Genomic DNA, 71720 nt, shown 5'->3' on the forward strand with positions numbered 1-71720 from the left:
GGAACATCATTACCTTCCTCTTCCTTTATTGTTGGGTTAAAACACCATCCACTGAGACAGCCATCAATAGCTTTTATATAACTACACTGCTCATTAAAAATCATTCTCTGGAAAAGATGAGACTGTGCTCACCAATATTTAGATTAATGCAAGTCCTAGAGCAAAAGTTTATCTGTTTGGCCCAACATGAGTAAAAGTGATATGGCTCATGAGTCATAAATGTGGCTGCTGGCATGTGTGTGAATATGTCTGTGCGCATCCAGACAGCAACCTCCTATACAAGAGAGTTTAAGCACATCTGATTTAATGCAGTTAGGGTTGCCACCTGGCCGCTAAATGATGGCTGATCCCAGTGTTATTAATAGTGAAAAAAGATAAATATATAGAAAGGCTGCTATTTTTTTTATAGAAAATGTGGCAACCCTAAATGCAGTGCACGTAGCTTCCCTGTTAAATATTTTTTTTAAAGGTACCTGTAATCAGACAGGAATTTAAAGGGTAACAATCGTTCTAATTTCTGATTTGTTTTGTAGCCACTACAAGTAGCTGGCTACAAGTGGAACTGTGTGCCATAGCCCTTAGAGGTTACAAGCATGCTGATTTGGCCCAGGGGTTGGGGGTGATCGGTTTCTGTTATGAGTATTGCAATTTAAAAGTTGGCCATGCACATGCAGATTTACACTACCAATTGGGGCCCTTTAGATTAACTCACGTATGGGTCCATCTGACGGGCTCACCAACAGATATCTGTTTGAGAATGGACTAGCTGAGGATCAGGCAGGTTAGATTTTTCCTATTGGATCGAGGACCACATTGGCTAGTTGATGCGGCCCTTGTTCTGACGGCTCGTATTCCTGCCATAGTAATCCAATTTTTTAGCGGTAGGGCCAACAAATGGATTAAGCCCAACATCACCCAACATAGGTGGGCATATCCAAAGTAAGATCTGCTCATTTGGCAACCTCTCGGGCTAGTGTCTAAAGCTGGCTGTAAGATTCAAACAACAGAACAAAAAATAGACAGTCCCACAAGTTTGCCCATAGTTGAAATGGAGAAAGAAAAATAAACCCTAACACTAAGCACAGCAAGCATACACAACCACAATATGAACCAGTCTCCCAGTATTTAATTTTACAAAGACGTATTTATAAGAGGCAGTGGCACCTTTAGAAGCAGATTTAATTTTTTGGGTATGTATATCCAGCTCTGAGATAGTTTTACGCTCCAGACACTTTTGTCCCCTCTGAACCAGACCACAAATCTCAGTTGGGATGCTAGGTTGTGAGGAGGCCTCATCGACAGATGATGTTAAATCACAGATTTCATTCTGCTCTTCAGCTTTCCCAGCAGATCTTTTTCTTTTTGACTTATTGCCAGGAGAATCTTTTCTTTTCCTCTTGCCCCGAGTTCCAGTCTCCAGAAGAACTGCTTCTGTAGGTTGAGGCTGAAATCCTGGGGAGAGGTAGAAAGTGCTCACAGTAAGGGCACAGGCTGTAGAGAATAGTTAGGCAGAAGATAAACATGTATTCAACACAATCTCTGTAAGGAGAAACATAAACCTGGTTTGTAAGTGTCCAGAAGGGCAACTGAATCACTTTGCTTTTTGAGAAACATGGAGAGAAACCTCTTCACAGGAAACTGAGGATTACTAAAGCGAATTTCCTCTAAAAGTAGGTCTCTTGCTGCATCAGAAAACACCTGCCTTTTATTCACCTGAATAATAAGGGGAAAAAACTATAAGCATATTACAGGACTTTAACAACCCAAATAATTATTTTTCAGTATAACTACACAGCTGGGGTAAAATTACACAGCTTAGGAGACAGAACCCTTTCATCAATACATCACAACAACCTGTTATGAATAGTCCAATGTTACATCTTATTCTGCATTGTCTACTGCAGTCTCAGACAGATACATTTGCTGGAAACTTCACTAACCATAGTAGGAGCCATGGGGATGGCAAGCTTGTCCTTCACACAGGTGAACTCGCCAAGGGACAGGGTCAGCTTGGCAACATCAGGCACAGCAGGGCTCTGGTCATCAAAGTCAGTGAGATGAGGGCAGGGAGGCAAAGGCATGTGCCACATTTGGCAATCTGTACAAAAACATGGCAAAGAAATTAGAAGTTAGTACGAGGACCAGTAACACATCAGAGTCAAGTTCATTGGAAGCATCCGACATATAATGCACAATTTCTCCCAAAATAATAATATGTATGCATTGCTAAAGAAAATGTCGCTCACAGCAAACAAAACAAAAACAAACATACCATCTCTTTGCTGCACATGTACTACATTCTGAAAGGAAGAGCCAGAGAGAGCATATGCCTCCAAAAGTGCTGTGGTTTTTGCAATGTGCCTTTTTAGGGAGTCTGGCAAACCACTCTTGAGGAATTCCCGTTTTGCCTTGAACTGCTCTTCATCAACAGAGTTTTCAGAAATCTCTGGTCTTTAAGAGAAAGGAGGACAGTAAACAAATATGCCAGAATTCTTTCCAACTAAGCACCAAGAATTATTTCTTACCAGCAGCCCATTCATCTGCTTCCAACATATATACTAATACAGAGTTCTTTTCTCCTGCCCTTTGTAATAGTTCTGTCTGTATTTCTGTAACATGAGATATAGGCTTCCAGGTTCAATTTGCACAAAAAAGGAGGAAAAAGGTTATCTGATGAATAAAGATGAAGGTTTAATAAACCATCATCTTTATTCATCAGATAACCTTTTTCCTCCTTTTTTGTGCAAATCCTGTGAGTGCCAGTACTTGAGACTTTATATTTACAAAATTTACTTGAGCACCCAGGTCTCTTTATTTACACTCGAGGTGTGCAGTTTGTACTTATGGTGCATACATATAAAAGAATATCCAAAGGGTTCCATGATTCCTTCCTTCCAGGTAATTGTGAAAGAGGAAAGTTTGTGGGAGCACCCCATGGCTAAAAATGTACTAAAATACAATGGAAGTGCTACTGACCTGGCCAAATTAACTACAGCCAGAGAAAAAGGAGAGATTGATCAATGCACATTCCCTGTCCCTTGTCATACAAGTAATATATGCAGATGCACGTATTTGCAAAGACAGGGGTTTATTAGTTACAAAATTATGATCATAAGATTGATAAGCCACATACCACGTCAAGGTACAACCCATATGGGGGCCCCTAACTATTTATCTCTGGTCATAATATCAAATAATTGTGAAAGAGTTGACATGCACATTCAAAACTTTTATAGTAGAATTTATAGTGACAATCAGTTTTGTTTTTATTTCATTTGATTTTATGTGGAGAGGTGGGGGAAGACCCCGTGATGTACATTGATTAAGCTTGCCCCATTAATTGTGATCACCATAGAGCCTATGGGGTGTTTCGCCTTCAAACAACTAGTTGTTTTCTGATAGATCACCAGAAATAAAGACTTTTTCCAATGACTTTCTATGTGTCACTGTTTTTCTCATTTTGAAGTGTAAAGTGTCATTTTTAGATACATTTAGTAGATACATTTCTTTTTGGTGTCCTCCCTGCTGAGCAGAATCTCTGGGTTTCATTACAGGCAGCTGTTAAAATTGATACAATAGTTGCTTATACTCCACAAATGCTGCTGAGAAATGTATCAACTAAATATGGCAACATTTTAACAGTTCACAATCTGCGCCTGAATTACTGAGCTGCCAGACTGAAACACCAGAGACACAAATATTCAACTTTAAACTTAGATTTTGGAAAAACAGTAAAAAATAAATAATGGAAAGTAATTGAAAAAAGTAATTCTGTTGATTAAGCGAGACCCCACTATCAAAATACATTGGGACACCAAAGACAAACTGATTCCATCAAGATCCCATATACAATACGATACCCAGGCAACGTTAGAACTTGTCTCCAAGCAATACACAGGGTAAGAAAAACAGCACAACCCACCCATCATCAATGACTGTGATTGAAGGTTGCTTCTTCAGTTTTTTCCCAGAAGACGTACTTTGCCCTTTGAGAGAAATGAAGAGTGAAAGGACGCACATGGACAATGCTGCAGATAAAGAGTGGGATGCGCATATATACAAACAGCTGGGGGTGCTGTACTAGCAAAAGCTTCAAATCAGAGGGGGAAAACCGATTCTTACAGCAAACCCAAAACAAAGGCAGAACAGGAACAAAAACAACTGAGAGGGACTTGAGGGTACTGGTGGATAATAAATATAGCTGTAGCAAGCAATGCCAGTAAGCAGCATAAGGGTCAGTAAAACATTGTTCTGTATAAAAAGCTATAAAGATTCCCTGTGTGGTGTGGCACAAGAGACATTAACTTAATTACAAATATATTTCATTTGGCTATCAGAAGAGTTAAACAATGAGGAGAGTCGGGGAATGAATTCCTGGCTAGGTAGACAGATACAGTAGATAATCGTACGAGAGGAGACAGTTGGGGTGGGACTGGCAGGTACAGTAAATAGCATTATGGTTTGGGGAGTGTTAAAGCTTACTTAGTTTTAACCTTTCCTTCTCCTTTTATCAGAAAGGTCTAAATAAATACAGCAGTAAACCCTCAAAGTAATGCCGCTCTGAGTCCTCTGTCAAAAGAAACACTATTTCTTCCCTCCAATTGTGTATACAGTACATGGGCTTCTGCATCAGACTTCCCTCTTTCAGCTTAAACCTCCAGGGAACAGGCTTGCACATGCTCAGTTTGCTCCTCTTTCCCTTCTGTAATCTGAGCCCAGAGCTATGAGTGAGCAGGGAGAGACTAAGGCAGGTAGTTAAGTCACACCAAGCCAATTTGGCAGCTGCTATCCTAAACAGAGCCATCTCCTCAGGTATTGTAATGCATTCTACAGAATAAAGAGTTGTAGCTTGTACTATTGTGACTTATCTACTGCCAATAAACTGCCTGCTTTCCTTCTCCTTTTGAATTAATATAATAAATAATTGATGTAAACAGAGTGCTTTTCAGAGGACTTTTACATTTTAAATTTCTGATATATTTGCATTATTTAGACTGCTCGCACCAGACTTTTGGCTCAGAGTCTAGCAACTGGAAGAGTTAACAGAATACAAGAAGTTCAAAGAATGTTAGGGTCTTTGGTACTCATGGCCTTCAAAAAGAGCTGTTAAGCGGAAATCATTTTAAATCGGAAAACTGATAAAATGCCAGAAACCATTTAAAATAGTAGAATCGTAAAAGTAAGAATACACCTTTTTTTTAAGCTTGGATAGAGGCACAATATATATAGATGTGTATTACAGCAGTAGAAAAGTTAAACATTGCAATGGTTACCAGTAGATAGATTTGCAGTTTTTTTAATTTTCTCTCTCTTTCCCAACACATCATTCACACTACGTAGACGCTTTTTCCTTCCTGGTTCATGGACCTTGCGAGCCTTACTGGAGCTCTCATCCACAATCAATATGGATTCCTATATATGAAAAATATTAGCAGATTTGGAATAAATTAGTCATATTTCATACCACAGCCACTTTTTCAGATGAAGGTCTTGCAAAAGCCTTATCTAAACAAGCATCACAATACCAGACAAGGGGAAGCCAAGCTTCGACTCACACGGTTGTAACAAACCTGCAAGACTTTCTTGTCTGCAGCACGTGCCGTTTGTCTGGACGACAGCCTCCTGGGGGTTTCAGGCTTGGCGATATTCTGCTGAACGGATTTTGCTTTCTCAAGCAGCTTCTTTGCCTTGTCAATTTTTTTGGAACTAGCCACAACCTGTATTAAGGAAAGTGTCATTCAATTCCAACTACTGAACCTCTTGTGCTACATTCCTAGAACATTTTGTTCAAATGCAGGCAAGCTTTACGTACAAGGAAAAAAAAATTTTTTTTACCTTGTTACTTCTTGGGGTGGACAGAACATCTGCTAAAAGGCTTTTATTTTTTCCACTAGCTCTGGTACTCAAGCGGGTAAATCTCATTCTGTGACAGAGAAGAAAACATAGCATTATATATCCCTTGGTCTCAATACAAAGCAACATAAAAATATGTACCAAGTCCTTTAACTTCAGCAAAGAATTAATTCCATGGCTTAATGTGCACACTACAAAAATCAGTATATTTGGCAAGCAAGAAGTACCCAGAGCTTAACACACAGACAGCTGGCCTGACAGGACATTTATGTCAAAAGCGAAATGTTACATATGTTAAGAGCAGCCAGGTTACTGGAAGGTATACTCGCGTGAACTTTTAGGAGCTAAACACCTGTGCAAAATGATGGCAGTGGGAAGTGATATGCTATGAACAGTGGGTGGCCCTGGGATCGGCCTCCTCATTGAGCTGCATATGTTAGAGGCAGTTTGTGGGATTATTTCAAAAAGCAATAAAGACCCAAAGAGATAAAGGGAAGTCTTATGTATGATGAACTGGGAATGACCCATCCAGCTATTTTCTATTATGTATAATTTTAGATCTAATCAAAAGTTGGAAAAAAGTTATGAAGCAGTAATTGGGGGGGGGGGTACGTTTCAACCAGGCCTAAAACCACACACTTATTTGCCCACAAAGTATCTAAATACTAAGAGGATTCCGCCAGTTCTTGTTGAAACCTCTTTTCGTAAAAATAGCAACCCCCTCATACTAGCCACAATAAAAGACATAATATTCCGGACCTGGAGGTATCTCCCCGGGTAAACAAGCAGGGGAAGAATAGTGACACAGTGCTATGTGAGTGTTTATAAGCATTGATCCCAGCTCATTGCAATAATGGGCTGCTGTACATTTACTTACCGTATTGGACTATTTGCCTCTGTGGATATACTAATGACTTCTGCCCGGTAAATATCACTTTTGCGGCAGGGGATTCTTCCCTTTGGGGTAGACATTTGTAAAGGAAGGTCAATCATGGAATGTCCTTTGACAGGTGAGTTCAGAGCGGGTGTTTCAGATGTCTGAAGCCTTGAACTTCTTCTCAGGTTAATGTTACTAGCTTTACAAGCGCCACTGCTGGGCTCTTTAAGCTTTTTTCCTTTCAATGTAGGGTTTTTTCCTGCATTCTTTGAAGTACATTTCTTCTTAACCCCCACCACATCTTTTGATTTTGGTGTTTCTTCTTGATTATTGGCACCCTCTTTGATTTGATGCACTTCAGTTCCTACCTTTTTGGCTGATGTTCTCTGTTGTCCCTCAACAAACCCCTCTTGAGCAGGAATGTCAGCTAGACTCTTGTTTTTGGAAAGAGATTTCTTCACAACACTTTTTCCTGCTTCACCAGGTTGCCTGAAAGCTTTCATAAATTGCTGTCTTTCCACAACAGTGCTCTTTTGTTTAGCATAATCTAGGTTTTCTACTTCAACCACGGCTAACTCCAGATCATCCTCCAGGACAACAACGTTTGATTTCCGATTCTGAACCATGAAATCAACAGACTCGTGTTCAGAAACAAGCTCCACTGCCTTCTTTTCCACCTCAGAATCTTTTTTTTTCAAGAAGATGGAAGCTAATTTTTTTGGCACGGTCGTGGCTGAATATGAATGTGGTGGAGACACGTGAATCTGAGCATGCACAGTTACAGTTTTTGGAGAAGGCTTCTGAGCCCAATCCTCATTTCTCAGAGGGTTCTCATTAGGAACATCTTCACCTGAAAGACTGGGTGTTAGATCTTTTCCCTCTAAACTTGATTCCATGTCCTTTTCCCCCTGACTTTTTATGAATTCTTCAAAAGAAACAACTAAAATACTGTCCTTTCCATGCAAGCCGTCTACATTTACCGGCAGGCTTGAATCCATAGTGTCACCTGTGCTGTCCAGGGATGTTCCTGAAATAATGAATGGCTTACCTGGCTCACAATCCTGCTTCTTCTGCACCGTGTTTGACTGTGCATTTTTAACTTTGGTCTGTTTGGGTTTCCTTAACTTGGATTGAATATTTGTATCCGTATTAGAAGCAGCATTATTTAGAGTATCCTTGACCTCTGGGGTACTAGAACCAGGGGAACACACAATCCTATCTTGAAGATCCCCTTTGTTACTGCAGATCGCAGCAAGCAATGCTGCTGTATCACTACCCATGAAGCCAGTTTTCCCACAAACATTCTCGCTCTCTAGATCTTTGTTGATTCCCTTTTGCACACCAAGGTCACGCACAGCTTCTGGTGTCAGACTACCCAGTCTCTTTGTTAAATTAGTCCTTTTCCTACACTTGGAAGGCTTGCCACTAGCTGCTGAAGAGTCTGCCACAGCTGCCTGAGGGGTGTCTTGCTGGATAGCTGCATTTTCTGCTTTTGAAGTCTGTTTCTTCTCATTGATGGGAGAATTTTGTTTGAAGTAGTCCGCTATATTGTTGGACCTGGGAGATGAAAGCACCTTCTCTGTGTTCTTGGACACTGGGGAGAAATAGTTTGTGATGGTTTTGATGGGTGCCTCCTCGTCCTTTCTAGACTTCTTGCATGGCTGGGGAATGAAACACAATAAGGGGTTAGGTGGCCCTGGGGAAATACATTAAACCTTTAAACTGCATGTATTAAGCATGTAGAGCTGCATAGTGGTGTAAAGCTACTGTGCCAGGCCAATGCCTAGCAATAGGCAAAAAGCAACTCACATATATTGCAATTACACAAACACAATTTAAAAAACTGCGTACCATCCACAGTTGCTCCATACACCAGCACAATGACTGGAAATGAAACACACACACGTACAGCAAGGACAGGCCTCTACCCTAGAGAGAGCTTGTGCCTACAAACAGATAAGCAGCAAGTGTTCATTATGGCAAAAGCACAGACCAATTCATACAGCACAACATACTCTCACATATTGCCACTCATTGCTTAAAAGGGAACCAAACATTCTAACAGGCTAAAAAGCCACTGTGTCTGCTGCTCACACCGGGGCCCCTAACATGACCAAGCATCTGCTTTACAACTCCCCTCCATTCTGCTCTCTGACTTACTGCAACAAGGCAGAGTAAGTACAGACATTACCCCCTACAACATACAGTGTGACACTACCCAGGCCCTGACGTGTCACCCAGCAAAATCGCAAATGGTTTCAGAAGCACTGGGGACTTGTGGAAAAATTTGCAAATCGGTGAAAATTTGAAAAAGGCGTATTTTCACATATATGCATTTATTTATTTTTCAATGCACATATTTTTGGGCTACTTTTGAACTTTGGCTGTTTTGGAAAATTAGACCTGGCAACCCTGCTCACCTTCCCCCAAACTGTGCAGCACTGACCTTTGCTCACAAACAAACAGTGGCTCTAACCTTCCCAAACACCCTGTCCCTACCCCAAACACGGTCATTAAACACCCACCAAAACACTGTGTGGCACTAACCTCGCCCTCCAGAGTGTGGCACTAACCTCCCCCTCCAGAGAGAGTGTGGCACTAAATTCTCCCCACTGGGCACTTGCCATTGTGAGGATACCGAATCAGCTGTGGATGTAGTGAAGTGAATTCTATTTAACAATAAATGGTAGGCAAACATAAAACCCGACAAATAACAGGGGTAGATCATGATCCCCAACAACATAGAGTTAAATGACAAGTGTGCGAATACTCTCGTAACAAACAGCGAGTGGGCGACACAACTGCAGCGACAGACAAAACTGTGAGTCCCACCTGGCATCCATACTCCTCCAGTGAAGCGGACATAGCGAGTATCCCGACCATCTCCCCCGATACCCGCGTCACAGACAGCAATTCATTACAGGACAAACTTGTCCAGAACCGAGCCGAACCAACAAGCAGAATAGAATTTCCCGCGCAAACCTGCGTCACGCGAGCGCGCACCAACCATCAACCAGTCCCGAAAAGTGCGCGCTTGCAACCAGGCGTCAGCGAGCATCTCCATTGGCTGCCAGTACCATGACATCATCAGTGCGCGCCCACTACTGCCGGAACTGCGGCTTCGCGCCTAAAACGTCCTCTTCCGTGAAGAATTAAATGAGAAAATAATTGTTTGAAAGAATAATACATCAGCTGGGTCCGTTGGCTAAATGGCTATTTAAAGGGGTTCGTCACCTTTGAGTTAAATTTTACTGTGACGTAGAAAGCGATATTTGAGATCATTTGCAATTGCTTTTTATTGTAGTTATTTGTGGTTTAGGAATTATTTAGCTTTTAATTCAACCGCTATCCAATTTGCAATTTTAGCAAATGGTTGCTATAGTTCTTATTACCTTAGCAACCATCTGCATACCTCCCAACATTTTGGAAGTAGAAAGAGGGACAACATTTTTTCGCACGTAGCACAGCGATTTTTTGACCATGCCCCTTTCTGCGGCCACACCCCCTAATTACCATGTTCATTTTACAAAATATGGCAGGTTATACAAGTTTGAAAATAATTCTCTTTATCTAAACTCATACCTCCCAACTGTCCCTTTTTCGGAGGGACAGTCCCTCTTTTGACAGCTCAACCCGCAGTCCCTCATTTGTACTGGATTTGTCCCTCTTTTCTCTGCACTAAACAGCCAGAAAAAGAAACAAAGTTTCTCACTTAATTGGCTTTTAGCAGAGAGCACAGAACAGCCTAACAGGTGCAAATAAGATACTTTGTAACAATTTTGAGACACAAAAACACAGTTTAGATAAGGAGAAATATTTTCAAACTTTCATAACCTGCCAAATTTTGTAAAACAAACATGGTAATTAGGGGGTGTGGCCACATAAAGGGGTTTGGTCAAAAAATTGCTGCGCTACATGCGGAAAAAAAATTTTTGTCCCTCTTTTTACTTCCAAAATGTTGGGAGGTATGTCTAAACTGTTTTTCTCAAAATGGTTACAAAGTATGTTATTTGCACTTGTTAGATGTTCTGTGCTCTCTGTTAAAAGTCAATTAAGTGAGAAACTTCGTTTCTTTTTCTGGCTGTTCAGTGCAGAGAAAATAGGGACTTTCCAGTACGGTTGGGCGGTATGCATCTCAATAAGAGACTGGAGTATGAATAGGAGGGGCTCTGAATGAAAAGGTGACTCATAAAAAGTAGCAATAACACGAGTGGTCAATCAGAGACCAATGGAGAATTCATCAAGTCCAACACTTTTTACACACTTTTTAGAGAACTCCCAGATACAAACACTTACGAATTTTGAGCAAATTTATGCTTTACCAGTGACGGAACTACTGGGGGAGCAGGGGGTGCGTGCGGGTCAGGGCCCGCACCCCTCAGGGCCCCCCAGCAGCTCGCACACCACTGTAATCCGGCCTGAAAATCACTTACGGAGGGGAACCGGCTGCGTGTCACGCACCAGCGCCCGCCCCCCCTCTAGTTACGTTACTGTGCTTTACCAATACCACTAAGACATATGTTGTCTCTTACCTATAAAATATTAATAGATAAGAAATATCCGGGCTACCCATCTTTCATTGAATTATGGGAGACTGACTTAAATGTTGTACTTACAGGAAAGGAATGGGAGAGAATATTCCTGACGGTAAATAAGTGTTCCATAAGTAACAAACTACAGGAATCGTCTTATAAACTACTGTCTAGGTGGTGTAGAACACAGATCATTCTTAAAAAAATGGGACTGATAGTGATATTTGTTGGAGATGTGAATTGGATACAGGGACCCTAAAACATATATGGTTCACTTGTCCCATGTTTAAATCATATTGGGCAATGGTCGCAGAAGTATACTCAAAAATAATGGGAGAACGAATACTATTAGACTCCCTAACAATTCTATTATTTCATAACTACGCACCAAATGAATGTATGAAAAAAGAATTACTCTTACAATTGTTGGTTGCAGCTAAAGCCCAAATCCCTTTGCTTTGGAGGAGTAGAAATATCCCAAACAAAGAGAAATGGTTCCAAACTGTGAATGATATTCACGAAATGGAGGAACTAACGGCGTATATAAATAATAAATATAAAACATATACAACTATATGGTTACCCTGGAAACAATACCTATACAGTAAAGCACAAAATGCGCAGTGAGATCCGGGTAAATATAAGTGAATACCACTTTAGGGAATGAATATCTTTGAGGCATTAGATAAGTGGTCAAGGTGGTACTTGTATTATCTACTTTAGGCAGATTGTAAGTGTTTCAGCCCAGTAAATATAAGATCTCAAGAGAGATGGCTTAAGATATACACAATTCTATTAGACTATTAGAAATGTCATCATGGCAGTAATAGTTTGTTAAAGTAATAAAAGTCCTTTTCAAACTAAACATGAAATCCGAATTTCTATTTTTTATTAAAGCATTCATAGCTGTTGTAAGCTCATTTAAAAATCTCAGCTGTCAATCAAATATTGTCTGCCACTCCTCTATGCCAGTGGCATAGAGGCGGGGCAGACAATTACTTTCACTTTCCATTCAGCACTTCCTGGATGTCACTGCTCTCCCCACATTCCCCCATTCTCTTTACCATTTAATTGTGTAACCAGGGCATGGGATGGACATCGGGTCCCCTATTCTGGTGCACAAACAAGATTCTGAGATGATACAAGGCTTGTATTAATAACAGTGTCCACAAAATGGCTGCTGCCTGCTTGCTATAATTTTGAAATCCCAGACTGAAGGAAGCAAGATTCAAATAATTTATATAGTGTAATCAAAGTTCATTTTGCTTGACTAATGTGATAAAATAGGATTTTGAATAATTTTTTTGGGTGACGGGTCCCCTTTAAGTTTAGTTATGTTATCTAGAAATGTGTGATAACTTGCAATGTCGTATAAGGATATTGGAAATGTTAATGTTGACAATGTACAACATGTTACATTTATTGATATGATTTATGATTATACTTTTTGATAAATAAAAAGCGAATACACACACACAAAAAAAAGTAGCAATAACAATAAATTTGTAACAGAGCATTTTTTTTTTTTTTTAGATGAGGTCAGTGACCATTTGAAAGCTGCACAGAGGCTGAAGGCAAATATTTTTTTTTTAAAAAAGAGTAATGAATAGCAATTGAAAAGTTGCTTCGAATTAGCCATTCTATAACATACCAAAAGTTAACTTAAAGGTGAACCATCCCTTTAAAGGGCATTTAAAATCTAAAGAACCGTGTAACATGTTGTCTGTGGTGATTGGTACAAAACAGTTCATACCTCCCAACATCTGAAAAACGAAAAGAGGGAAAAAAACCCTGTACATCGTGGTGAAATATTCAGACCACGCTCATTTATGACAGCACCCCCTAATTACCATGTCCATTTTACAAAATTTGGCAGGTTCTGAAAGTTTGAACACATTTCTGGGAGTTGTAGTGCCATGGTTTATCTGTTATTACAGTTTTGCTAATGAAAATGAATTGCTCTTTAAAGAGCACCTATCACAGCCAAAATCAAACACATATTAACAATCTGACCAGTACAACATAAACACGTTTAATCAAACTACATATATAGTTTTTTTTAAAAAACTGCAGGTTTTAAAAAAATCCCTTACTTTGTCAAATGGGTTCTTTTGAGTATGAGGCCATACTGAGACTATAACAGAGACCATAATATGCAAATTTCAGGAGCATGCTCAGATTGTAACACTGCATTGAGTATTGTACCCAGAATGCCTTCTTTTAGTAAACTCCTCCACTAGAAGTATCATGAGATTTCCCTATCTTGTCCCCTGCTGGTGATTTTATTATGCAAATGAAGGGCACACACTAACTTCCAGCAGGTGGCAGCACTACTGAACAGCAGCTAACACACAGGTTTGGCTGATTTGAAAATAGCTTAGAAGGGTTGATAAGCAACAAGGAATTTCAACTGAGCATGTGTGAGATTTCAGAGCTACGGTTGGCTGGGAAGATATAGGTAGGAGGAGCCAGTGAAATCCAAGATGCCTGCCTCAGCTAGAACTGCAGTGGAGATAGGGGAGATCTTGCAGAAGGAATAGTGAGCTGATCATTTACATTATACAAACAATTCTAACTGTTTTAAAAATCTTTTTTTTTTTTTACTTTCACATAGTGTATTTACTTAGGAAATTATTTTAGTTATGATTGGTGCCCTTTAAGTTGCTAGTCTCGTTTCTCCCAACCAGACTTGCTTATCTGAAATAGTTACAATTGTATCATTGCTTTTTTATATTGTTTCAAAAGTATCCAAGGGCAGCTGCTGACTGTTCTGGGCTCTCTGCCAAAAAGCCTCTTATTTTAATTGAGTTTCAAAAACGTTGTATTCTTTTCTCAAGTCAGTGCAGGAGATCAAAGAGAAAGTCGGACATTTGTCAATTTTACAGAATTTGGCAGGTTATGGAAACTCTAAAGCCATGTTTTATGTGTTTTTACAGTTTTGTCAATAAAGGTGAAAATGCCCTTTAAAGGGGAACTCCGGCTTCCAAACCAAAATTTGGAACCCCTAATATACCCATCACAGTTACCTGTTTCTTCAAAAAGTATGAATGAATGCAGTTGTCTATGCTGAAATCCAGCTGTTTTACAGTTCTCTTTCTACATCATTTAAAATCCTGGTAGGGAAGGAGGGACTAAAACACTGATGTTACAAATTGTAACAACTTCACCACAGCTTACAGACAGCATGCAGGAACTACATAACCCACAATGCATTGCACTGTGTGATGTTCCATTCCTTATTGAAATCATGTGTGCAGGGAATTGTGGAGTTTGGAGGATGAAGGCTAAGGACAGCTGGCTGTTGATACAAAGTAACAGTAGTCAGCCAGCTCAGCAAAGTAGTCAGAGATATCAGCAGGAGAGCAGGGGGCTAAACTTAGGGAACTGTTGGAAACCATTAAAAATCATGAAAAGTCAGCATATTTTTTAAATTTTGCATATTGCAAAGTTGCTTGAAATTATGTTTACTTTTCAAAAAGCTTAAGTTATGTTTTTGTGGAGTTCCCCTTTAAGATGAAAGTCTCAGTTCCCCCAAAAGACCTGCTAATCTTAAATAGTTACAATTGTATATTTGCTTATCTTAAATTGTTACTAATGTATCTCAGTGCCGGTATTGAGTATTCTGGGCTCTCTGCCATAAAGCCTCTTGTTTCATTAAGTTTCAGAAACATTGTATCTTTGTCTAGCTGTTCAGTGCAGGAGATCAAAGAGAAACTCGGGACATTTCAGTAACAATCAAATTTGGGACTGTCCCATGAAAAAAGGAATGTCGGGCGATACATTGTGATGTGCAGAGAGTGTGAGGGATAGAGGTGCAGAAGGGCCCAATGCTTTGTGACACTTTGAAATGAGAGAAAGAGGTGAAAATGGCTAAGAGCAATAAAACAGTTTGTTGTGAATTGGGAAAGTGTGATGTGCAAAGTGTGAGGGATAGAAGTGCAGGAGGGCTGAATGTATTGTGACACAATGACATGCTGTGAAATGGGAGAATGAGGTGCAAGAGGGCAAAGAAAAAATATAGAAAATAAAGTACCCCCTGTTGTAAAATATAAGGATATTAAGTCACTGAGGTGTTCCATGACCATGCATTGTGATATTATGACATGCTGCAGAATGGGAAAATCATGTATAAGAGGGCTAAAAGCAATATAACACAATGGTCTGAACTACATGGTGCGCCTTCTTCAGGTCTGATGCGCTAAGACCGATGCAGTGAATATAATGTAAGTAATAGAAATGTCGCACCTACAAGCTGTGTGCATACGACATGACTGTTGGATGCGAACACTGCACATTGCGTCTTCATCCGACAGTCGTGTTGTGTCCGATGCACACAGTTTGTAGGTGCGACATTTCTATTACTTACATTATATTCAGCGCATCTGTCTCATCGAGTGTGCTTCCTCTCAGCGCGTCAGATCTGAAGAAGGTGCACTGTGTAGTTCAGCCCTATGATGTGAGGTGAAAAGTGTGAGGCATAAAGGTGCAGGAGGGCTGTGTGCTATGAAGTGCTGTGGAATCTAATCTGCAGGAGAATAAGATGCAAGAGGGCACTGTGATGTGCAGTGGAACATGTATGACGGGTTGCCACCTTTTCCAGAAGAAAATATCTTTTTTCCTCATCAAGTATCATTTTTACTGGGCAGGTGGCAAGCCTACATGTTTGGAGTGGTGGTACTATGCAGTGCAGCGAGGACGTACATAGCATGAAGTAGTCATGAAAGCAGAGAATAACAGGCCAATGCTAAGTGGTCTCTGTATTGTCCAACAAGACAATCTCCCCATCCTGTTTCCACTTCCTGCTAAGGAATCTCTGGCACCCTCCCTGGCAGCCCATTTCAGCTATTCACTGGCTATTTATAGGTGCACTTTCAGCTCACTTTCCATGTTGTGCTGTAACCGATACATAAATTATAGGTATTGCTTTCATTTGAATCAATCTTTCAATCTAAATGAATGTGAATTGTATGGATTGTGGTTTGCTGGCCAGGCTGTTTGTAATTAGCTGAATAAGGTCTGTTGTTTGGATCATAATAGGATACAATACACTCATGATTTATTGAGACTGTTACAAACATCTTTCTGGTCAGTTCAGTGCTTCAAAATGCTCTGTATACAGGAAATCCAAAGGTTGAAGTAGAAAGGATGCACAGTTAGAACTTCATTGGTATAAGAAATATCTTCAAAGTGTTAATTGCTGAGTGCAGACAAAGTAATCAAATGTTTCAAGGGCCTCATGCCTCCTTTGACAGCAGTAAAGTGCAATAAACACTCTGGAAGTATAGTTTATATACACCAATGAAGTGTGTGTCCTTTCTACTTTAGCCTTTGCTGTTTGGGTTCCCAGACTGCTGCTATTCTACTTAATGCACAGCAGGGAATGATTCAGGGTACCACTGACATGATTTGGGGAGACAGTAAGATGATGGAATTATAGGGGGTAACCCTGACATGATTTGGGGAGATGGTAAGATGATGGAATGATTGGAGGTAACACTGACATGATTTGGGAAACATTAAGATGATGGAATTATATGGGTAACAATGACATGATTTGGGGAGACATTAAGATGATGGAATTATAGGGGTAACAATGACATGATTTGGGGAGACAGTAAGATGATGGAATTATAGGGGTAACAATGACATGATTTGGGGAGACAGTAAAATGATGGAATTATAGGGGTAACAATGACATGATTTGGGAAACATTAAGATGATGGAATTATAGGGGTAACAATGACATGATTTGGGGAGACAGTAAGATGATGGAATTATAGGGGTAACACTGACATGAACTGACATGATTTGGGGAGACAGTAAGATGGTGGAATTATAGGGGATCACTGAGACCTTAAAACACTTCACCCTGACTCGGACGGACCCGTCTCCTAGATAAATCATAACCCCTCCCATTCTAGGCTGGCGCTGTGCGAGGCATCGGATCTGAACAATAAAGTTGAGTAAAGTGACTGGCCGCCTACCCTTCTGGCTCCGCCCAACAGCGCAAGGGATTATGGGGCTTGTGGTTCCCTGCGCTTCCGCATCCGCTCGGGGCAGGGTGGGGAATAAGGGACACGCGGGCTGTCAGGGCTTGAAATGGAGGGGGAAGCGGGGGGAACCCTGATGCAGGAGGCCTGGGAGAGTATAGATGCAGCTCGCAATTACAAGAATGAACTGCAGGAGCGAATGATCGCACTGGAATTGGCTCGCAATCAGGTGAGAAGAGGTGGAACTGGGGTCCTACCTGAGGAAAGACTGGCACCGGGTTACACTGAACAGACAACCATCAGTATTAGATTTGGAGCGACAGAAACTGGCATTAGACTGCTGGTAGCGTAATGTAGCTAATGTCACACACTGGGTTATAGCAATTGAAATGCCTACTGTACAGTGGGTTCCTAACCACTCACAGTACTGGTGGCTCAGTGCATAACACTTTCAGACATAAAGCAGGGCAGGACTGCTGCTTACAATGGGTATCGGGTAGGATCTGTGCCACTGTGACAGAATACTCTGTTATACAGAAAGATAGAATCTCAGCCACAAAGCAGGACAAGACTGCTGCTTACAATGGGGATCCGATAGGGTATGTACCACTGCAACAGAATGCTCTGTTATACAGATAGCTAGAATCTCAGCCATAGAGCAGGACAAGATTGCTGCTTACAATGGGGATCAGATAGGATCTGTGTCACTGTGACAGAATGCTCTGTTATCATTGCTTTGCTGTCTCTGTTTGGGCCAATTTCCTGTAATTTCCTTTCTCTTTGTACAGAAGCAAAATCCAGGTCTGGCAAGGCTTCCCATTTTGTCCGTCAGTTTATTTTTTAGTCAGCTATATCATGAAGGGGAAAATATCTTCCTATTAGTGGCTCAGTTATCCTGTATATACACTCTCCAGCCTCGCTGCCCTGTCGACTGCACACCCTTGGGCAACCTCTCCTATGTTTCATAGTGGGCCATGCCCAGGTTCCCACAATAAGCACAGGACCTTAAAGTCATCAAATCAGTTTCTTGAGAGACCCGATCTGCTAAAGGCGGGTATCACGTACCCAAATGTGCAGCTAAATATAGCATAAGTATGGCACTTCCCCTTTAATAGAATGACAAGAAATGTTTGGGCTCATGGTGCGTGATTCTTCAGAGACTTTTTATGTAGATGCTGAAACAACCACCTCTCCCATAGGCCAATCAGAACACGGGGCTTCATGTTTCCCCTTTGTGTCTCTGTGGGGAAGCGTTTCCTGCTCTAACTGTAAAGCTGCACCCATTCTGTCTCCCTGCTAAACCAGACCAAAGGCTTCCTGTGCTATGTGCAGCCTAATTGTAAGCAGTGTGCTCATTTCCTGTCAGCCTGACATAGAGCTTAGAAGAAAGAGGAAGAGTAAATGTGAGCCCAATACAGACCTAGCACCCTACCTTCCCTAAATCAGACAACCTGCAGCTGCAGACCTTAGATTTGCCTTGGGGAAGGTGCCAACCCTTTTTTTCTGATAGTATTTATATGATATATTTGCTTTCCTTGTGTGAGTATACAAGCACAGATACAACTGACACTTACATCAACATCACCGAAAGAGGCCTGAAATATCCCCCCGGTTCTCTTCTAATAGAGAGAACTATAAGCTCTCTATTAGTCCTCACCCACTAGTAGAGGCCTGGTCCTCACCCACTAGTAGAGAAACCTGGTCCTCACCCTCTAGTAGAGAAAGCTGTTCCTCACTCATGAGTAGAAGCCTGGTCCTCAACCACTAGTAGAGAAACCTGGTCCTCACCCACTAGTGGAGAAACCTGGTCCTCACCCACTAGTGGAGAAACCTGGTCCTCACCCACTAGTGGAGAAACCTGGTCCTCACCCACTAGTAGAGAAACCTGGTCCTCACCCACTAGTAGAGAGACCTGGTGCTCACCCACTAGTAGAGAGACCTGGTCCTCACCCACTAGTAGAGAGACCTGGTCCTCACCCACTAGTAGAGAGACCTGGTCCTCACCCACTAGTAGAGAGACCTGGTCCTCACCCACTAGTAGAGAGACCTGGTCCTCACCCACCAAATACTGAGCTTGGGGGTAAAAGTGAGGGGGCAGGGGAACAAAGTGAGCATTATTCTATTGCACAGGAGTATAGGGTTCTTTGTGCAAATCTGGTTCATTTGCCTATTTCAACCAGCAGGGGGCACATCTGATGAATCTTGCATTGTGCTAAGTGTGCCATGAAGCCCCTCCTTGGTTTTGTTGTCTGAAGAGGTGAAGGGACAGACCCATGAACAAAGTATGGCCATTTTTCAGATCAAAGAGAGTGCAGCCCAGACTTGCCATGCCCTGCGCCAACACTTTGTTGATCTGAAGACGGCCATAACCAAGTTGCTGGATGAGCGGCAAGAGACCCTGTTGCAGGAGGTGAGCGCTATTGAACAGGAGAATATTAAGCCCCTGGATGATTGTCAGAAGCTCTTGGAACAAGGGGTCAACACGGCTGATGATTTGCTGAAAGAAGGTAAGTCAGGAGCTCCCTTAATCTTCTCTTTCCGTGGTACCAGTCCCTTAGTTCCTTTCTCCATGTGACTCGGCACATACAAAAGTGGCGGTACAAGGGATGAGTATCTTTCTTTGAGCTTACCTTGGCGGTGTCTGTACCAGTTTCATATGGTGAATAATTCTGTTTCAGGGGAAATGGCTGTTTCAGGCATTGCCGGAAATAATGAAAACTTGTATAACTTTACAAACAAGGCGCTTCACAATCAGTTGGACAGGTAAGATATGTGACATCCATATCCAAGATGAGTTTGTTCCCCACTTGCCTGAGAAGCTAACACTCCGACTATTCCACTCTCAGTTTGCCGGAGGTCCCGTCTCTGGTGGAAGTGCCGTGTCTTTCTGCACAGTTGGATGAAATTTTCCTATGCGTGGTGCGAGACCATATCTGTAAGTTGGGCAGCGTGGCATCCAGGCCTCCTGTACAAATCGAGGAGCTGATAGAGAGACCGGGAGCAATCCTGGTGAAGTGGTGTAAGGTTGGTATGCATGCCCTTATATTGTATCTATATATACTTCTATATCAGAAAGGTGCTCTTGCAATATGGCACCACTGGGCTCTAAGTTCCAATATGTTCCAATATCCAATCATATTAACAGAAACAATATATTCTTTGCTATATATATATATATATATATATTTTCTGTTCTTGACACCAGAGGCCTTGCTATAATTGTGGTCTAATGACAATCCTTCATTTCCTGGTGCAATGGAAATATCCCAATGGATCAAATCACCCACTCTTTGACCTATAAAGGCTGCATATTGATGTGCTCATGAGCAGACTGCGGATCAAGCCACCAGACATGCTCACTCTTACTTTGGAAATAGTTGTTGTACTTTGGGGAAGATACACCTTTTAGGGTGTCCTGGATAATACCTATCTTGCCAGCCTAAAATGCCAGGGGAATACTAAGCCTGCCCATTCCTTTCTCTACATGGCAATGTCAGTTGACCTTGAAAGAGATGACGTAGAAGTGATAATAAATATTAGTGGCTGTATCACTCCTCTTCCCAATGTGACTGCCCATTGTATTAACACAGGGAAAACACGGAGCCCAGATGGAATTGATAATTGGCTGGCTAATAGTTACTGCCCCCTAGAGGCAAATGAGAACTTGATGTTATAAGAAGAATGACACCTTTATGTTGGATGTAATCCTGCAGGATTTTCAGATGGAGATTTTCACTTATTTGAATGAGTGCGGCAAGCTCCTACGTTGGAAGCATGTGCGTCAGTCTCCTCCCACTTGTTTCTGGCTGTACCAATGAAATTCTCTGTTTCCCTGTAGTGTGATGATGACTTTGTGGCCCAGGATTATCGGCTTCAGTATCGCAAGAACACTGCCAGCCACTTTGAGGATGTCTATGTGGGCTCTGAGTCGGAATTCATAGTGCTGCAGATTGACCCCAACGTGGACTATCAGTTCCGAGTGTGTGCTCGGGGGGATGGGAGGCAGGAGTGGAGTCCATGGAGTGTCCTACAGACAAGCCGCACCACCCTGGTCCCTCATGGTAAGCTCATTAAATGCTAGCAACTCCAGAGCTGCTTTCTGCATCCTCTCACTAATTGTCTTAGCAGCAGTTTACCAGCAGCATGTGCATGAGTGAACGAGCGGAGAAGTATAACCCAACTGTCATCCGTTCTGTGCTTTATCTAGTTAATGTGTTTCTTTTATCTGGCAGAATGGAGCACTGGCTATGATGGCTACAGTTTAAGCAGCAGGAGGAACATTGCTCTTCGGAACGACTCTGTGAGCCACGGAGTTCTCTACTCCAAAGCTGCCACTTACTTGTCTGGACAAACCTTGACATTTCGGTGAGATCCTAATTCCCTCTTACGTCCACTATAGCATGTAGGCAAGCCCTGAATGGCTAGCAGAGGTTCTTGTCTGTCCCACTTATATCTAAATACCCTGCCATTGCTTTAAAACAGGGGTCCCCAACCTTTTTAATCTGTGAGTCACATTTAATTGTAAAAAGAGTTGGGGAGCAACACAAGCATGGAAATGTCCCTGGGGTGCCAGATAAGGACTGTGGTTGGCTATTTGCTAGCTCCTATGTGTTCTGACAGTCTAAAGAAGGCTCTGTCTGGCAGTACATCTGGTTTTATGTAACCAAAACTTGCCTCCAAGCCAAGAATTCAAAAATAGACAGCTGCTTTGAAGCCACTGGAAGCAACATCCAAGGGGTTATTGAGCAGCATGTTGCTTGAGAGCCAATAGTTGGGGATCATTGCTTTAGAGGCTGGAGTGAGCAGGAAAGGAAAATGAGATTCTTGTGATGCTACATACAGGTATGGCACCCGTTATCGAGAGTGGGGTTTTCTGGATAATGGATCCTTCTGTAATTTGGATCTTCATACCTTAAGTCAACTTGATAATCATGTTAATGAACCCAATAGGCTGATTTTGCTTCCAATAAGGATTCATTTTATCTTGGTTTGGATCAAGTACAAAGTACTGCTTTATTATTACAGAGAAAATGGAAATCATTTTTAAAAAATTGGATTATTTGGATAAAATAGAGTGTATGGGAGACAACCTCTCTGTAATTAGGAACTTTCTGGAGAATGGGTCTCCGGATAACGGATCCCATACCTGTATATTCTTCTCAACTGAAAGCCCATTTTTGAGTACTTGCCTGGTTGGTCAGGGGCTAAGAGGTGAGACTGGCTGATGATCTCTTCAGCCTGAACAAAATGACCCAGTGGGATCACAGGGTGGTGTTTCAAAGTCAGCATGAAGGTAAATTAATTAGAATAGTGAGAGAAGCTCCCTGGTCTTTTGGTTTTATAATGTGATATTGACATAGACTCTGGGTTCATTTGATCCCTTTAATGGCTGATCTGGATAATCACACAGGCTTTCTACACTGCGTCAGTCTATCCTTCCTGTTACAGAACAGAATCTAAAGTGACGGCTTTAAACGCAGGGGCTCAGCACAGAGCTGACACCGAGACTCTCCTATCAGTTTGCTGGCATGTAATAGGCACGTAGCAGCCAGTCCCTTGGGCTCTCATTGTATCTAGGTCTTTGCTGTTACTCAATACCCTCTAATCTGGCTCCCTTCTCCTTATGGTGTAAATTTAGAAGTTTGAACTGCTCTTATTTGTGTTGACCTGGCAGCGTTTCCATTCTGTATCAGTGTATCACATACTTATTTACTGCATATTATGTCTTAAAGGGAAACATGGAGAGATTACATACACCGTAATGCCCTTTTCCAGCCTAAGCACAATATTCCGAATTACTTTTTTTTTTCCCATCATCTCTCGGAAATAACGTAGGTGATATAGTGACATAGCTTGTCCAAGGAGCTTACAATCTAGTATAATTTGTTGTAATGAAATGAAATACAGTCCTAAAGATTACATGAGCAGCACATTTATCTAGTTGTTGGGCCTGGTCTATAATACAGTGCCACTAGTAAGTAGGTTATGTAACCATGGGCACTGAAACCTGAAAGGTTCATTTGCTGTGCAGGGTCGAGACTGTCGGTCAGATGGATAAGCATGACGGCATCGGAGTGTGTGTGGAACAGTTTGACTGTGAATCACTGCAGCGGGATAAGGCCGTGTGTGTCAGTACAAGCGGTAAGTATGAGGAACAGGTACTCCACACATTGTCTACAAGCCGTTTCCAAAAAAGTTCAGACTGTGTAAAATGTAAATAAAAATAGAATGGGGTGATATGCAAATCCTTAAAGGAGAAGGAAAGCTACGGAGGCATTTTATTACCAATAGATTAGCTGCAATAGTGCAAGCTAGAATGCTATATTTATTCTGTAGAATGTTTTACCATACCTGAGTAAAAAGCTCTAGAAACTCTCTGTTTGTTTAGAATAGGAGCTGCAGTATTAATGTGGTGTGACATCACTTCCTGCCTGAGTCTCTCCCTGCTCTGGGCTCAGATTACAGTAGAGAAGGGAGGGGGGGGGAAGAGGAGCAAACTGAGCATGCTCTTGCCCAGGGCAGTGAGGTTTAAGCTGAAGGCAGGGAGTCTGATACAGAAGCCCATGTGTACACAATAGAAGGAAAGAAATGTGCTGTTTCTTTTGGCAGGGGACTCAGAGCAGCACTACTTTGGGGGTTTACTGGTATATTTAGATGGACCTATCTGATAAGGCTTACTTAGTTTTAACCTTTCCTTCTCCTTTAAAACCCTATATTTAACTGCAAATAGTACCAGTAATTGCAATAGTACCAAATGATGGCAGCAACAAGGTTCCAAAAAGTTGGGACTGGGCAACAAAAGACTGGAAAAGTTAACTAATAATAAACACAAACCTGGCACACCAGTAACATGATTAAGTATAAAGAGCAGATCCCAGAGAGGCGGGGTCTCTCAGAAGAAAAGATGGGGAGGGGGGTACCCCAATCTATGAATATGCGTGGGGAGGCAAATATTGCAACAATTTAAGAATAATGTTAAAAGTTTCAGAGAATCCGGATACATCGGGACAAGGCGAAAAGCCAATATTCTGTTGTAAAACTGTTTCCTTGAAATACAGTTCGTTGCTGCATCCACAAATGCAAATTACAATTTTACCCATATAGAAATCTAATAAACATAAGCCTAATTCAACCACAGCCTGAAGCCGAATGAAGATATCCTGTAATGTGACAAATTAAAATGTGGAATTCTTTTTGGAAATCATGGAGGTCGCTTCACCCGCATTAGAAAGGAAGAGGACCACCTGCCCCCCCCCCTCCCCGTTGACAATTGAAAACATTTTGTGCTTTATGAAAGGAAAAATACAAAGGAGCCCCAAACTGGTGAGGAGCAGAAATCCTCTGTCAGGCAAGAATGGGACAAAACTCCATTGGTCTCCTCAGTAGAAGAATAGCTGATGCAACACAGTGCCCAACTTTTTTTTCAGATTCAGAATAATGTTTCAGCATTTGCTATGTTGTCTTTGTACTATTTGCATTAAGTGTAACTGATTTCCAAGTCATCCCATTCTCTTTTTATTTATATTTTACTCTGTGGCCCAACTTTGTTTTGGAAATGGGTTGTACATTTACACTGCAGGGAGGGTGGTAGTAGGTTCTGTATTAACACCAAGCACCATTCCTGGCTCATTGATTCCTCTCTCCTTATCAGGTGCCGTTTATGTGAATGGAAAAGAAATGACCAACCAGCTACCGCCTGTTTCCCCTGGATCCACCATCACCTTTGATATGGAAATCATGACCTTGGGACAAACCAATAACGAGGGCCCATCTCAAAAACGGAGAGTTACAATCAGTTCCAGCAATCGGGAGGTGGTCTTTGATTGGCTGCTAGAACAGTCCTGTGACTCCCTCTACTTTGGTTGTTCCTTTGTTCACCCTGGCTGGAAGGTGCTGGTGTTTTAACTGAGCCCCAAACAAGAAGATTGTCCTGAGAATCCCAGGGGATTTACCCTCACAAGGAGAGAACAGGGGTCAGTCTTGCAACCCTATAGTGTTAGAGCTGCCAGCGCTCATTTCCCAGAGAGCAATGTGGCTGCCCCAGGTGATGCTTTTTTCCCTGTAGTTCAGTCTGTTATGGTGCCATCAGCAGAGCAGAGAGGCCTCTCACTTCAAGTGTTCCTGGGCCTCACTGCAGTATTTTCATTCCTATACCTGTGTATTGAGAAGTTACAAAAACACAGGTCTCAGAAATGCCTGCAAGCTCAGTGCAGGAGTTGTAGTTCGGTGCCATAACCTGATAGAGTGAATAGGTCTCTGCTAATGAATCCTCTTGGTACTATGCAACTCGCTTACAAGTCATTCCCTCTGTCTCCCTATGTTGCAAGGGACCCCAGGGACAAGACACTTGTAGGGCATTGTGGTGGTTGTTAGATTAACACCTGGGGAGTGGCCTGGTTGCTCAATTGCTTTGCTGCTGGATTGTTTGTGAGCGCAGCTCAGGGTTTTAAGAATCGTTCCTATATATTATACAGTATATACATATATTATTGTTACAAATCTATTTTTATATGGGGCGCACTTGGTTACTTGTTGAGGACCATCCTGTGAAACGTTTAGTACAAAGCACTGCTCCAACTGATCTGTCAGAGGGGAATAGCGCATGTCACTATTGCTGACCATTGTGTAGCCATAAACAGTAAGGGGGTGGGTGGTTTCTGCTGTTAGGAGCTGTAGGGTTCCTGTTAAATACAGTCTTATCTCTACCCAAATTCTGTGACCTTGCTTTAACTATTCCTGCTGGACCAGGGGACACTCCTGCTTGGATAGATGGGTTGAACAGACAATTAAAATTGAACAGACGGTTGTTTATTCTCGATAAGTGAGTGGTACATTCCCAGGGCAGGTGTCAGAGGTTTAGCTTGGAGCGGTCCATAGACGGCACAAATATGATACCTGCTTGTATCCCACTGTCCATACTGGGTAAGACCTGTAGCATGTTACCCCCTATACAAAGTGCCTTAAGAACAATCTACTGTACAGATCGTTTATTTATTCTACTTGTGACGTGAAACAATCTTCAGACTTCTGAAATCCGCATGCCAATTTCACCCCCCGGCTGCTAGGAGAATTCTCTTCTTTGTGTCCGCAATCCTTGTATAGGCTCCGGCACAAACACACTTAGGTGGTTGTTTATTAAAGTCTGAATACCAACTTTTTTACTATAAAATCTGAATTTTAAGTGGGGGGAAAAAAAATCCGGATTTATTATAGGAGACTCTGGTAGTGGTTGGGGGCTGAAATTGGCCTATGGATTTCAAAAACACCTTGTGTGACCTCGATCTAAAGGGTAGTAATTACCTCTCTGGGAGTGCGGTTTCTCCTTCCCAAACTGGAAGCTAGACTGTATTAGTATCACTCCATTTCTACTTGATGCCTCCTAATACAGTGTTAAAACGCATGTGTTGCAGACTTGTGCCTGGTTTTATTAACCTTTAAATGTGAATTTTTGTTAGACATTAGCTGCATGGCGGCACAGACCAGGATGTTGTAATTAATGATTTGGCTTTTATACTTGGCGGCTATGCTTCATCATCGTGTTTCTTCATCCATCATGAGTGATGATCCAGGGCCCATATTTATCCAAGGCAGGGTAATTTGGCCATGGAGTATTTGCTCTGTATGTATTAGCTCCCTTCGGGGGAGTTAAAAGTCACCAAGTGCCTAAAGGGACATGTTACACCCAAATATGTGCAATGCCCTTTCTTTCAGCCCAAGAGCTAACATTTAGTATGCAAGGATGAAGGTGCCAAGTCATGAATGTGATATTTTGTTCTGCAATCTCCTTTATTCTCTCAACTTTTACTGTATTCTCCCCCATGGTTATTGCTCCTGACAATCATTCCCCACCACTGAGTTGTGGGCTGTTTTTTGTGCATTGAGTAATTTAGAAATACGGTTTTGGTAGGGGGCCAAGAACCCTGAACAGCTTTTACATGTGCTGCGTTCTTTCATATGAATAAAATGCTTTTTCTTTAGCACTGGTTTCCTTTATGTTTTAATATACAGATGTTCAGTCACTGGGAGCGGCTCAAGCTTAGAAAGAAAGCCCTGGAAGCAAGAGCACCGATTAGATATAGGCTAAGCAAATTACGTTAGCAAATAAAATCCATGGTACAACTGGCATAAAACAGAAGACAATAGGGCTTCTATGTATTAGGAGCTAAAATAATACAGTAGTAAAGTAACTGAAATATGGTGCCAAACAAATGCCCCAAATATCATCCCCCCCATGCAAAAGGTTAATTAAGACTTCTCTATATTGCTGGTGAAAGAGGGGGCAAGAACAACTGGCTAAATATTAGTCCCATTTCCTACAGTAGCACAGGAACCAAAATCATCGAAAGGAGACACTTTTCATTCTGTGACCTGATGACTCTCTTTTGCCGAGTCTATGAAAGTACAGGTGGTACATAAAGTAGTAAACAGGCCAGTCTCATGCTATCAGATACCTCCCCCCCCCAATTTATAGATTTTCCTGGCTGATTTACAGTATTTAGAAGAGGAAGAAGGCAACCAAATGTTTTCAGCTTTTATTAGAAAGTGACAACATGACAAGTTCATTAGACAAAATTTCATGGAGGGAGCAGGGAGGGGCTGTGCAAACAATGGCAGTCAGGTTTAGTATGGAATCCAGCATTGAAACTACATTTGTATTCATTTGCTGCACAGACTGCCCCAAAAACTGGATCGACCTGACAAAGCTAACAAAGTATGCACCTTGCTCCAGATCTGAAAAAACATAAGAAAAAAAAAAAAAGGCAAATCGCTGTCCAGAAACTTAAGGGGGAACACAGTGGAGGGACCCCCTGCAGGAATATCGACTCCACTATGAGTGAAAATGAACAAGAAAAGATCTGCCTACCAAACCTCAGCCACCTCCCCAGGCTGCCAATATTCCTTCTTATTCTTACACAAGTATCAGTGGTAGGGAATTCATACTGATGCCAAATCAAAACACCCACACAATTAGTTAAATAGCCTGACTGTTAACGTACATCTTTAAAACCATCGAAATATTTCTGTACAGTTGTATAAACTCATTGTCACAGTTACAGAGAATTAAAAGGACAAGCTTGGCGCCTGCCTTTTATGGGTGGGTAACATTAAAAGAGCAAGAGCAGCATGGTTTCTTCATAAATAAGATGCAGGGTCACAAATTGCCAGTAAGAGGGCAGATGAAAAGAAAGGGAGCCCACTCTCCAGTGAAGGGCACACTTATCTCACAGCCACATGAGAACAAAAAGGGGTTGGGGGCTACCTGGCTGTGTAGAAAGGCTTGAAGACAGGGCGGCCAAACCACATGGCCCCAGCCATTAGTGAACTGCAAATCCCAGTCCTGTGCTGGGTGGCAGGTTGGACACTGCAGACACATACTGAAGTTATCACAAATCATTTAAGTGATGATATTTGTCATCTAAGGGGCCCCAGAGCAAACTCTTTCAACACTCCTATAAAATGGGAGTAACAAGGTCACACCCAAACCCCTGCACTGTCCATTGCAAAAGGAACATTCTGGGAAGTTAGAGGGAGATTCCAAGTGGCAGTTTGTGGAAGACACCTCGCGCACATGGGCAGGGCAGTCAGAAAACACCTTGTTAAGAGTGTAAAAGAGGCTGGTCCTGCCTTTAATAAACTGATGAGAACCTTTCAAATTTCTTAAACATTTATATGTAAATGTGTAGCATCCAGAGATAAGCATGGCCTTTAAGACACAATGGCACTACAAATCCCAGCATCCCCTGCTAGCTGTGGGCAGGAGATAAAATTCTTCAGCAGGGACTGCAGCCCATGTTGGCTCTGAGCACCTTAGAAGAGAGCATAAAGGGAAACAGAGGTGGAGTCTCCCCCCGGGGGGTACGTTACAGACTGACAGAGTGGTGCCGTGTTTGGATATGAAGATGCACAGTACAAGTGCTACTGTCGCCTACGTCTTTCACTAATATTGTGCTGTGGCGAAAGAGGCAATACAAAATGAGCAGTCAGGCTGGAAGCAGAAAACACAGGGAAACATAAAAGTAAAAATGGACAGTCTGTAGTCAAATATATATATATTAGGAGTGGCTTTTTTTTTTTAATATATATATATTTATATATTTAAAAAAAGCCACTCCTAGGTGCAGGAGGAGAAATTGATCACGGATGCAAACAGGTCATATTAAAACAGTCTTGGAGTTTTAAATTAAGTTGATAAACTGTGTAGACGACGCTAGATACTAAAGATACAAAGGTGTAGGCTGTATTGCTCTTCTAATTGCAGTTAGTTCATTTGCACACAAACCCTGGGAGCCAATTGCCTTTGGATATTCCCTTTGCTGGATCACTTATCCACCCCCAGCCATTCAGTGCACCTTTTGCCTTCAGGGCTTCTGCTTTTTGCTGTATTTGTTTTGCCCTGAGACGCAATCATTCTCTAGCGCTTGATCTTTTTCATTCGTTTCCATGAAGCTATTTGTGGTTCCATTTGGCTCTTCAGGATCCTCCTCGCTAGGGGGCACCACACATTCATCCATCTCCAGTTTTGGTTGGATTTCCCGCAATCTCGACACCGCTTTGTCTATAGTTGCGATGCTGATTAGATTGAAATCGTGCATGCTCACTAAGTGAAGCATAAAGTTTCGACACAGGTTTTTCTGAATGATTTGGGGTCCATAGTTCTCTACAAAAAGCATGCAGCCATGATTCATTTGATTGTCTGCAATGAACCTGCAATAACAAAGTCACGGCAAAATCACAAATCAAATCTCTGTCACACACAAATTAAAGGACAGCTGGAGGCAGAACACAAAGCTTGGATCTCCACCATTTCAATGGACTGGCTCCTGTTGCATCATTTCTTTCACTCTAACCCCTGCGATGTAGGATGCTTGATTATTCTGCCTATAGGATATGTTCCCCTTTGCTCTCAAGCACGTTTCAGTTTAGGGAAACATGCACAGAGAGACGTTCAAGGGAGGCACTTAATTTAGTAATTGTGAGGGTGGACTTAATTTATTGTTTATATTGCCAGTTAAAAGTTCTAATAACCCTGCACAGGTCAGTTCCCATTCTTCTACAAGTACATCATATACTGGTTACAAATACAAAGCTAAAAGAAAGTGGCAATGTTTGCAGCAAGCCAAGCTCTTACTGTGCCGGGCCTTATTATTTAACATTTGCGGGAATATATTGCCCTAACCCCCACAAACACATATCTTGCGAATTGCCAACATTATCCTTATTTCTGGCAAGTACATATACTGTAATATCCTTTGTTTTATAACAGATGATCAGTAAATGCTTCCTGCTGATTGGTTGCTATGGGTTACTAGACCTGTATTTTATTACACTGCAGTGCTGTTTCATTCTTCTTAAAGGAGAACTAATAGCTAAACATTTAATATTAGCTTCATCTCACTGAAATAAACTTTCTACATATAAAAACACTTTATGAAACTCTTCGCTATCCCCCTTGCTGCAATCTGTCTCTCTCCATGCAGGACTCAGATTACGATTGACAGGTCTAATACAGCCTTTGGGGGGGTTTGAATCTTTGGCCTAGAAGATGTTATTTGATCTTTCAAAATAACCTCTTGCAGAAATGCTGTCTCTCTATATGCAGGATGTGTGCCAGAGTCTGTTATTTTGTTTGTGCTAGAGATGTTTATTTAAGTTAGCTCAAACACATCGGCTAGGAAAGGAAGCCCCCTTAAAAGATGTATTAGATCTACCCGACGATCAATATGTGACTTCAACTCCTGCATGAAGACAGAATGCAGAGACAGACTGGGGAGAGGGAGATAGTGAAGAGTACATTCAGTATTTCAAAAACAGTGCAGATTTTTTTTCGTGGCTTATAATACGAATGTTTCATATTGCAAGGAGTTAACACTTCACCGTAGTTCCCCTAATACAAACCCACAGAGACTACATGGCTGTGTTTTGATTACATTTATAAATGGCTGTATTATATGCCGGAACCCAGTCTAAGTAGGAGACCGTTCCATCACATTTCCAGCTTGCTTCCCCAGACATACTCAAATATCAAAGAGAAGCATATTATATAAAGAAACTGTCCTGGCACACATGAGCTTACAGGGACAGAGCACTTACCCATGTTTCATAACATGCAGATTCCACATTTTCATCACCTCCTTTTCCCCTTCATTGACATCAGAAAATTCCTCAATTTGCTGGTAAAAGAAAGTAAGGCATTAAAGGGGACCCGTCACCCAAAAAAAATATTCAAAATCCTATTTTATCACATTAGTCAAGCAAAGTTAATTTTGTTTCCTTCAGTCTGTTAATTCATAATGATAGCAAGGAGGCAGGAGCCTTATTGTGGACACTGTTATTAAGACAAGCCTTGTATCATCTCAGAATCTTGTTTCTGCACCAGAATGGGGGACCTGATGTCCATCCCCATGCCCTGGCTACACAATTAAATGGTGAAGAGAACTGGGGGAATGTGGAGAGAGCAGTGACATCCAGGAAGTGCTGAATGGAAAGTGAAAGTAATTGTCTGCCCCGCCTCTATGCCTAAGGCATAGAGGAGGGGCAGACAATATTTGATTGACAGCTGAGATTTTTAAATGAGCTTACAACAGCTAAGAATGCTTTAATAAAAAATAGAAATTGGATTTCATGTTTAGTTTGAAAATTACTTTTATTATACAGATTTGTGTGTCTGGGTGTCAGGTCCACTTTAAGAACCAAACTACGTGGTAGACATTGAGTTTATGAAGGAAGAAAGCAAGATAGAGGGGACAATCATCTTTTAGGATGTATTGTTAAGCAGCAATCAAGATGGCAAAAATAGAAAAGGAATTGTTACTGATGCAAAAATCAACACCAAAATGAAGACTATGACAGGACAAGATTGTGTGCAGGGGTTGTTCACCTTCAGGGGTTGTTCACCTTCAAAACACTTTTTTCAATTCATTTGTTTTCAGACTGTTCCCCAGAAATAAATACTTTTTTCAATTACTTTCCATTATTTATTTTTTACTGTTTTTCAAAAATCTAAGTATAAAGTTGAATGTTCGTGTCTCTGGTGTTTGAGTCTGACAGCTCAGTAATTCAGGTGCAGACTCTAACCCATTACAATTCTGCTACATTAGTTGATACATTTTTCAGCAGCATCTCTGGAGTATTAGCAACTATTGTATCAATTCTAACAGCTGCCTGTAATGAAACCCAGAGATTCTGCTCAGCAGGGACAAAGATAAGAAATGTATCAACTAAATGTACCAATTTAGAACAGTTCACAGGGTCGGCGACCCCCCTCCCAGAGCTGCTTTAGAAGGTGAAAAATGACACTTTACACTCCAATATTAGAAAAATAGTGACACAAAAAATAGCGAGTAATTGTAAAAAGTCGTTTTTTCTGGTGATCTATCAGAAAAAAACTAGTTGTTTGAAGGTGAACCACCCCTTTAAAGCTTCTAGACGAGCAAGAGAGCAGAGCATAGAAGTGCTGAAATTAAAGGGAAAGTATACCCCCCTTTTTTTGAGCTCATTCGGGGAAAAAGGGGGCCCGGACGGCGGGGTCTGCTTCCTTTATAGCGTTCAAATCACCCCACTGCTCTTTTCTTCTACTAATTAATGCGCTTGTTTTTCTGGTGGTGGTGGTGGGGGGGGGGTGGCGGCACAGCACATGATTGTTCCGCCCCTGAAGGTAAGGGCAGGCTTCACTATATTAGAACATTGACCATAAAACTATTCTGCATGTACCAGACAACACTAACTTGCCTCCATTAGCAGTATACCAGTTTCTAAACACCATTAGAAACAGTGACACTGGGAGCAACAATTCTTTAGGCTAAGATTCTAGATTGGTAAAATGAAGCAATTCCCCTGGCACAATTTACCAAATCATCCATTGGTATTCTATTAGACAAGAATATATACATGCTATTCCTGCTAATATACTGTCCAAATGGCGGCCCTAGGGCCTTATCCAGTCCAAAACCCCACCTTGTGTGACCCCCCCCCCCACAAGAAAGTCTATACTGAGATTAACTGGCCCCTGCATTGTTTACACTTTAAATTTATAACGTAAACACCTGTAACACTTCTATTGTTCACACCCCGAAAGCCCTGTAATGTAAAAGGAGATCTAAAGCCTAACTAAAGAAGTAGCTAGAAATGTTTTACATTATGTTTAGGGCTTCTGTACCAGCCCAAGGCAACCACAGCCCTTTAGCAGTGAAGATCTGTGTCTGCATCTTCTTTTCTGCTGATTCACTGCACATGTTCTGTGCTGCTGTCACTTAGTGAGCATAGGGACAGACTCACAATATACAGTACACATGGAATATAAATATCACAATATAAGGCTGATTAGTAATTAATACAGATAATTACTACTTGGCAGCACAGAAACCAGTGCAATTAATGAAAATAGCATTTTAGCCATATTCATTTTTAGGGGTTAATTCTCCTTTAACACCTCATACCCAGATTAAAAGTGCCCACATTGCAATCACCGCATAAAAACCGCTGGAGAGGCACCAGCATTGTGTCACTGTATGTAGCACAGTATGAACTGTCCTGATAGGTTTCATATTGTAGCCCTGCTGTATTCTGCCTTTCCTATGCTCCATGTGTGCGACATACTCTGCCTGCCCTATGCTCCCTGTGTCGGCCATACTCTGCCTGCCCTATGCTCCCTGTGTGTGCCATACTCTGCCTGCCCTATGCTCCATGTGCCATACTCTGCCTGCACCATGCTTCCTGTGTGTGCTGTACTCTACCTGTCGTATGCTTCCTGTGTGTGCCATACTCTGCCTGCCCTATGCACTGTGTGTGTGTGTCATACTCTGCCTGCCCTATGCTCCCTTTGTGTGCCATACTCTGCCTGCCCTATGCTCTCTGTGTGTGTCATACTTTGCCTGCCCTATGCTCCCTGTTTGTACCATACTCTGCCTGCCCTATGTTCCCTGTTTGTGCCATACTCTGCCTGCCCTATGTTCCCTTTTTTGTGCCATACTCTGTCTGCCCTACGCTCCCTGTTGGGTGTAAGCCTAGTGGGGGTTTGTTGGCATTTGGAAATTGCTTTTAGGTGCCCCTAGGGTGTTTAATGTGCTGGGGAGGGGGTGCATGTGATCTACAGGGGAGGAGGAGGGATAAGGATATGTTTTAATATGCCTAACATTTTTCACATATGATTGATGAGTGATATCTCAACGCCATGTTTTTTTGGTGTGCTACCACCATTAATGTGGACATTGTCTTAAAAGTTCTTGTGGTAACATGGGCGAGGTTTAAAGTGGGTGTGGTTTAAAAAGAGTGGTCAATACTGGCTTCCATTATCGCCGCTCCACCACGTAGGCCCGAAAAATTCCAGCTCTCGGTACCACAGAAGTTTGAAAGCACTGCACTAGTTCAGAATGATCAGTTGCAAGAGTGTACTTACAGTTATGGTTTTCTCCCTAAGCCACTCTGGATCCTTCTCATCTTCACTGTCTACTTCCATTTCCTGGGGTCGAAGAGGAAGGCACGTGTCACTATGGAAATACAAGCGATTGTGGCCACTGCTGTATGTTCGCTGCTGTTCCACCTCACCATCTTCAGACTCTAGGAATTCAGACATACTTGCTTTTGTCCGCTTTGGTCTATGAGTGAGAAAACACACAAGAAAAAAAAAAATTGATGCTGCCATATTACGCACCACCCTTATTAGCCGAAAACCAGACACGTGCGTTTAGGAAAAGGCCCAGATGCAGTCCAAAATGACAATATGACCAGTTCCTGCATCAACGTTGTACTAAAAGTTTTAATCCCAGTAACCTCATACTTTGCCACATGCTAAAATGTCCTTTGGTCCTTTCTAACTTGGGGAAAAAAGTACTTTCGCTGTTTAATTAATAAATGCAAATAAGTCAGAAACACAGAACATTCTTTAATATGTCCACACTTTATTTTAAGCTATTTTAAATCTTGAATCAATGATATTTTAAACAATTTTAAATCTTGAATCAATGATATTTCTAAAATTTAGATTTATTAGACTGAAAATAATGGAGAGTACACGTTAGTGACGTGCGGGTCAAGAAATTTTCACATCCAGACTGGCATTGTCTCCCTATTTATAGGCCCGCGCCCGCAGTGACGTCGCAAAAGGGGCAGACTTGAGTCTATAAATTTAGGTGCCGGAAGTGCTTGGTCGTGGGCGGGGAGAGCAGGAGAAGAGCTTGACTCAGACTCACCCGCACATCACTAGTACACGTTCCTTAAAGAGCATTAGATGACAGACATGTAATCCTAGTATACTTCATGATAATTGAGATTTTGCTTCTCAAAGCTGGTTTTCATGAGGTTGCAGCAAATCAACCTGCTCAACTTTTATCAAATTTATTTGGACAATCACTTGCCACAAGTCTCGTGTTACAGACTAAATTTAGACACCTCTCTATTGCTGGCATATACATGGCCACCCATTCATCCTAGCCCAGTTTCGCACATCTCCTTATCCATGTCTATCCCATCATTTTTTTGAGAAGCACCAGTGAGCTCTTCCTTAAAATACTTGGTAACTGCCAATCTTCAAAGATTGTTGACAACTTCCACACAGTGAAAAATACCCAAATCTAGATCTTTTACCTGCAGACGAGGATGTGAGTGATTGGAGTCCTTTTAACTGGCCCATTGCGGCTAAAGGCAAAGCCTGGCTGCCGATGAATGTCCTGTGGATTTCCCGCATAAGAGCCATCATAGCATTCATTGATGGAAACATCAATCCGAGCACCTTTGGGATGATACTGTAATAGAATAGAAGTCTATGTTCCTTGATGTTTCTGATGGAACTGTCCAGAGTTACAGAAGGGTAGCTAACCGCTGAGGCATTACACATAAAGCCTAGCATGTGGTGTACATGGAAGAGTTCAAGATGCCTTGGTCTTACAAATCAAATCAAGAGAGTCATGTACAAAATTATTTAATCCTGATAAATGATTAACTGGATTATGCCTTGGTGAGTTTTGTCCTAAATACTGTATTTTTTTTTAGGCCTGGGAAGCATGTATGGGAATTAAAAGGCCTGGTGTCCCTCACCTGCTATGGCTTTTAGGCTGAAAACACACATGCAGCAAATTCCCATGAATGAGAGGTTTTAACAAAAGCATACACTGTAAAATTCACAGCACAGCTAAGCATTGACACAAGGTGATTCTAACAGAAAATACTCAAAACTGTGAATTCATCTGAATGGAAATCATCTAAAGCCACCACAGCAAGTTCATGACAGATCTCATAGTCTCTTACTGGTGCATTTTCAAGTTAAAATCAGCTGTTGCAGTTTTCTTTAGTCTGTTATAAGAGTTTTGTGCCCCGCCAGTAGACTCAGAAATCACCCTGGGTACCATTACCCATAACACTCTCCCTTAGGGTGCTGAACTTATATGAATTGGTCAAGGACAGTGAACCCCCTTTATTCAACACAAGCTCATGCTAATTTTAATTAAGAAATGCATGTCTTTAATTTCTTGCAATAAACAAGAAAATAAAACCACTTTAACTTTCTTTCCAGTGTCACTGTTTGCGAAAGATAAACGGATAAAACAAAGTCCCACTCCGTAGATAAGCCCTCAGTATAACATGCTGCAGCTTAGGAAAGAAGTTTGTTTAAAAGGAGCTCATTATTTCCCTTTGAACAAATTAGCATTGGCTTTTTAGAACTGCAAAATAAAATTAGGTAAATAATGTTTTTGTTTAACGCATAGGTAGACACTATTTGTTGTGCTCATTTTTAAGTTAAGGAATGGGATCCATTTATAATCCTATTTGAATGTATTTTGCCTCTACCATTATTAGAGGACCCCATCACTGCTCCTACCCTTGAAGTGTGCCAGTGGCCACAAAGCTTCAGGAGATGGATACCTGGCCATTTCATAAATCTTATGAGCAATGTCCTGCCTCTATTGCACCCTTACCTATTGTCTTCCAACAATACGCAAATCTAACGATGCATCTATTCTGGAGAAATGTTGTATACGTAACAGTTAAGTCTTGTATTTGCATCCCTTCCTCTGTAAAGCACTGCAGGAAACAATGCAAATAAGGCCAATATTTAGCCCTTAAATGCCAGGAACCATTTAGAATATCTGATAGCAACATAAATGCTTAAAATAATACATTTGGTAAAGCTTGCACCAGAACTATAACATAGCAACAGCTACGTAGGTGTTTTTCTTTCGACCAGTAAGCCAGTAAATGCCAAATGCTAATTTATTGCTATAGCTCATAGCCATAGAACTGGTGAAAATGCAGATACTTATTCCTTTCTCCCATTATAATACAGGGAATAAAAGTCCCTTGAGTTTACTTATTGTTTTAGTTAAAGTGATACAGACATTAAAAAGCTACTTTTTAAAATATGAATGTACATTAAAAGTTACCTAGGTCATGTTGATCTTTTTTTGCCGAGAGGTTTGTTTTTGCAAGTAATTGTTAGTTGAAGTTTCCAAACCTGACTGTTTTGCCAACCTGCCTGTGCCATCTCAGCCTGTCAGTTAAAGTTTCTAATGCTAACGGACTTCTGCTGCAGAAATATGGCAGCTCCCTCATACAGGAACATGGGCCATCAGACAGGTAAAAGTATTGTGCAAATACTTTTAAGCAAAGTTATAAGTAGCTTTGCAAGGCAATATTATGATAGATGTAAAAAATTGTTTAATTTCTGGTGTCAGTATCTCTTTAAGCACCAGTGAAGATGGAAGCATTACACCTAGGGATCACTCAAATACATTACCACATAGTTGAAGATGAATCTGCTGTGACAGAGTTTCAGGTGTTTGAGCAGACTATAGAGCTTGCGGCAGTTTAACGTACACCATGGGCAGTGCAGGTCATCTCTGGCTTCAGTCTGCTGCCGGGTGTTGTTATTGTACAGGAACTGAAGCAGAATTTGCCATTAGTAACAAACTATTGACCATACAGCTCTTTGTACTTTTACTAAACATGCCATAACACCAGGACAGAGTACACTACCTGATAAAATATCCTCAGCTTCTGCCGGGGTTCATTGGAAAAGTCACGTTCCCTTCTGGCCTGCAGATCAGAGGATAAGGATTCCTTTACAGCTAAAAAAATAAACATATCCAGTGGCATAAACATGGAAGCGTAGAACAAATACTCTAAAGTAAATTGTAAACTTCCTGTGTGTAAGACCATACATGCCTAACAGGTAACTGCTAAAATGAAATTGTCAGGGCCATGCAGATGCTGCCTGTTTATATCACACATGACCATACTGGCCAAAAAAGAAAGACTGTACCAGCCTCATTCAGTTTTGTAGTTATTATTAAAAGGCATTATATAGATTTTTGGACAATATCACACAGTGGCAGCAGACAGTTCAATTGAGTAATAGGGGCTATTTTGTCTGAAACCTGGCCACACTGTGTTCTGAGGGTAGCCACAGGCTTGATGAGCTGATTGTAGCCAGATTCTAGAGTCCTAATTGACACACAGCATTGGTTTTGCAGGAATAAACTGGTTATTTGAAAACAGCAGATTAAACATTCACTACCATAATTACACATGTGCAAGTTCCCTGTAAAGGGGTAGTTTACCTTTATGTTAACTTTTAGTATGTTATAGTATGTACTATTCTTAGCAACTTTTCAACTGTTTTTTTTTTTAATTTTTTTTTTGAGTCAGGATCTGCTTTTCTCTTTTCAGCTTTCAAATGGGTATCTGACCCCAGCAGCCAATAAACATGTGATTTGTGGCAATTGTTTTATTGTTACTTTTCAAAACATCTCAATCTACTCAGGTCTCTCCTATTCATCTTCCAGTCACTCATTCAAACCACTGCCTGATAGATAGGGTAAACTGGACCTTAGCAGCCAGATAGCTGCTAACACTCCGAACCTGAGAGCTGATGAAAAAAGACCAGCAATTGAAAATTGAAACCCACAATATAAAAAATGAACACAAACCTGCAGTTGTCTCAAACTCTCACGGTCTGCATCATAATAAATGCTGTTTTAATGTAAGTGAACCCCTTTAACTGACAATGTACATTTTCATCCAAAACGAGTATCGGAATGCCAGAATAAAATGTCAGCTGAATTGGCAAACAAAGGATGTCGCACAAAGGGAAACTCATCTCAAAGCATTTCTGCAAATGCCTGACAGTCCAATGTAAAAGGTTGTTGGTGGGACTGTCAGGCAAGTTCTCCTTGCCCAACAGTCCCCCAAGCAAAGAGAATACAGAAGGTGAAGAAACATTTGCCATAAGCCATTAAAAAAAAAAAAAAAAACCCTTTGCAGACAATGAATACAATCATGCACATGTTCTTTTTACCAATTGTCTGTGCAGGTTTGACAGATGAAGATTTATGTTCTTGAGGGAGAGACTCAGAGTTGCGGGTGGCTAGAGGCTTGGCAATTGGGGCAGTAGATTTATCAGGGGTGTCACTTGTCCACCGAAGTGTAAATTGAAGGGTTGGTCCCTGAGAGAATGTTTCAAATGGAGGCAGCCTCTGCAAATACATATTTCCAACAATCAGTTTTTTAGACAGCTTCACAGACCAACAGTGCTTACAGCTACTTCACTGGACAGACATTACATCATGAGAGGGGATGGCATGTTTGGAGGGGCAGAAATTATACCATGGGTGCGTATAGTAAGCCTTGGGGGGGAGGGGGGAGACATTACACCATGGGTAGGTATCACAAGCATGTAGATATTATATCATGGGTAGGTATAACAAAACTGCAGAAGGAGACATTACACCACGGACCCCTGGGTTTTGGTACAACCCACACTAATGAGCACAGAGAGATTACAGTGTGAGGCAAAGAAGATCAAATTACTAGCAAATAGGGAAAACGGAGCATGTGAAATTAAGGTACACTGTTTAATTAAGGTTTTTTTAATTTGGCTAGTTCTGTGCCAAAAATAGACAGTGTGAGTCCAAACAGAGCAAGCAAATTCAGGAAGAGTCAGCCAAGCCACCTTAAAGGAACAGTAACATCTAAAAATGAAAGTGTTTTAAAGGAAGGACAATATAATGTACTATTGCCATGCACAGATAAAACTAGTGTGTTTGCTTTGGAAAAACTACTGTAATTTATATAAACATGTTGCTGTTTAGTCATGGGTTCCAACCATTCAGCCATACATTCTTTGAACTGTTGACATTAAATTACAGGAATCGCGTATCTGTAGCAATAATATTTGGGCACATTAGTGAAATTATCTGAGTCACATGTCAGTAATGTCACAGCCATGCTCAGAGCCAATGTATTGTTTAATAAAGGCATGTCTAATAAGATTTCCACATCAGTACAGTTTATTAAATGGCACTTGGGCCAGTCATTCCTTTAGACTTTTGCCTCTCTAATTCACTAGCTATTGCCAGCACTTTTCATAAATGTAAAGATGGACACAATACTCAGTGGATATTAAAAGCACAGAACAGAGCCCAAATGGCAGTCCTGATACTTTCAAAATATGAGTGGCAAACCAAACCTCAATACTGCCACTTCTAAGCAAAATACATAAAACACTCGTTCCCATCAGAAATTATGTAGGTTTTCTTCATATGACCCCCATGTACTGTATATCATGAATTTGCGTTGTATCCCAAAAACCTGGCTTAGCCATTATTATGCACCATATTTAAATCTGCACTTCAAGAAAGGGGGGCGGTCCATGGAAAACCATAATAAACCGCATTCTGACTGTAGCCAGTTACATTAGAGCAGGCTTAAATGAAAACTACACCCCAAAATGAACACAAGCAACAGAGTTTATATCATATTAAAAAAATCTTACCAAACTGGAATATATAGTTAAGTAAATATTGCCCTTTTATATCTCTTGCCTTGAACCGCCATTTTGTGATGGTCTGTGTGCCGTCTCAGAGATCACCTGACCAGAAATACTACAACTGTAACAGGAAGAAGTGTTGAAGCAAGACAGAACTCTGTCTGTTAATTGGCTCATGTGACCTAACAAGTAAAGTTTGTTTGTGTGCATTGTGAATCCTACGATCACAGGGGGCGACCCTTATTTTTTAAAATAACAATTTCTATTTATGATTACCCAATGGCACATACTACTAGAAAAGTATTTTATGAAAATGGTTTATTTACATGAAGCAGGGTTTTACATATGAGCTGTTTTATGCAATATCTTTTTATAGAGACCTACATTGTTTGGGGGTATAGTTTTCCTTTAAGCAAGCGATTGTCACAACTTCACTTTCTGGCAACTTAAGGCCGGGCATGGTTTCACAGCTCCAACCCAGCACCGCACAGTGCAGCTACTACTGCCTATAGCAGTAAAAATCCGGCCAATCGCTATTTGACGCCACTTCTTGCATGTGGGGTTGGGGCCGGAAGTTGGACTGATATTCCTTGCTTGCAAAGTGCTGCCTGTTGGGTTAGGTATAGTCTGGGAAGAGAATGTGGTCGGCGAAGAGATTGCAGTGATGGACGAGGTGAATAGTCACGAACGAGGCTGAGATGGCAGGCCGATTATTATTAATTTCATAACAGAGGCTGTGGGCCGGTGTGAATTTGAAACCGGGCCACAATTGGCCCGCAGGCCGGACGTTGGACATGCCTGTGCTAAATGAAGAAGGAGCTGCACCAGGTCTCCGTGGCTAGTACTGGTTGGAGTTTGAGCCTGAATCAGGTACTATATCAAGTTTTTAGCTGTGTAGGTTTTAATCTAACACTCCAAAACCATACAGCCAAATGGTTTGAGATGAAACTAGTGTATGTGTTATAGGGTCCTTAGGCTGTAAGCTCCACTGGGCCAAGGACGGGTGGGAACTAAACAATTCTACGTTACTACTGGCACAACATGGTGACAATGTAAAAATATTTACACCCTTGACACATTCTCTCATTTTACCAACAAATACTATACTGCATTACTTATTTTGAAGCAGAAAAATTTTAAATTAGTTTTCTATGGGCACATTAAAAAGTTCCAGTTTTAAGAGGACAAAGGAATAAGTAGTAAAATACACGATCACACGCTCAACCAAAGTTATGTTGTGCAGAGATGCTACAACCAAAAACAGTGGACCATTCCACTTACCAGCTAATATACAATAGCAAATCTATAAAAAGTGGGGATTACCTAGTACAATGCCATTTAACACATTAAAAGATACCGATAAAACAAAGAGGGTTTGCATGCCCAAGTTTTAGAGTAAAACACTGAAGTACAACATTACACTAAAGTGCTCTGTGCAAAAAAAAAAAAAAAAAAAAAAAAAACAAGCGAAGGCAGGTATACACAAGACACCTTGCATAGTCTCAGCCCATTATATAAGTTTTTTAGTAGATCAATTTTCTTTGTATTCAGTGTAGAAGTTCTAAACATATCACACTACAGTTGTCTCTTTCAGATTCATTTGATCCTCCATACCAAGGGATTATAAAGATACTTCATAAGTAGTGCTGGAGGCACTATTCAAAGAAGAGATTAGCTTTATATAGGCATCTCTGCTTAAATACAATTTATGTATATTATACTACTTAATCCATCCCTTACAGTTAGTAGACTGAGCCTGGTCAATAACATTAAAGTCCTGTAATGTTTAAGAAAATTATCTATAACGTGGATGCAATTCAGGTCAGGGAATGGTTGCAATTTTTTTTTTTTTTATAAATGGGTAAACAGGGTAAGCAATGGACAGGTAAAATCACCCCCACAGTGAAAGATGGGTAAATATACTACAAAACTAAAGGCCTGGGACACATAGACACTACCCCCATAAAGCAGTCTATAAGTATGCAAGAAATTAATGATATTAAAGCTTTTTGCTAGCAGAAACAACCCCCATTTCAAAATCAAATTAACAGACACTCAGGAAGAATTGGGTACCTTTCCATCCAGTATGGTTTCCCACGTGGCCCTTTTCTTGTTTACAGGACAGTCCTCCATTTCCTGCATTGCAACTTCATATTCCCCATCCAGTAGCTGCAAGCGCCTGAAGCATAAGGAATTTACAATAATGCTCAAGCACTTGGACACTTACTCTAGAAGAGTGTCAACCATTTTGTGCATTTCATCCAGCAAATAAGCATGGATCTGGTAATGCTGCAGAATCTGCAGATGCGATTACTCACCTGTTTTTGTCAAATACAGTCATCTGTGCCACAAAAGTCTTATCTCCTTCATCTCTGTTGGATGAATTGCGCTTTCTCCGAGCTGGAGGCTCCTCAGAGACATCTAAACCATTAGAGGGTATAGCTATAAGCAACAGGTCTTCAGTCCTCAACCTTAACCATAAATATACGCCACTCTGTGTACAGTACAGACTTTCTCCCTTCAAGAAGGATACACCATTCTGCCTTATTCCCCCACAATCAAACTCAGACAAATAGGATAAACCTACCAGTAAAACATACACCATTTAGTATGCTGTGTTGGTGTAATTTTTATGTACACTCGAGGTCTTAAATCTCCACACAATACAAGGTTTACAGATCAGATACTGTATCTGGACCCATAATCCCTTTTTTTATTTAACTCCAGGTATACCTATGTTTTCATTAGTCTCTCCATTGGTTAATCCATTAAAATCCCTTCGCCCCTGGCGAGTCACCCGGAAAAGCAAGGAGTAGGATTTGACCATATGGCTGTTGCTGGGCTCAAATTCATTGCTGGATACAGCGAGTGAAGGAAAATTGGATGGTTTTGCTGGGTTCAGCTCTGGATTGAGAGGCACCTGCTTTTTTCCAGTAGGAACCTGGCGTATGGGACAGCTTACATCCTGCACAATACATAATAGTTTGAGGGTCAGGACAATGAAATGCATATAAGCATCAAGTGCATCAGCTGATATTAAATATACATGAATTCAAAAGCCTACCCCTTCAGAGTTTTCTACCATACTTTTGTCTCTCAATATTCTGCAGCCGTTGCTCCTTTCCCCGACACCTTGTGGCTTCTCTTTCACCACTCACCCGTTTACCTTCTTGTTAACACACTTTTGCTTTGTCCCTTTATCTTCTCTTTTACTTGTGGTTTTAGCTAGCTTGTTATATTTACATTTTTTCACCCTCCTGCAGAGACAGGCTTTGTGTGCCAGTCAGCCATACTGGGCTGTGGACAGTGCAACCGGTTAACAATAAAAGTGCAGCACATCTCTTAAACCTTGGAAAGTGCTCTAAAGACATGTTGATTATTTTCCACAGATACCGCCTACAAGACATTTCAAATGTATTGGTGGAAATACAAATTGTAACCTTGAGAATATCCCTATTAGAGGGGTAAAAACAAGCTCTACAATACAAACTAGAATTCAGTTTCCTAAGAAAAGATTTTTGCAAGCATCTGATAAAAAATAATTGGCACATCAAATGTCTGACCCTATTGCAGAAAGTTTTCCCAGATGGTTAGAGGATATAACCATATGGTTAAGGACCAGGACTTCATGTGCTGCAGTTTATGCTATCAGTCTGTAACTATTCTCACCCCTAGAAAGTGCTGGCCCTCCAGCTTGGGGTCATTACCAGCACTGCGTGGGGAAGCTTGCACTGCCACTGAATCATTGTACCTGGCCTGTGGATTTAAAAACAAAAAACCTCCATCAGATTTCATAAAGAGCTGCTGCCATTTCCATGAGCAAGACTAGGAAAGCAATTGATAAAGGCATTTATCCTGGTTTAGACAAGGTTGTATTGCAGAATGTAAAGCAAAACAACTTGAGATAAGACAAAAATGTATTTGTAATTAAAAAATTGCTTACTTGCAATAATCTGGCTGATTTAATGGCTACTAATTCTATTCAGATCTAAAGTATTGAACCAAAAATACTGCACTGCATGTGTTCTGTCTATAGCTGATCCTGTGCAACTGCATTTATGAGTGCAATGTAACCCTTATGGCAGATTTGCCAGTGATGATTCAAATGGACGATGCCAGGGCATGACCATATTTTTGCTGGACACTTCTAAATAGAAAGTTGCTGTGAAGCTTTCCTCAGTGGGGCACTCACTACTGCCATATTGTCTATAATAGGTTCTGGTGTTCACTAAGATTACCTACACAGGTGCAAGGTCAGTATCTATCCAATGAGCAGTATTTGTAGCCTAAATACTCAGGGTCAAAAAGCTTACCTTTCGTTTCTTGTGGCAAACTTTAACAAGCAGAACCTCCAAAGTCACGGAGCTTTGATCATTTTCTGAGTTTTGAGATGGCTTATCTGAAGAGAGTAGAAAGGCAGATATATATATATATATATATATATATATATATATATATATATATATATATATATATATATATATATATATATATATATATATATATATATATAGAGAGAGAGAGAGAGATAGAGATATATATAGAGATATAGAGATATATAGAGATATAGAGATATATATAGAGATATATATATAGAGATATAGAGATATATATAGAGATATATATAGAGATATAGAGATATAGAGAGAGAGAGAGAGATATATATAAATAAATGAATGTAGCAGCTCTCAAAAGGTATCAAAAATGGATTGCCCAAATGCATCCACAGTGATTATATATCAGTATGGTACATGATGGAGCACTCATGGGGGGAAAAGTGAAATTATTTTATATATTATTAAGAAAGGTCATCGGTGTAGGATCAAAACAGATAATCACCAATTACTAATTTCACTTTTTTGCAATTACCAATTTTATGATCATAACTAACAAAAAAAACAACAACCCTGTTTTTGTAAATACATGCACTTGCATAGAGACTACATTACTTACAGTATGAAATGGGGACCAGGGAATGTGAATTGATCAATCCCCCTCTTTTTCTGTAAGGTTGTGGTTAATTTGGCCAGATCAGTAGCACTTCCATTGAATTTAAATATATTTGTACTTAGCCTTGGGAGTGATCCCAGAACCCTACAATACAGAGTCTAGCAATTATGCTGTAGGCCAAGCTTCCATGTGGTTGCAGCACCCCCCACACCTGTCCCTTTAAATGGTGGTCCCATGCCTTAAAAAATGGGTGTTGGTCTGTGCAGTCTGTCTCTCTTAAAGTGACACTGTCATGGGAAAACATGTTTTTTTTCAAACGCATAAATTAATAGTGCTGCTCCAGCAGATTTTTGCACTGAAATCCATTTTTCAAAAGAGCAAATGGATTTTTTTTAATTTTTTTATTTCGTTTTGATAATTTGACATGGGGCTAGACATATAGCTTTGTAACAAAAAAACCCCCCTGTTTTTGTAAACACAAGCACTTGCATAGAGACTAGATTACTTATGAGACTAGGGACAAGGGAATGTGTATTGATCAATCCCCCCACTTTTTTTTGCAATTCCCATGAGTGCTCCATAATTTACCATACCCCCCTATGATATTCAGGAGTGTAGAATTATCACATTAACAATGCGCAAATCTCCGGACCATACTTACCAATTTTATGGAAGAAACCAGTAAATGTCAGCTGTAAATGAGCGGATACACTATATAAAAAATAAAATACATTTCAGTTTTGCCAGAATGAAATATTCTCTCTATACAGCTAGAAACACTGATAATGGGTCCATAATCTAGAATACAAATGTACAGTTTAGAAGCATCAAGCAGTTTTGAAACAATTTCCAGCAATATAAACAGCTAAAAGCAACTTTTGTTGCAGTTCAAAAGATTCCCTACCAGCAACCGTATGATGTTGGGCAATTGCTGGCTGCCGTTCAAGCCAGGCAACAAGAAAACACACCTATTGCTCCATAGGTAACAGAACAGTGTGGAGAAGTGGGATCACGGTTTTGGCTATAATAGACAAGTGCCATATCAATCCAAGCTAATAGCAAAAGAAACATGGAAGAATGAAGACAGTGTTCTGACTGAAATCCATTCGGTTCACAAGAATCAAGAAACTGACAGGAGAAATGGCAACACACACAGCAAGTTTTCAGCACATTACCTGTGGGATTCTTGATCTCCCTTCATTTTTTCCACTTTCAACAACAAGTCGTTAACTTTGAAGCTTTTCCTACAAGACACAGAAATAGCAGTGGAAAGAACAAAATTAAATATAGAATTGCAGTGCTAGTGCAAAGCTCTGACAAAATACCTGCTCAATTGTGACCATACATGAACATGTAAAATATTATCAGACAACAAAAGAGGCAAGCACACTGACAGTTACAGCCAAGCGCATGCCCTCCAGACCAAACCCAGCACCCACACATACACCAACCCCTCCATACACGCTCATAAACTATATTTACCAATATCTATACTAATTGTAGATTTTAACATCACAATAGCCTTGGATATTATGCTTGTCCAATAAATCATCCAAGCACCTCTTAAGGCATTAACAGAATCAGCCATCACAACATCATCACTGTGAAGAACCACCTACACTGCTTCAAAAAGGTGCCCAGTTATCTGTATATAAATGCCCTGTTATGTATTTGTAAATAGCAATCATGTCCCCTTGCAAATGTTTTTTCTGATTTCCAGCTATGTAGACATTAATGGGTATTGCACAGTTAGTTATATGAAAAGTTTGGGAACCCCTCTAAGCCTGCATAATAATTGACTCCACTTTTAACAAAAAAGAGAATAATGGTATATCTTTCATGTCACAGGAACATCTGTGTACTGATCAAAGATTTTTAGTGAAGCAGTATTCAGTTGTATGAAATTAAATCAAATGTGAAAAATTAGCTGTGCAAAAATTTGTAATTTTACTGATTTGAATGCATGTAACTGCTTAATACTGTTTACTGGCAACACCAAATTGGTTGGATTAGCTCATTAAAGGTGGCCATAGATGCACAGATAATATCGTACGAAACAAATTTTTAAACAATGTTTGGTGCACGTATGGTGGGAAACGAGCCAAAAGATATCGGCAGAAGACTTGGATATCGGTCGGCTTGTCGATCGGCTGGACGCAAAATTTTGATCCCTATATTTTGATCCCTATAAGCCTATGATTAAGTGCCTCTAGGCACAAAACAGATAAGACCCTTTGTTGTGATATTTTTTGCTTAATAAATACTTTTTTACTGCATCAACTTGTGGAGTGTGGTCTGGATTGTGCCAGCCTTTTTCTATTTTGCAATTGTTTGCCTCCCTGAGCTGAAGGTCTGGGGCTTGAGCACCTGGACCCCCTATAAATTTGGGTAAGTTTACCCTCACATATCATTTGAGACACTGAATGCCTTTTTTGTAATTGGCTTTTGTCACCTGCTAGCTGTCAATTTTCGTGGAGGTTCCATCATGCTGTGGAGCTGTGTGGCTAGTTCAGGGACTAAGGCCCTTGTTAAAGTTGAGGGTCAAATTAATTCAACCCAGTATCAACAAATTCTTCAGGATAATGTTCATGCATCAGTCACAAACTGAACTGGAGTGATTTTGTGTGGACAAATGGTCAAAAATACCTCCATCCAGAATCCAGACAATTATCAAAGGCTATAGGAGGCGTCTAATGGCGGTTACATTTGCAAAAGGAGGCTCAACTAAGTATTGATGCAATATCTCTGTTGGGGTGCCCAAATTTATGCACCGGTCTAATTTTACTATGGTGCATATTTTCTGTTAATCCAATAAACTTTAGGTCACTGCTGAACTACTACTGTTTCCATAAGGCATGTTATATATTAAAAGGAAGTTGCTACTTTGAAAGTTTAGCCAATGATAAACAAAAATCCAAAGAATTAAAAGGGGTTCCCAAACTTTTTCACATGACTGTATCAGTGCATTTAATTTCTGGATAAAAACAAGGTTATGGAATAGACCTGATTCAGCCATTATCCTGGTTCCCCATAGCATAGGATGTTGGTTTTATGCATTTTAAACCAGTCTACTGTGTAAGGCTGGGGATGACTAAATAAGGCAGCCTAAATCCTCATGGGGAAACATGAGAACAACTTGTGGCTCTTCTAATTGCAACAAATTGGCTGCACCCTCTACTCTACTCTGTTAGCCAGTAGTAGACAACAGTGCCTCATAACTGTGGGTAAATTGCTAAGGTAAGGGCATCTACAGGGAAGAGGTACCTGTCTGCTATAATCACTATGTCAGAAAAACAGAGCATAGTGGGACTCCCAAATAGCACAGGGCACTCCCAAATTAGCAGGAAGACACTAAATGGACCCACTACAACCATCTCTTATAATAGTTCCTGCACCTGAGGATGCACTATGGGAATTGCTAATCTCAACCCAAAACAAGGGAATGTGTAATGAGCCTCTGTCGGGGAGTAACAGTATATACATAAGACTCACAAATATCCCTTACACTTGGCCTATGAAACAGACACCACCTGATCACGGAGCCCCAGGGAATAACCCTGTCAAGGATCTCCAAGGTTAACCCTTTTCTACAGCAAGTGCTGGTAGCCATGGCTTCAAATATAATTAAATTCCAGCTCGTCCCCTAGTAAAGGCTTATAAACAAATCCCACCCAATGCCATCACTTTTCATCTTGTGGCCAGCCTTGCCTAGGGCCATTCTCCATCAGTATAAAATGGCAAAATATATGTTATTGGGGGTAACAGATTTTACTAGAACAAAATTAGGTATAAGGGGCAAAAAAAAAAAAAAAAAAGAACTACAAACCTACATACAATTACAGACCTACACACGAACATTCCATGCCAGCTACTGAACTGCAGTACGCTATAATATATCTATATCAATCTGTAATATATTTTTTCAGCAATAGGCACTGGTCCACTGATCTTTACTGGAGCTACAATATCAAAGATTGTCACACTAAAGCGCAAAAGTGATATTATACATACTGCTCTGTTATTAGTATGAATAGGTTTAAGGTTAGCAAGTTTCTAGCCAGTGGAACAATAAAAGCACAGGCTAACATTACTCTGCTGGCATCAATATAGTTTATAACATTACTGTATGTAGAACTGAATGAAAAATACAGGCAAATAATATTGAATGATGACTGAACGATTTAAGAGAATGATTACCTTATGGCATTCGATCTGGAATTCCTGTGCGACATGTAGGTGAGGGTTCTGTGCAAAAAAATCGGCTACAAAGAAAAGAACGGGCTATTAAAAGCGAGAGAGTGGGGCTACAGAACTACCCATACAAGAATGTACAGTTACTTACAGCTATGAGATTCCTTGTTCGTAAAAATCTATAAATCTGTGTTGGTTCTGTAAGAAAACAAAAACATAATTAGGGATGCACCATATGCAAAATAGGGGTGGAAGAGGAATACAATTTTTACTTCCTTGTTTTGTGACAAAAAGTCACATGATTTCCCTCCCGCCCCAAATTTGCATATGCAAATTAGGATTTGGATTTGGTTCCACCTGGCAGAAGGATTCGGCCGAATCCCAAAAATGAAGAAAGGCTCTACTTTTCCTCCCAAAATGTTTGGCTAATGGATGAGGTTCTCTCAAAAGTAGGAAGTAAACATGATCTAGTATGTGACAAAGTTCTAACCAAAGGAACTATTGGTACAGGCCCATGGGAATTACATGGACTTCCAATACTGACCCTTTCAGAACCACTTCTTTAGGTGTATGTATACAATTACACACATTTCATGTATGCTACAGGCTAATAACTCGGGGTATATAGCAGGATCCAGAGGATATGCAAACTAGCTTTTTGTCTTTAGTATTATTTATAAAGGAAGCAGGAAAAAAGCACCTTCTTCCACAGAAAGTTAGCTAAAGCCATATTTCAGTGGGGAGTTGCCTTCATGATCAGAATAATCTTGGTCTTGCGGCTAAATAAATTAGTTGCAATGTTAATATCAGAGAGACTTGTACAAGCCATTTTGGCAGCTCAGTTGGGCCAACACAGCAAAACTGTGCATCCCATTATGGCAAATACAAAGAACCAAAAATATAGCATACATAAAAATATAACATCAATGTGGACAACATTTAAAGTGAAAAAAAAGTCAGCAGTTGGAAGAATGGGGAACATATGAAATGATATATAGCAGCAAGATAGATTGAGACAGAAGCCCACAACCACCACCTTTCCCTGTGAGGTACGGGCGTCAAATACACTAGGAAATGCTTCTTCACGTGTTTTACACAAAGGACAAGAGGGTGCAAGTGAAATGATGAAAGTCTTGTGCCAGATGTGCTTGATAGAAGATAGCAAGGGCAAGAGAAATGCTGAAAGCCTGGTATTAGATGTGTTGCACAGTATCAAATAGATGCATAGAGCTTGCAGATAACGTGTATAGCACATGAGCAAGATATAGGACTGTGCCCATGACATGTGTTTAGTACAACAGCAAGAAACAGTGGAGGCTACTAATAAACACTGGGCAAAATTGTACCTGGGCAGTAACCCATGGCAACCAATCACGATTGCTTTCAGTGTTCAACCTGCAACTGGCTAAAAAAAGCTAATCACTGATTGGTTGCTATGGGTTACTGGTCACTGCTTAGTGTTTATAAATGAGCCCCAGTGTGTAAAGAATAAAGGCAGCATATGTGCAACAGTAAGAAAGGCTAAGATATAGGCCATGCTACAAAACAGACATACCAATACAGCCAAAGATGACAGACACCATACCAAAAACAACTATCCGGTTAAACTGGCCGTCGAGACTAAAGCTTGTATGCTGGTTGCGACAGCATTATAGCAAGACATGCTGGAAAGCAACGTGGTGCCTACTGCATGTGGTTATTGTGACTTCAGTTCCACTATAGAGAGTATATGAGACAGGAAGCACCTGTGCCACCCACATTACAAGTAGAGCGCCATGTGTCACTAAGATCCCTATCAGCTATATAAATGAAGGGGAATGATAGCAAACATCAACAACAAAAAAAAAAGCTATAGCTAAGCTATAAGCCTAGCAAATGAGGCATTAGTGGAAAAGTGAGTTTATTAAACAACTACAGTACTCATTCCCATTCCACAATACAGAGGGATGCTTATATATAACTGCTGCTTTCCAGAGGGACAGTATAACTATACAAGGGATGCAAGTCCAACACTTATTTTTTTAAATTACAATTCCTATATTAAAGTGGAGTACCCGGATACTTTCATTGCAAAGCCATGAAACTCAAGACTTTATTACAAGAAAAAAAAACGAGCTGCTTGCTCCCTCCGAACTCTGCTGCTGCTGCTGCTTTCATAAAGAGTATTCAGTCCCCACTCTGCACACTGTTTGGGAGGGATGTTGGTCTGCTCCCCCAGGTCAGTTTTACCCCAGATTGAATTCAGGCGCACAAGTGTAGCGTGACCTGATTCTCTGTTGTGACTGGGCCATTGAAGGATATTTTGTCTTTGCGCCACATTGCTAATTTGGCCTTTTGTTTGGAATCGCTTTCCTGTTGAGGGATGAATATTTGTTCAAACTTCAGATTATTAGTGGCCTCAAACCCATGCTTCCCTGTAATGTGATTTAACCAGCAATCCTTCTCTTTCAACCAGATGACCAGTCCCTTTCAAAGAAAGCAACACCACACTACTCCATTGGGATAATGCATTTTGTGGCATGGACAGGGGTAGATTTGATATATATATATATATATATATATATATATATATATCAAATCTACCCCTGTCCATGCCACAAAATGCATTATCCCAATGGAGTAGTGTGGTGTTGCTTTCTTTGAAAGGGACTGGTCATCTGGTTGAAAGAGAAGGATTGCTGGTTAAATATATATATAATCCGGGGAGATTAGTATATATATATATATATATATATATATATATATATATATATATATATATATATATATATATATATATATATATATATATATATATATATATATATATATATCTCTACATTGCGCTCACCTGCCTGCAAGACATTTTCCCGCATAACAACATGGTATCTCCGATACTGACGGAGGTGCCTGCCTACAGTTCTTCTAAGCAATGGCTTCTCTTATTTTGTGGTGCTTATCTGTAACTCTTGCCTCTTCCCTGTTTTACTGTATTATGAATGTGCCAAATGAATAAAGATGCAGCGTGCTGCAGAGTAACTGGCATTAGCCTATGCTTGAAAGCACATGGGAATGCTTGTGGGTACAACCAAGTGGAACAAAATGGAATCTAATAGCGTGAACAAGAATGAAGGCTAGCGTGCACAGAATGTAGTTGTATTTTACTGAACGACAAAAGCAAAGCAGCCACGTCCTCATTAGGGCCACTTAGGGTCAGGGCACACAGGCAGATCCGGGGAGATTAGTCGCCCAGCAACAAGTCTCTTCTTTGGGGTGACTAATCTCCACAAACTGCCTCCCATGCCTTCCCGCTGGCTAAAATGTAAATCAACGGCAGGGTGGCACCCGGAGCGATTCCGAAGTTGCCCTAAGTTTCCTCGTCAGGCAACTTCGGAAAGCGAACCGCTGCACGGGATGCAGTTCGGGGGAGATTAATCACCCCGAAGAAGAGGAGATTTGTCGTTTTGGGGGCGACTAATCTCCCCGAATCTAACTGTGTGCCCTGAACTTTATAGAAAATCAGAGCCAGAGCGCCTAGACTGAAGTTTTTATTTCAATGTCATTGTGACCATCAGCGCTTAAAGGGGTTGCTCACCTTCAAAGTAGTTGTTTTCAGATAAATCACCAGAAATAACGACTTTTTACAATTACTTTCTATTTTCTATTTGTGACCGTTTTTCTAATATTGAAGTGTAAAGCGTCATTTTGCACCTTCTAAAGCAGCTGACCCCCATACTATTATAAATTGATACATTTAATGGATACATTTCTTATCTTTGTCCCTACTGAGCATGCAGCTGTTTGCAACTATTGTATCAATTCTAATATCCCAGAGATGCTGCGAAAAATGTATCAAACTAAATGTTGCAAAATTGTTACAGTTTAGAGTCTGCACCTGAATTACTGAGCTGCCAGACTCAAACAACAGAGACAGGGACATCAAACTTTAAAAACTTAGATTTAGGAAAAACATTAATAAATAATGGAAAGTAAATGGGAAAAAAAGTCTTTATTTATGTGGACCAAACTGAAAACAACTGAACTGAAAAAAAAGTGTTTGGAAGGTGAACAATCCCTTTAAAAATAGTAATTTATTATTGAGTAACATGTGCACAATGGCCAAGGATGTGAACATTAATGCAAAGCATTGTACTTGTTCCTCCCTCTCCTGATACACGAAGAGAAATTAAAGAAACAACAAATACACAGTGCTTTGCATGAGAGGGAAACAGTTCTGTCCCTGGCACCATTTTACAAATGCTCATCATGTGTTATCCACATGCTTGGGACCTGGGGTGTTCTGGATAAAGCTCTTTTGGACAGGGTCCTATTTAACTTGGGTATTGGCTGCTTTGTATGATAATGTGAATGTTCAATGTATAAAAACATGTATTGTACAGTACAATATGTTGGTATTTACATGATCATAATAATGGATCTTTGTGCAATTTGGATCTCCATAGATTTTCTAGTACTGATATGGGACCAGTTATCCAGAATGTTTGGGACCTGGGATTTATCCAGATTACAGATCTTTCTCTAATTTGGATCTTTATGCCATAAATCTGCTAGAAAGCCATGTAAACATTAAAAAAACCAAATAGACCGGTTTTGATTCCAATAAGGATTAGTGTGGATCAAGAACAATGTAATGTTTTATTACAGAGAATCATTTTTTTTTTTTTAATTTGAATTACTTTGTTAAAATCGGGTTTATGAGAGACAGTCTTTCCATAATTGAGAGATTTCTGGATAACTGATCCCATACCTGTATACAGCAATGAGTAAACGTAGTGAAATGCAGGAGGCACATACAGTAGATGTTCCCAAATTGTGGGGCTAGCAATAGCTTTGGTGGGGGCTCAAGGCTACTTGAGGTGGGTTAGGGGGTAAAGTAAACATTTATATGCTGATTAGATACTTTTAGAAGAACATCTTGAAGGGTAGCAGCGATAGGATATGAGCACTTGTGTGTTGGCATAGATACATGGAACTACAGAACACAGGCTGCAGGTATGATCTTTTGTTTGTAATCCTGTTATTAGTTAAGTGGAGTCTGAGCCCAAAATATTTAATACCCACTGGTAAGGGGAGACTAAACACTGGGAGATCATAACGAGCTATCAATAGATGGGGGGGGGGGCAGTAATCATCTAGGATCCAATTACATGTAGAGAAGCTTAGATTGTTGCTACAAATGATTATCAACATATTAAAGGGGCAACATAATTGGAATGAATAGGGGCATGTGCTGATCGCCCCTTGTGCAAGATAAGTGCAATAAATAGGGTCTCGTGTTGATCATTATTAGCCCTTTGTGTAACATGAGTGCAATTAAAGCCTGTGCTTAACATACCTTTACTATTGGTTTAATTAACCAATAGTGGTTTAATTAAGTGGTTTAAATATTGGTTTAATTAAGTAACATCTGGGGGGGGTTTCTTGCACTAAAAAGGGCAAAATCTGAGACAATGAAAAAAAGATGACATTCTACAAAGAAAACAAATCAGCAGCCCAATAAGAAACCCTCTTCTGTCTGTATACACAAACCCTTTCTGCAGGTAAGGATCAATTCATTACAAAGGGGGTTTCTCGGTATGCAGTTGATTCTTTTTGATTGTGCTTTTACAAACAGGAAGTAGAACGTGACTTTACGTTCAGTTACAGATTTGATCCAGTTCAAGTGTTTTAAGATATTTTTTTAGAACACCCCCCCCCACACACATAGCCCTGGGGTTCCTCTGTGTAATGACTGCCAGCCTGGGTACAGAAAAAAATAACCTAGGGAGTGCATTACCAATGTAATTTTTTTTTTTTTTTTTTACTACATGTATGAATCCTGGATCAGCCCTTAGCATTGGGACACTAAACCCCATGCGTACCTGACTACAGGAGGGCACCGAGGGGAGTGCAGTGCGAAAACACTTACTTTGTGTATCAATTCTCTGCCAGCTGTTATAATGGGGCAAGGAGTGACAGGGGGCACCTTGGGGATTGCAGTACAAATACAATGACTTAAGCTGGCCATAGATGTAAAGATTTTTAAAAGATCCGATCGTCATCGTGAGACCACGATTATCTCGAATTGATCGTACAAATTGTCTATCAACTAAAAAGACCAATTTGCCAGGAAAACAAAGGGGAGCTGCCTGCTTGGCCCTGCAAACATAGATAGATTGCACCGGGACCGACAAAGATTTTTTAACCTGGCCGATCAATTTCCTGACAGATGTCGGCCGAAAAATCGTAAGATGTACGATCGTTCGAATCCCACTAACTTCACGATAATTTCGAAGAATTGGTCGGACTTCGGTAAAATCGGTCGCTCGGCAAGAAAAATCTTTGCGTCTATGGGGAGCTTTACTTTGTGTATCAATTCTAGCTGTTACCAACTTTGTTACTCTGTGTATTAATATTCAGTAAGCAGCTAGCACAGGGGCAGGGAATACTAATATACTTTGTTAGTCTTGATGCAACTGGATATATTTACTGTAAAAAAAAGAAACAAAGCCCCAAAGAGATTGAGGGGGGGGCATAGACACAACATAAACAGTACAGCCTAGGGGCAGAAAACCTCATAGTATAAAATAATAATAATAGACCACCAGAGCTGTGTGGGAGGGCCTTATGCCATACACAAACAAGGAAGGTCTCTGCTGCAACTGGTTGAGGGGGGAGTGGCCCTGGGGGCCCTTATACTTATTCACTGCACGAGGACAAGAGAAAGGGCTCTAGAACATGAAGGATGCGATAAAGTGGCCCCTAGGGGCCCAATATTTCACACTGACAAAAAGGCAGCCTTTGAGAAAGAGCCCGATAGAGAGTTATGAGGGGAGTGGCCCCTGGGGGCCATACTCACTCTCAAAGGCCTGCAGGAAGAGCTCATGGTCCGCCTGGATCTGCTCCATCTTGGGTTTCCGGACGGGCAGGAGGGAGGCCGTGGCGCTGGATTTGCTGGAGGGTCCGGAGCTGCCCCCGTGTTTCTGAGGGGCCATACGGGGTAGTCACTCGGGCCGGACCAGAAAGGGAGCCATGCGGGATACTACAAGCGATAATCCCGGGCCCCGGAGCGCTCCCGTCTGGCCAGTCCCCAATGGCGCGCACTACCTCCCTCAGCGCTACACCCCGCCCCTTCCCGCTCAACAGCCAGTTCTATTGGCTATGCCTCCGCGCTGCCTACCACTCATTGGCTGCACCACCCGCCCTTCACCTAGGAGCCGTCCCTATACCCCAGCCGGCAGTCTCGCCCCTTCCCTCCTTTGAACTGAATTCGCGGGAACAGTCCACACTGCATTCTGGGTAGCGAGGGAAGGAAGAGCTTGGGTGCAGTGGGTGGGGCCTGGAAGTGGCGGCAAATGGAAAAGAAAAAGGGAATCAATCCTGGGTTGGGGATTTGTATTTGTTCGTTTCCCGCACAGTCCCAGTATTTGCCGCTGGTACCCGCTAATTCCTACATAAAGACTGACAAAGGGGAACTGCAGACGAGTCTGTGGCACAGCGAGATGGAACCGCGCTATTTGTGGGTTCCAGGTGGGGCGGGGCTTGCCAGGGAGTGGGTGGGGTTTTGACTAAATTTGGCCTTGGTTGGGGAGGATCGGGGTGTGGCCGTATGTGGGTTATTTTTTTTTCTTTGGGTCCCAAACTTAATTCCTATCAGAACCAGGTGACCAGTGGGCTAATAATTGTGATCCTATGAGGGGTCAGGGAGTGCCCTGGCTGCAAACAAAGCAGTATGACCCCAATTACTTAATGATGGCAGTCGCACAACATTTTACGCTGGTACCCCAACTTATTGTTGTATCTCCTGATCTCTTACAATGGGACCCCCACATGTTCCTATATGATAGACCCCCCTTTAGCAGTGAAAATCTGTGGCTCCAAAGATGCCACAGTAGCTCCCCATCTTCATTTTTACTGAATTTCTGTTGCTGTCAGTGATCTGCGAGACCATCTCACAGTATTATAAACATAAAAGTCACAATACAATGCTGATTACTAATTCAGGCTCTCGTTACATGGCAGCTCAAAAATCAGTGCAGTCTGTAATGTAATTGTAAAGTAGTCTGAATGTAATTGTTGGTCCTGAGGCATCAACCTCTATGACGGAACCCTCTATAGAGGGATGGGAGCAGCCCTACAGAAATCATTGAGTAGTATGCACAGGCAGCATCATCAGAGCATACTGTCAGCCATGTGACCAAGATTTGGGAGCTGGAATTACAGAAAGACATCCTATTTGGCTTTCTAGGTTAGTGTGCGTATGTATTTGTAGCAAACTTCAGCTAGCGAGCATTGTCCTGAGCTGCCTCTTGTGTAACAGGTTGACAAAAAGAGTGCTTTTTTTTTCAGAGAGAAAATTCTAATTATAAAAATTATAATTTCGAGCTTATTTTTGTGTAACTCTACTAGGGAATAGTCCAAATTCGATTAGAATTTGAAAAAAAATCTGAATATCGAAATGTATCATGTACTGTCTCTTTAAAAATTTGACTCCAACCATTCGCCATCTAAAACCTGCCGAATTGCTGTTTTAGCCTATGGGGGACCTCCTAGAATCTATTTGGAGTCAATTGGTGGACTTTGTAAAGTTTTTTTTTTTTTTTTTTTTTAAACTTCAAATCGAATTCGATCGAATGTGCTATTACTTTGATTCATATGATTCGACTTCAATCGAAAACAGGACCCATTCGGCCAAAAAGAAACCTTAAATTTTGATAAATTTCAATTGGTCTTTTTTAATTTGAATTTCGAAGTTATGGGAGTTCAAAAAAACACCCATTACTTCGAAATTCAACCCTTGATAAAACCTGGAGAATGTGAATGTTAGCAACTATGTTTGCGTCCTTTTCTACCGATTTATAGACCTCAATGACTTCCTCTAAAGGTTTGTGACCAAATGGCTTTTGTGATCATTTGGAGTGTACATAATATTTCACAATCACAAAGTGTATTTTGTGACAAAATATTTAACAAAACTCCAGAGCAGATTTAACACCAACTTTTGCTTAGTGACGTAATATTCGCCAGCGATTATTTTACATTGCGAGCAGAGCTAAACATCTGCAAAAACATCCCCTTTCGATTTATAATTGCATTCCCCGTTAATTTTTATGTACTGCCTAAGGGCTCTTACTGACAAGCTGTTGTAGCTGCACTCTCACAGGCGCGTGTAGGCGCCAAACGCAGGAAAAATGCAGCATGTTGCGTCTCAACCTGCGTTCAGCGCCTGTGTGAGTACAGCCCCATTGGAAAAAACGTAATGCGTCTATTCCTGTGCTCCCCTGCGGCTGAACGCAGAAAAACGGAACGCAGGGGAGCGCAGCTACAACTGCTCGTCAGTAAGAGCCCTAATAGACTCCAGTGCTCAGAAGACTTATTACCCACAGGTAAGCCCAGGGCCACCAATGTGTATTCGGACCAGTGCTATTCATTTCTGAGGAATGGCGGAGAGAGATATTCAGGGAAATAGAGAAGAAGGTGAATAAGTAGAAACGGCCATATTGAAATGAACAGAGGAGAGACAGGCAGAACGTAAAAAAAAGAATAGAAAAGCTAAACACAGTGGGACAGACAATGGGATGAAAAAGTATACATCTGTTTTAGCCATGAAATGCTGGGGACTCACAAACTGTAAAGAAATGAGGGGGTGGTCACATGTTGTGCCCTTCATGAAATGCTGGGGGAATACACTGTGCTCAACATGGAATGCTGGAGGGCAGTCATGAACTTAGTCTGTTTTGAGCTTTAATATATAAATAAGAAAAGTCCCATAAACAATCCACAATTTTCCAATGGGTGGTACCTTTGCTAGTTTAGTTCTAAAGCAAATTGGTTAGGACAACTAAACCTTTATAAAAAAAAAAAAATGGGTAGAAATTCTAGTTACATATTACACATAGGAACACACCTCAATCAGATCTACACAAGGTTGTTACACTCACAATGAGGTCCGATGAAATTTAGTGGGATGATGACACAGCAAGACCCTTTCTAGCATCTCACCTGTGGGCTGTATGGAAAGACTTTTTCATTTCTACAGGCCAATAGACCTAACAATCAGTATAGTATAAAGTGGAGAGTATCTACAGCTGCACCATACACAGATTACATTTTCAGTCATGCTCAATCCATAAACCAACCAATACTTATAGTGCATGTATATTAGCTGGGATTGTTGGACCAATACATATGAAAATCATACAAAACATTTCTGGATGTATTATCCCTCTGTATAATGTTTCATATCTGTAGGAGAATATAACTTTGAATTACAAATGCTGCCCTATTTTGTGCAAGAAACATATATAATACACAAAAGCCATGAATATCCTGTAAATTATATCCTTATAAACGGTGAGTTCTGATGTCATCAGTTATAAACGGTGAGTTCTGATGTCATTTCTGTTACATGACTCATTGAAATTTGTGTATTATAATAAATAAAGTACCCCCAGTTGTAAAATATGAGGATATTAGAAGTTACCTCGGAGTTCCATGACCTGTATAAAAACACTCGGCCTTCGGCCTCGTGTTTTTATATGGTCATGAAACTCCTCGGTAACTTATAATATCCCTATATTTTACAAAAGGGGGTACTTTATTCACTATATATTTTCTAATTAAGACAACAGACAAAAAGAATGTTTGGCACAAGCCCTATTCATTATACTTGTGTTGCACAAGAGGGTATACTGTCCCTTTAAAGCCCTATTCATTGCACTCATGTTTACCAGGGGGGATACTGCCTCTATAAACATTACTAATACAAATGTGCTTTGAGGTGGCCTAGAATGAAAAGCCTAGATTGGCATTTCCTGCTCATTAAACACTGGCACATAAAGGAAACACTTGTACCCACATAAAGGGGAGTCCTATGGGTGAGGGTCCCCTTCCCAGGCTGGAGTGGCCACGCAGTAATGTTCCCACGGCAGTATCTCAGCTCTTGCTAGTAGACAACATTGTTAGCACTGGAGCTAATTTAGGCCCTGAGGACAAGTGCTTCTAATTCTAGCTGCCCCTGACTTCATGTCCAGCTCTGTTTTCTTCTCAGGGACAACTTTAGGGGAGATACAAGCTGGAAGTCTGCCCGGCCTTTTACTGATTTTTGAAGATCAGTCATGGAATGCTGTGGGATACACGTGAGCATTTCCTCTCTGCAGCCTCTGCATTACACACTGTGCTTGTTTACATCAGGCACACTTGCACCAATGGCAACCGGTGTTATAACGTGGACCCTGTGCACCAATGCTAGATGAAGAATAGGTTGGCTGGTACAACATATGGATGTGAAGGGTTTCCTAGGCGGTTATTTATAGTTGGTATTACAGTAGGGTCTGAAGATGTAATTTAAACTCCACCCCACAAAATTGCAATGGCCTGCAAATGCATGAGTGTCTGTGGTGACTCTAGCAGCTCACCCATTGGCAATTCTGGCCCCTCTGCCACCGAGGTAGTTTGCTGCTGCCCCCTTCACTTTTTTTGGAGCTGAAGGAGCAGGGGGGGTCACGATGCTAGCACAGAGAGAGCAATTGCGCTCTCTGTGCTAAAAGAGTTGAATTTCTGGGTTTGAAAACCTGAAATTCCACTCAAAGTAACCAGGAGTGGCATTTTTGCAAACCTTGGTAACCAGTGGGGTGCTGCCACTTGCCTTATTGTCGCAGCTCCCGAGCCCACCCAGATCCTAGGGACCCACCATAGGTCTGTGCCCCTCTTCCCTCCTCCCCAGCTCTTAGGGGAGCAGTAGGGCCACCATCCTTGGGAACAGGGTTACTCCACTGGCAGAAGCAGCCCAAAGTGTAATTTGTTAGTAATTAAAGGGATGGAGTTTGACAAATTGTGGAACTTGTTTTTAGCATAGTGGGCAAGGTAGGGCCTTGGCCATATATGTTATTACCTTTGTATTGTATTTCAGTGATTTTATTGCTTGTTTGTACCAATTAAACTTACACAGCACAGCAAACCTATCAGAAACTGGAATTCTGACCACGGATCGCACCGGAAAGAACAATTTTAAATGTATTAGCATTGATTGATGGTTATGTGATTTTATCGCATTCAGCCACAGTCTAACTGGGGGGCCCGGGGCCCACCTAGGCTGCTGTCAAGGGCCGCCCTCCTGCTGCACTGATGCGGGAAGGAGCCTGAAAATCATGGATCTGGCCCGGCGGTGCTCACAGGAGACGGGGGCCCACAAGATTTTTTTCCCAGTGTCCCGCCGGCCCAGTACGACCTTGCATTCCACATTGTTTCTGTTCATTACTATTCATTCACAAACATTACAGGCCACACTGTTTTACTTTTATCTATATTGGTATCGGCCCTGCCATTCATAGTGGGCGTGTTTTCCATCATTCAGCACGCTCACTAAAATGCAGGGCATATAATGCTATAATATAAGAAATTGAAAATTTCATAAAAATCTGACAGTTTAGCAGTGGTGCAGTTTGGTGTAGAAAGATATTTTTACCCATTTTTTATTTTGAGGCCTATATCTTGTTACAGAAGTGGAGTTACACAAACATTCAGGCTCATGTTGCCAATATATTTGCTAGGTGCCTTTAAAGTTCTCACCCCCAGTCCAGGAAATGCCCCTAAAGTGTGAGCACAACATGTTCAAAATATGTCTGGCATGGAGTGCAAATGCAGTCCAAATACCTGCAGGCACTTGAAGGGTAATCTGCTCCAATGTCCTTCCAGACTGTAGAAGCTGATGTGGTGGACAGATGGGGTGGGTAGGGGTACTGGGACACATTCTATGCAAATCAAATGATTTAAAATACAGTATTAAACCTTGGGGATATCTGAACACCTCTGTCTTCTAACAATAGAGTTGTCCAGTGATATGTAACACTACTATTTCCTATTTCTATTGTACAGCACTGCTGCATATGTTAGCACCCAATAAAAACACCTATACCCCAGCTAGGGTTGCCATCTGGCCGGTATTTTACCGGCCTGGCCGGTAAAAATGATGGTTGATCCCAATGTTGTTAATAGGGAAAAAAGATAAATATATAGGAAGGCCAGTATTTTTTTCCAGAAAAGGTGGCAACCCTAACCCCAGCTTACATCTTACGCCAGATCAGCTGATCAGTCACTCCCCTCCCACCACTAAGCAATCATGAGGGAAGTAGAAAATGCACTTTTATGTTTTACTTTCTTATTGGATGCAGGGACTACACCTTGAAAAAAAAAAAAAAAAACACATCCCAGGACCATGAAGCAGTCTCCTTCAACAGGACAAGCTAAGAAACAGCAGCAGAGCTATTTTTATGTTATTTTTTTAGGTTTGTTTAATTACATGGTATGTTAACAAGACTGGTTATATGGGGAAGAAGCTCTGTTCAATGAAATGCTGTGGCTCTATCCTTACACAGAAGAGCTTGTATGTGAAGAATTCCTTCTGTTCCTAAATAATGCACTGCTTCAGCCACAGGCAGAGAAAAATATGAATATAAGATATTTAATTCTATAGCACTTTGTACAAATGTTTCAAATGCCACACTCTTACACCCTGGTCTTCACGCTTACAATTTCCCTGTTTGTAGCAGTGTGTAATTGGATACAAAAGATTCCACATCTTTCCCCTCCAGCATCTTCATTGCTCTCCAATGGATAGTGCCGCAGTTCTGAGGTTTCCCCTCGCCATGGTTGAGCTCTTCCTTAATGTAATCCAGCCAAAGATCTAAGAAGGATAACAATGCATACACCTGTATTATGATATGCCTATAAAGGCAAGAGTACAGTTATAAAAGCCAGGCTCAATTTCAGACAGAGTTATCTGTATACACCCCATACTATATATAGCATATGAGATATGTAGGCAAATCACCTGAGCTTGTGGTGCCAAACTCCCTCAGTGCCCGTTCATAGTATTCTCGTAGGTTCTGCATTTTGCCGTGTTCCTGGATGGTAAAAAAATAACAGACCCATGGTTTTTATTAATGCTTAAAGGCATGTGACCTTTACAAACAACAAACACTGATTAGCTTTAAGAGTCTACCTAGAATATGGAATTGTGGTGGAGACGATTTAAGTGTTTTGTGGCAACATCATGATGAAGACAAAATTACAAGGGCACTAAATTCCCAGGGGGGGGGTGTACTTTTGCTGCCTTAGCCTTAATGCATAGTTCCCCTTACAACTATTTTCCTTCAGTTAACACACCAGAAATAATGACTTTTTTTCAACTGCTTTCTATTTTTGAACAAGTGTTTGCCAGTAGTAGCTGATTAAAGGGATCCTGTCATCAGAAAACATGTTTTTTTTCAAAACGCATCAGTTAATAGTGCTACTCCAGCAGAATTCTGCACTGAAATCCATTTCTCAAAAGAGCAAACTGATTTTTTTTATGTTCAGTTTTGAAATGGGGCTAGACATTTTGTCAATTTCCCAGCTGCCCCTGGTCATGTGACTTGTGCCTGCACTTTAGGAGAGAAATGCTTTCTGTCAGGCTGCTGTTTTTCATTCTCAATGTAACTGAATGTGTCTCAGTGGGATATGGGTTTTTACTATTGAGTGTTGTTCTTAGATCTACCAGCCAGCTGTTATCTTGTTTTAGGGAGCTGTTATCTGGTTACCATCCCATTGTTCTTTTGTTTGGCTGCTGGGGGGAAAGGGAGGGGGTGATATCACTAACTTGCAGTACAGCAGTAAAGAGTGATTTAAGTTTATCAGAGCACAAGTCACATGACTTGGGGCAGCTGGGAAATTGACAATATGTCTAGCCCCATGTCAGATTTCAAAATTGAATATAAAAAAAATCTGTTTGCTCTTTTTAGAAATGGATTTCAGTGCAGAACTCTGCTGGAGCAGCACTATTAACTGATTCATTTTGAAAAATGTTTTTTTCCCATGACAGTATCCCTTTAAGTCAGGGTGTGCTCTCTAAATGGGTACAATGATTAGTTAACAAAATGGGTCACCTTCAAAACCTTGAATGTTATTTGTAATGGATATTAGATCCAGGAGGGCAGAGAATGTACTGCATTTGAATCATCAAACAATGTTGCAAGCCAGCTGATGGCTTTGGACATAGGTCCCCTTTTATTTCTGGTGTACTAAAGAAAATTTTGGCAACAAACCCTTTCAATTTAGGATTGAATATGAGCCCTGCGCCTCAGTATGATATATATCTCCGTGCTCTATACATTAATGCTGAAGCACTAGAAGCCCTTGCATTCTCCAACATTAAGCCAGCCACATTCCTAAAGCTGTACTAGACAAAACCAAGTAATGAAAGGATAGTATGTAACTTTGTCCCTGTTAAAAAGGCGATTAACAGGCTGATGGCAACATAGAACCTGTTTTTGGGTTTGTGCAGCAGGATTAAGGAAGCCACAAAATTAGGCGATTGAACAAGGCGCCAGAATACCTACCTGTTCCTTTTCAATCGTGATCATTTTGTGGAAAAACTCCTCGGACAATGGGCGACTCTCATGTAGGCTACAGAGACAGGGAAAGAAAGCAAATCACTCACCATATTGCAGGACCACAACATTTACCTGTGGGCTTCACTACACCTGTGTTTTTCAGACAATAACAGCTAGTTCCTAGTGTCTTAGTGAAAGGTTGTGAGATAACTGGAATGGTACCAGCACCCAGTGTTGGTTCTAGAAATACTGATTTAGGCTCAGGTCACACTATACATGCCTATCCTTGCTGGGATATTAATCACCCACCAATAAACAAACTTTACTTAGGATTGGCTTCTCGCAAGATGTAGCTTTTATGGCTTCATTCCCACATTCTGATCCAACAGAATTCACTTTTTTGCCCACCTGGTAAAGACTTTCTTGGCTTTCTTATAGCCCTTGGTCCTGTAAGCCCAGTCCAGGTACAGTTCCTTCATAGAGATGGATACTGCTGAAGCTGGAACCACTATGGCTTGCTGTCAAAAAAAAAAAATAAAGTATAAAAGAAGAATAGTTATGACCAAAGCAATAGTAGATACACATGTTTTGGGTCAAAGCCCTTTATCAGGTGTACAAATACTAGAATGTACATACCTTTAAGGCCAAAATGAACCAACATTACATTGCACTGTGGGAGATCCACAAGTGACAGTACATGGTAAAATAGCATAAATACATACGGACCAATGTTTCATACCTAGGCACGGTTAATGCCCATAGGCCTACTGTATCTAGGGCTATAAGCTCTGCCTTCATACTGTACTGTCTAAAAAAAGTAATAGGGCAGATGCTAGCTATGTGAAGTCAGTACTGTCTAAAAAAGTGATAGGGCAGATGCTAGCTATGTGAAGTCAATGCAGTGGTCTGTGTATGGGCATTGTGCAGGAAAGGGAAAGTATAACAGTGGAAAGAGACACAATTGGGGGGTGCAGAGAAATTTAAGTAGTCATGTGGATTTAATGTTGTGCACCAGATTTCACTCAACTTTCTTTACTACATCCAGGATGAAAAGATCAATCACACTAGAAGGTAGGCATTTGCACAAATTACTAGAATAAGTTTGCATTTCTGTTTTGGCCATTAACTAAAAACATTTTTTAGTATAACCAGAGGCTGTACTCTATTATTTTGGATACATTTTTTGTATGTTTGTGTTCCCTGAACCAGGGACAGAGAGGATGTGGGCATACTTTCCCTATTTTAATTTTCTATGTTTTTTTTAGAACAGGAGGGTCTAAACAGCAGGTTGTACAGGGGAAGAACAGAGCAGGGTTCTGTCAGCAGATACATTGTCTTACCTTGTAGAGAGCTTCTGTTGCTTCCTCATCTTTGGTTTTCTCACTCCACTCAACCTTTAATGTCCATAAAAACACAGAGTCCTGTGTGGAACACAGGAAAGCTTGTAAAAGTTAGGCAACTCTGTGCCAGCTTGTGCAGATAATCCTATATATAACTATATGTCACAAACTGTACATGCTAGTATGGTAATTATCCTTCATTTTAGGCTTAAAAACAAATAACACCATTAACCAAAATGGAAATCAAATGAAAAGATAATGAGTGATCACTTGCAAAATTAGCAACCATAAAAATAACCATTATAGAAATTGAGTGTTGGTGGCAGTCGGACAGGAATGGCCACCCTGTTATAGGAAGAAGGCCAACAGAAGGAGGTTGACATCCATGCGCACCTCTTCCCATACAGATTGTAAAATTTACCAGGGGCAGTCTTAATATGACCATATGCAGTCCAATAGAAGATGCTAAATCAGCTTTGCTCATAGGCCTGTGTATGGGGGTATCGTTCAGCCCGGTTAGAAAAGGAGATTTGGTGTACTCACTGTTAAATCTCTTTCTCTTCAGTCACTTGGGGGACACAACTGTTATAGTTGCTACCAGCAGGAGGAGAAGGACATCAATAGAAAAAAATAGAACTAGCTTCTCCTCCGCTCCCTAATCAGGCGGAGCAGAGATCAGTTTTTTTACCAAAATACTCAGATAACTTGAACATAACTGTAGTAATAATTAGTTACCAGACCAAGTCTGAATGACTATCCAGGGAGGGAAGCTTTGTCCCCCAAGTGACTGAAAAGAAAGATTGAACTGTGAATACACAAAATCTCCTTTTCTCCATTGTCGCTTGGGGGACACAGGGACAGTGGGGACATACCAAAGTTGGAAGGATAGGCCACGGCTTAAAGTATCTTCCTGCTGAAGCGTGTCCACGTAGCTGCTTTGCACAGCTGTTTAGTCGAGGATTGGTGACGGAATGCCCAGGAAGTGCTCATCCCCCTGGTGGAATGCGCCTTGAGGCCGAGCAGGGGTGTTTGTCCCCTCGCGGTGTATGCTCGTTGAATGGCCTGTTTGATCCAGCGCGAGATCGTTGATTTTGAAGCCGGTGTACCTTGTTGAGGTCCAAATGAAAGGACAAATAGGGCGTCCGACTTGCGTATATCCTGAACCCTGCAGAGGTAGAATTTGAGAGCCTGGACTGGATCCAGTGAATGTTATGCTGCCTCTTTTGGGTTGGATGGTGCAGGACAGAAGGTTAGAATGGTAATTTCTTGATTTAAGCAAAACACCGAGACCACCTTAAAGGGATACTGTCATGGGGAAAAAATTTTTTTTTCAAAATGAATCAGTTAATAGTGCTGCTCCAGCAGAACTCTGCACTGAAATCCATTTCTCAAAAGAGCAAACAGATTTTTTTATATTCAATTTTGAAATCTGACATGGGGCTAGACATATTGTCAATTTCCCAGCTGCCCCAAGTCATGTGACTTGTGCTCTGATAAACTTCAATCACTCTTTACTGCAAGTTAGAGTGATATCACCCCCTTCCTTTTTCCCCCGAGCAGCCAAACAAAAGAACAATGGGAAGGTAACCCGATAGCAGCTCCCTAACACAAGATAACAGCTGCCTGGTAGATCTAAGAACAGTAAAAACCCATGTCCCACTGAGACACATTCAGTTACATTGAGAAGGAAAAACAGCAGCCTGCCAGAAAGCATTTCTCTCCTAAAGTGCAGGCACAAGTCACATGACTGGGGGCAGCTGGGAAATTGACAAAATGTCTAGCCCCATGTCAGATTTCAAAATTGAATATAAAAAAAATCTGTTTGCTCTTTTGAGAAATGGATTTCAGTGCACAATTCTGATGGAGCAGCACTATTAACTGATGCATTTTTCCCATGACAGTATCCCTTTAAGTAGGAAGGATGGTACTGTGCGTAATACCGCCATGTGCGGATGGAACACGAGGAAGGGAGTCTCGCACGACAATGCACTGAGTTCGTACATTGCCGATGCAATAGCCAATAGGAATGCAGTCATCCAAGCGAGCCACTGAAGAGGAATTGATGCTAATGGTTCGAATGGTGGCTTCTGTAGTGCCCGCAATAACAAAGAGAGGTCCCATGTTGGCACAGGTGCTCGTATTGGGGGGAGGTGGGGGGGAAGAGGCTAAGCGAGCAACCCCCTGTAGGAAGGTTTTTACATCAGGTAGTGGTAGGCCTTCACAGATATGGGCTTCCGCACTGCCTTCATTACCCTCACTACCGCCTCCGAAAACCTTTTCTGCCTTAAGATCTGGGTCTCAAGAGCCATGCCATCAAATTGAGAGCTTCCGGCTTTGGGTGGAGAATGGGACCTTGTGACAGACGATCTGGTAGTGGAGGAAGGATCCAGGGTTCCTCTATCGAGAGGTTGATTAGGTCCGAGAACCAAGTTCTTCGTGGCCATCTGGGAGCTATGAGAATGAGAGTTGTCTGTTCTCCCTGCAGCTTCCTGATCGTTCTTGTGATGAGCGGCAGTGGTGGATAGACGTAGGCAAGCCCGAAGTCCCACACTAATGTTAGGGCATCTGTGCCTAATGCTAGGGGATCCCTGTACCTGGCGAAGAAGTTTGTTACTTTTTCGATTCTGTTGCGTGGCCATGAGAGCCACCTCTAACATCACGCATCTCTCTGCTATCTCATTGAATATTTCTTTCTTTAGGGACCATTCTCTTGGATCCAGTGCCTGTCTGCTTAGGAAGTCTGCTTCCCAGTTTTGTATCCCTGGTATATAGATGGCTGACAGCAGAGTCTGATTGGCTTTCGCCCACTGGAACATGAGGTTGACCTCGTTTAACGCTCCTTGGTCCACCCTGGTGGTTGATGTCGCCTACCACCGTCGAGTTGTCGGATTGGACCTTTATGGCTTGTCTTGCTAGCTCCCGCTGCCAGTGTACTAGCCCCAGGCAATTTGCCTGGATCTGGAGCAGGTTGATCAACAGTCTGCTCTCCTCCGAGACCATAGTCCTTGTGCTGCTTTTCCCTCCAGTACCGCTCCCCAGTCGAATAGACTTGTTAGGATTGGGTTTTCAAGCGGTCTGCCGGTGGTGGGGTTGCCGAGTTTTAGCCACCAGAGGAGAGAGATGTTTGCGTTTTTCTGGAGATGCGGCTCTTTTAGGATAGCAATTTCCTTTTCTTTCCTGAAGAGGAGATGCGTGTAAGCGCTAACTGCGTGTGCCTGCTGTGGCTGCAGTAGCTCCTTTGTTGGGAACCGGACTCGATGTGCTCAGGTAGGAAGTGCGCCGCAAAATGTTGTGACGAGTTTGTGGTATTTGAGTGCAGGGACTATAGGAGCTAAATGCCCCTTGCCGGAGAGCTCCCTTAGGCGTTCAAACTCTACTGGCTGTGCTCAACACTGCGCCCCTAGGAGAGAACCGCAGTTGCGGTATCTCCTAATAGGCTGTGAGGCAGTTTACCTTGCCAAGCACACAAATGATAACCAAGGTGGGGTAGGGAACCAGGTTGGAAGCGAGGTGAGCCTACTTACATGGTGAGAATCTCGCTTCCAGTGTGTCACCCGACCAGGCTTCTCTCCCCCTGTAGAGGGAATGGAAAGGTTAGGTGACTGGTGTCAGCTGCACCTTTTAAACCCAAGGGACAGTCCCACATTGTAAGATGCCAGGTAGAGACCACCAACTCAGTGTATGACATTGGAGATGCCAAAGATCCCTACAACTATGTATGAGCTAATCACAATACTGTAGACTGAATGTGTGTGAGAATTACTTCCTACCTCCTGAGGACACAACAAAAAACTGATCTCTGCTCGGCCTGCTGGGGGGTATAACCCGCGGAGGAGGCACCAGTTCTATTTTTTCGATTGTTGTGCTGGTCCTGCTGGTAGCAACTATACCCCACTGTCCCTGTGTCCCCCAAGCCGACAATGGAGAAAAGAACATTGGGTGAAACTGCATCAGCATATTGATATGGTCTTCTCCCACTTATTTGACCATCAGCCCAATGTGGCCCAGAATTACTCTTAAAAACCCTTGGTTTCTTATGGAATTAAGGCTTTTTACTCAAGAAGGTGCTGCTCTCAAGAGTCATTTTCTGACAACACACATTAGGCTATTTGTGTTTTGCCAGAAAATATATATATATATCAAACAAGGGAAAGTTGTGCTCACCACTATTTTTTAAAACCATTAGGCGGGGGTGCAATGAGGATGTGACCACAAAATACATACAGTCAACTACAAGAGTCCTCTGCACTCAACCCATTATCAATATATTTAAGACAGAGACATTTTGTGCATACTGCTACTAAAAAATGCCTTACCCTTTAAACAACACAGGGATTGTTTGTCCATATATTTTTAGTAGCAGTATGCACAAAATGACTGTCTTAAATATATTGATAATGGGTTGAGTGCAGAGGACCTCTTGTAGTTGATATATATATATATATTCTGAACATTTGGAGAACAATCTTTCACTCCATAATCAAGTGGAGTCATTAGGGAAGGGAGTAACAGTGCCGACCTTATTAGAGTCTCATACACACACCTTTAACAGGTTATTTCATGTTCCCTGCCCAAAGCAAGGTAGCTGGGAGTGCAGAAAGCTTGCTTTGTTCACAAGCAAGCCATCATGAATTTGCCAGTCGGAATAACTCTGCATCCAGATATAACAAAATATACATGAAGAATAAATACCTTTGGTTTAAAGTGTTTAAATGCCTCTTCAAACACCTGATCAATGCCAGTTTGACCCAGCTTCACTAGAATTTCAAGCCTAGTCTGCCACAGTTTTGCAGACTGGCTGTAGCGTTTGATGGCTGCTTCAGAAGCTCCCACAATACTGTCAGTCTCTCCAAGAGCCAAAAGTTCAGAGATCTGCAAG

General features: G+C 41.2%; 4 protein-coding genes across 10 annotated transcripts in view; 1 reads left to right on the forward strand and 3 right to left on the reverse strand.

Moving 5' to 3' along the window:
* Positions 1–9836, reverse strand: part of atad5.L (ATPase family, AAA domain containing 5 L homeolog) — a 17180-nt gene extending 7344 nt beyond the window's left edge. Inside the window, exons 1-10 of one of the 2 annotated variants that reach the window (XM_041577357.1) lie at positions 9563–9836; positions 6731–8391; positions 5836–5923; positions 5556–5717; positions 5274–5412; positions 3923–3986; positions 2273–2451; positions 1941–2098; positions 1560–1713; positions 1165–1452 (exon numbers count right to left, since the gene is read on the reverse strand). In XM_041577357.1, the coding sequence (XP_041433291.1) occupies positions 1165–1452; positions 1560–1713; positions 1941–2098; positions 2273–2451; positions 3923–3986; positions 5274–5412; positions 5556–5717; positions 5836–5923; positions 6731–8391; positions 9563–9613 (2944 nt within the window). In that variant the 5' untranslated portion in view covers positions 9614–9836. The remainder of the gene's footprint in view (positions 1–1164; positions 1453–1559; positions 1714–1940; positions 2099–2272; positions 2452–3922; positions 3987–5273; positions 5413–5555; positions 5718–5835; positions 5924–6730; positions 8392–9562) is intronic. The other variant, XM_018235560.2, reaches the window with a different exon arrangement.
* Positions 9837–17325: 7489 nt separating this feature from the next.
* crlf3.L (cytokine receptor-like factor 3 L homeolog) lies at positions 17326–27229 on the forward strand. 3 transcript variants are annotated; one of them, NM_001087131.1, is given in 8 exon segments: positions 17326–17481; positions 19552–19759; positions 19931–20015; positions 20099–20276; positions 21091–21313; positions 21485–21617; positions 23284–23393; positions 24904–27229. In NM_001087131.1, coding segments are annotated over 8 exon segments (1311 nt in total). In that variant the 5' UTR covers positions 17326–17361; the 3' UTR covers positions 25158–27229.
* A 543-nt stretch (positions 27230–27772) lies between these two features.
* suz12.L (SUZ12, polycomb repressive complex 2 subunit L homeolog) lies at positions 27773–57606 on the reverse strand. Of its 4 annotated transcripts, XM_018235563.2 has the most exons (17): positions 56990–57603; positions 50303–50349; positions 50158–50222; positions 47136–47204; positions 46622–46671; positions 45324–45409; positions 44680–44766; positions 43744–43975; positions 43329–43431; positions 43084–43189; positions 39541–39718; positions 38220–38311; positions 37981–38124; positions 35835–35992; positions 34648–34846; positions 31344–31423; positions 27773–29957 (listed from the first exon to the last, which is right to left on the reverse strand). In XM_018235563.2, the coding sequence occupies exons 1-17, from the start codon at positions 57123–57125 to the stop codon at positions 29612–29614; spliced, it is 2178 nt and encodes a 725-aa protein (XP_018091052.1). In that variant the 5' UTR covers positions 57126–57603; the 3' UTR covers positions 27773–29611. The 4 variants fall into 4 exon arrangements, with proteins under 4 accessions (XP_018091052.1, XP_018091054.1, XP_018091053.1 ...); XM_018235565.2 differs by lacking the exon at positions 37981–38124 and having other exon boundaries at positions 56990–57606; XM_018235564.2 differs by lacking the exon at positions 44680–44766 and having other exon boundaries at positions 56990–57601.
* Positions 57607–63578: 5972 nt separating this feature from the next.
* utp6.L (UTP6 small subunit processome component L homeolog) overlaps positions 63579–71720 on the reverse strand; it is a 17590-nt gene continuing 9448 nt past the window's right edge. The window contains 6 exon segments of the mRNA NM_001086239.1: positions 63579–63814; positions 63962–64034; positions 65508–65574; positions 65910–66019; positions 66842–66922; positions 71534–71713. Coding sequence (NP_001079708.1) covers positions 63657–63814; positions 63962–64034; positions 65508–65574; positions 65910–66019; positions 66842–66922; positions 71534–71713 — 669 coding nt within the window. The 3' untranslated portion in view covers positions 63579–63656.

The sequence above is a fragment of the Xenopus laevis genome, chromosome 9_10L (genome assembly GCF_017654675.1).
Source record: "Xenopus laevis strain J_2021 chromosome 9_10L, Xenopus_laevis_v10.1, whole genome shotgun sequence".
Taxonomy (NCBI): domain Eukaryota; kingdom Metazoa; phylum Chordata; class Amphibia; order Anura; family Pipidae; genus Xenopus; species Xenopus laevis.

Coding starts and splice junctions, on each gene's coding strand:
- crlf3.L (XM_041575512.1), top strand. CDS start 19,537: ATGGCCATTTTTCAGATCAAAGAGAGTGCAGCCCAGACTTGCCATGCC. Junction 19,760..19,930: donor TGATGATTTGCTGAAAGAAG/GTAAGTCAGGAG, acceptor ATTCTGTTTCAG/GGGAAATGGCTGTTTCAGGC. Junction 20,016..20,098: donor CTTCACAATCAGTTGGACAG/GTAAGATATGTG, acceptor TTCCACTCTCAG/TTTGCCGGAGGTCCCGTCTC.
- suz12.L (XM_018235563.2), bottom strand. CDS start 57,125: ATGGCCCCTCAGAAACACGGGGGCAGCTCCGGACCCTCCAGCAAATCC. Junction 39,719..43,083: donor AAACCATACTGGATGGAAAG/GTACCCAATTCT, acceptor ATGTATTTGCAG/AGGCTGCCTCCATTTGAAAC. Junction 29,958..31,343: donor CTGCATGTTATGAAACATGG/GTAAGTGCTCTG, acceptor TTGTTATTGCAG/GTTCATTGCAGACAATCAAA.